At 49.4% G+C, this 62890-nt stretch overlaps 1 protein-coding gene across 5 annotated transcripts; it reads right to left on the bottom strand.

The window, feature by feature from the left end:
• Nucleotides 1–7170: 7170 nt before the first annotated feature.
• TTC39A (tetratricopeptide repeat domain 39A) lies at nt 7171–62277 on the bottom strand. Of its 5 annotated transcripts, none has more exons than XM_077149694.1 (18): nt 62218–62276; nt 40635–40739; nt 31838–31969; nt 30450–30526; nt 27661–27728; nt 25839–25903; nt 23763–23862; nt 22442–22507; nt 20793–20901; nt 20221–20288; nt 20074–20133; nt 19088–19249; nt 14373–14464; nt 12756–12876; nt 10456–10567; nt 9908–10022; nt 8714–8830; nt 7171–8174 (listed from the first exon to the last, which is right to left on the bottom strand). In XM_077149694.1, exons 1-18 carry the CDS (start codon nt 62268–62270, stop codon nt 8051–8053), a joined length of 1746 nt encoding a protein of 581 aa, XP_077005809.1. In that variant the 5' UTR covers nt 62271–62276; the 3' UTR covers nt 7171–8050. The 5 variants fall into 5 exon arrangements, with proteins under 5 accessions (XP_077005809.1, XP_077005810.1, XP_077005811.1 ...); XM_077149695.1 differs by lacking the exon at nt 62218–62276 and adding an exon at nt 47863–47993; XM_077149696.1 differs by lacking the exon at nt 23763–23862 and having other exon boundaries at nt 25892–25903; nt 62218–62277.
• Between the last annotated feature and the right edge of the window lie 613 nt (nt 62278–62890).

Here is a 62890-nt window from a genome sequence, read left to right as displayed (position 1 = left end):
GTATAAAATGGCTGATGTAAGTACTGCCTTTACAGGAATAACAGTAAATGTCAATAGATTAAACTCCCCAATCAAAAGGCACAGATTGGCAGAATGGATAAAAAAAAGTATAATCCAACTATATGCTGTCTACAAGAGCTCACCTTAGACCCAAAGGCACAAATAGATTGAAAGAGAAAGGTTGAAAAAATATATTCCATGCAAACAGTAAACAAAAGAGAGCTGGGGTAGCTATATTAATATCACACAAAATAGACCTTAAGTGCAAAGCTGTTAGACTAAGGACACTATGTATTAACAAAAGGGGTAAAATACCAAGTAGAAATAACAATTATGAGTATTTATGTACATAACCACGGTGCCCCCCAAAATGAGGCAAACACGGGCAAAACTTAAGGGAGAAATAGACGTCTCTACAATAATAGTTGGAGACTTCAGCACACCACTCTCATCAATAGATAGAACATCTAGAAAAGATGTTCCAACAGAGAACTTGAATAATATGGTAAATGAACTAGACCTAATAGACATATAAAGGACATTGCATCCCAAACAGCAGGATATACATTCTTCTCAAGTGTTCATGTATCATTCTCCAGGATAGACCATATGTTGGGTCACGAAACAAGTCTAAATTTAAAAAGATTGAAATTATACAAAGCATAATCATAATGGAATGAAGCTGGAAGTCAATAACTGGAGGAGAACTGGAAAATTCACAGATATATTGACGTTAAACAACACACTGTTAATCACTGGGTCAAAGAAAAATCGGGAAATAAGACGAGTGAAAACGAGAATACAACATATCCAAATTTAAAGGCTGCAGTGAGGACAATGCTGAGAGGGAAATTCATAGCCCTAAATGCCTAGATTACAAACGAAGAGCAAGCTAAAATCAAAGACCTAACTGCACACCTGGAGGAACTATTAAAAGAACAGCAAACAAATCCCAAGGCAAGCAGAAGGAAAGAAAGAAAGATTAGAGCAGAAATAGATGAAACTGAGATTAAAAAAAATAGAATAAACAAAACCAAACATTGGTTCTTTGAGAAGATCAATAAAGTGACAAACCCTTAGCCAGTCTGACAAAGTAATTTTTAAAGAAACTTTGAAAGAGATGGCTGCTTCCAGTTGCCTACTCTAAGTAATTTTCTTTTCCCAGGATAAATAAGGAATATTTTTATTAACCTGGGCCCAGATATTAACTTTTCTTCACATTTTTGTTTCTTAAAGCAAGTTATTGTTCACAAATCCAAAATTTAGTCATCTTTGGATGCTATCACAGGAAGTTTGGTGTTTACATACAAAACATTATCAATAAGGCACAGATTTTATTCATCTAACACTGATTGTGATTAGAGGAGTTATCTGCTTGCTTTGAACCTCTTTTATAACATGACTGTAGGCACCAGATTTCTTGGCACTGTGAGAAAAATACCTGAAAAAAAAAAGTGATGGCACTTCTGAGTGCCTGCAAGAAGATCTGGGACTGATGAGAGAAGAAGCCCAACTTCTTGCTGGGGGCTACCAATAGTAGCTAATACAGTCAATTTGGACCCAAAAGCAAGTCTTGGGCATTGTGTGAATTGGAATACAAGTATGTTGTCAAAAAAGCATTTGGTTTGGCTTCCAGCATTGTCCATACTAGAAGTGCAGGAATAGGCTACATTCTGCCACTTCCAGAATCAGTCAACCTTTCAGCTTTGAAACAGTGCAGAAAATGATCATCTGACCATGAGGGTAGCTGAGCTCAGCAAACAGATTATAAATTATTAGCTACAACTAATATGTGTTGTACACAGAAGTGTGTTTGTTCTTTCGCAAGCCATTTGTTCATGTGTCCTTCGCTTTTGGTGTTCAGGACTATTTATTTCTTAAACTTTGAGTTAACAAGGACTTGAAGATAACTTTGAAGTAAGAATCCTGTTTCTGGGTATGGATTTGATAAACTGGTGTCTGATTTCCTGTGAAGAGCAAAGAATCATGAACCTTACTCACATGAAATGCCAACTCACACTGACTGCCTGTTTATCACATGAACATTCTCTTTTCCTAAGTCTAGCAGCTGATGAAGGTAAGATGCAGTATTTTTATTTGCAATTCAGATAAACCAGAAGCAATTGGCTGAAGATCCTTGGCATGGTACCAGCCTCCTAACTGGTTTAACCCTATATGTTATCCATTAACCATACAACAACCAAAATAATTTTAAGTGAATTGGATTATGTCATTTGCCTGCTTAAAGCTCTTTAATAACTTCCCATTGTACTGAGGATAAAATCAAAATTCCTTAACAAGAATGAGTTGGCTTTCTGCCACTTTTCAGTTTCATAGACTCTATTCTGTAGTTTCATGGACCTTTCTTTTTCTGCCTCTAAAATGCCAAGCTTATACCCATCTCAAGTATTTTTGAACTATAGTCTCTGCCTTGCATCTCTGTTCTCCAGTGTTCAGATGGTTGGCTTCTTATCCTCTGGACCTCAACTTAAATGTAACAGGTATAAACAGGCTTCTCTGACTACCCTGTCTAAAGTAGTTCTCCCTTCCTCCCTCTCCAAAAACCAGGTTTTCTTATCATATCTCCTGTTTATTTGCTTCATGGCTCTAATTCTTTATTTACTTATATGTCTTCCCAACCAAAATAAGTTTCATGAGAACAGGAGAATAGATGCTCAACAGATATTAAATGAAGGGAAGGAGGAAATGAAAGAAGAGGGGTCCTAAGGAATTTGAGCATCTCTGCTAGAGAGCTGTCATCAAGGAAGTTCCCGCTGTAAAACAGGAGGAACTTTGAGGGTGGCAAGGAGAGGGGTAAAGCCCTTCCTGAGCGAGCAGCTTTCCGATAAGTCTTGTCTAAAATCAGTACCACAAACTATACCCTCTCTCCTCATCCCCCCCTTTACCTGGGAATGTGACGGGTCATATGTAGGTCCTGTTTATCAGTTTTTGAGAGAAAGAACATATGTTTTTGCTGCTCAGTACCCCATCTTTCCTTCTAATAATAACCCCCAGTGAGCATATGACCCAAGATGGGCCAATCATAATACCTCACTCACTAAGGGAGGGGCTCTCAAACTGCCCTCTGTTAGATTCACCTGAAGGAGTCACCCTACACTTTCTAGGTCTGAGCGGGGCTGAGAATTTGCATTTCTAACAAGTACCCAGGCGATGCTGATGCTGGTTTGGGGACCACACTTTGATTTAAGAACCACTGGTCTAAGGGACTGACATGTAAGACAAGCTAGGCTAACGGACTTCTGTTAGTCCTTTTCTTCTCTGGTCACAAAGCTATGAGAATGTGAGGCTCTGCCATGTACCTGCCCCATTTTACAAAAGAGTATTTTGATTCCTTGGGTGGTTCAGTGGTAGAATGCTCTCCTTCCATGCGGGAGACCCGGGTTCAATTCCCAGACTATGCATCCCCCCCCAAAATAAAAAAGAGTACATTGATTCCCAAAGAGGTAAAGTAGCTTGAGTACGTTTTGAATCCAGTCTGTGCTTTTGTTCACTACTTCGTGTAACTAATGGAACTTTAACGTTGGGTATTTTCAGTAGACCAGGCTTCTCTCTTACTAGGAATTTGCTTGCAACCTCTTTTCTTTAACTGAGAAAAGATCAGTTAACTGCAGAAAATTCAACTGTAGCCCAGGAGTTAAAAATTTCTGGCCCATGGGTCACTTCGATCCACCGATATGATAAGTTTAGTCAGCCCAACATTAAAAAAAAAAAAGTGTGCCTAAAGCACCATGCACTTCCAATTTGCCAGTGTTCTTACCTCATATTGTCATACACCAAACTACTCCTCAAGCCTGGCCTCTAAACTCTACCTAACCAACCTAGGGATTAGAGCATGCCTTTTCCTCTGTCATTCCTTGGTAATTTTAGGCATTAACTCTGCTATTTAAGGTTTGCCTTTTTTTTTTTTTTTTTTTTGCATTGTCAGAGTCCGACCTCATGCCAAGTAGGAAACATACCTCACAGATACCAAGGATTTCTAGTGTTCAACTCATTAGTAAGTACTTTTTCTGTTCTTAACAGTGGCCCAAGACAATCAAAAAGCAGGTACAACTTTAAACTGGTAATTTTGTAGCCAGGCCAACAGTTTAGCAAAGTGTGGTCTTTAGAACTGAATTGCCTGCCTTCAGATCTTGCTTCTGCTGCATAATGGTTCTGTGATCTTAAGTTATTTTACCTGTCTCACATTTCTCATCTGTAAAACGGCAGTAGTACACTACTTCATAGGGTAGTTGTGAGGGTTAGATACATGTACTTAGAATAGAAATGGGTACATGGTGGGTGCTTAATATAATTCTTGTCCCCAGATGATGTGAAGGAACACCACAGTCCCCACCCAATCCAGTCATATGTGAGATGTTAGCTGTGATGTCTCTGACTAAGCTTATATGTCAACTTTGAGCAGTCCGTCACAACCTTCAGTCATTAATTGCGAGCTTTCCCAAGGGGCTCTATTACATTTTGTCACTTAACAATTTACTTTATACAGTAAAAACAATTTGCAAATTGTTTCTTTGGGGAATGGATTTTTCAAGCCCCCAAATGAGGCTTTGTGGACTTAGCCTTACTGAGCAGTAACGAACATTGCACCAGACTTCAAACGGTAATTTCCAATCTTTGCAAGCTGTATCTTGCAAATGAGAACTTCCCATTTGGTGCTTGGATTCAGAATACAGGCACCTCTTATTACTGAATTAGTGTGATGTTGCCAGGTACACAAGAAAACACTCATGGAAAAGGCTCTCTATTTGACTTTAATTTTGAAGTAAACAATGAGAAGACTGTTACCCACTCCCCATTATCTTACAAGAAATAAGTTTGGGACTAGCTCCAGAGAAAAAATGTCCTTGCATTTCTACTCTCTTGTTGAATGAGTCAAACACTCAGCAGGCTAGGGCTTTTTGAAAACCTCCTGGTGCCATTCTTCAGTTGCTGGGAATCTCCTACCTGGACCTTAGCCAAGTCTTGGGTTGGAAGTGGCCTTTTAGGGTCGTGGACAGGTCATGGTTTTTTGCTGTGAATGACGATAGTTGTCTTGGAAACACTCCCACTCTGACGGGAGAGATAAGGAGTAGGGAAGTCTGCCAACCCGTGGGAACGCTGATAGGGACCTGCACACAGCTGGAAGCCTCCCTGCCAGTCCAAGGGTCTGTGCCCAGAGAGACACAGAGGCAGCCTTTCCGTTCCCAAGGGCCTGTTCATATCACGGTAGGCAGCTGCTACTTCCCTAACAACTGAGTTCGTCTGGGTAGCACAGGGTTTGCATTTTCCCCAAATGAGGGTGTCACTCAAATGGGCCGCTACAGAGACCCCTGTTTGAAGAAGCCTATATTCCTGGTCAGAATGCTTGGGGACACAAGGCTTTAACAGAAAAGTGAGGGGGTACATCTGTTGCCTCATCTTGCAGATGAAATCCCAGAAATAGACTTGACCGGAGAATCAGAACTATTGAGAGCAGGAAAGGGCCTTAATTTAATGCAAATTACTAATTTTTCAGAGGTTCCATGACTTTCCCAGGGTCACTCTGAAAAAGTAGACAAAACAGGGACTAGAATTCAGGTCTCCTTATTTCCAGGACAAAGTTCTCCACCTGATCGGCTACCTCTCCAAGGCAGGTGTGAGGGAAAGGTCTGCACTATTGGAGAAGAAACAACCTGAAATAACTCAAGAAAACAATGATGACAGAATTTTCACCTTCAAAGGCCCCTGCACAAGGAAACCAACAATTTCACACTACTTCACATGTTTTTGATAAAATAGTTCAAAAGCTGCAGGTGGGATAAAAGAAGCAAAACCTACTGAGTCATCTCATCAGCCAGCCTGCAGCCAGGGCACTAGGGTAAAGGTGATGAAGGCTAATTAATGCGGCACAGGAGAAAATCAACAACAGCAAATGTTGACAAGGAAACCATCTTGGCCTGACACTGAAAAAAACAACAAAAGCAAAAGCACCTGAAATGTTTGAATGTCAAGATAAAGATTTTTTGTAAACTGAAAAACAATGTTGCGAATTATATGTTTGGTTTCCTGTGACTAGCGCTGCTTTGATACAGCACTAAGAGTGTCCTAATTGTGGGCAAGCCTGTCCTCGCTTGGAGCTTGTCTCTAGTCATCCTTCTTGCTCTACGCTGACTTGCCCCAAAACCTCAAAACAGGTTGGTCGCCCAGCATCCTGGCTTTGGAGAAGACAGAGATTGCAAAGCACTAGCTCTCTCTGGAGAGCAACCTTATGTCTAATTCTGATAAAATGACAAATATTTTTTTCATAGCATTTTTACTCTGACAGGACTAAGTGCATAAGAAAATCTTGGATGAAGGCCTTTTTGGGTTTTTTTTCTTATTTTCTAATAAGAATATGCTTTACGTAAAATGCATGATTTCATTTAATATTAGCCATAGGATGCTGGATGACTGTATATTAATGTGTTAACCCAGTCCCTGGGAGATGTACAAAATAATTCACTAAACACTGCAGTGCTGGAAGATTGGGAAAGTTGCCTGCAGTTCTCACCTTACAGAAATTGCATTCATGCATTTGAGGAATCACATTTCACAGGTGAATATTTACTGTGTACAGGAGTTTCCCCCAGGGAAATGGTAAATTGAATAGTGTTGCTAGATTATGGATGGTACAACCTGGTATTGATCACTGAACCTGAGTCTTACTTTCAACAGACCCAAGTATTGCAAATTCACATGCTTTCAGGGGCCAGAAAGGTATATAAGTGTTTAAAGGAGCCTCTACCCAGCTACGGCTGATTATTGCCTTGTGGGAATATAGTCCCGACTTCAGCCAGATCTTGTTTCTTTTTAAATATAAGAGGCCAGAAACTGGATTCATTTGTGAAATGTCTCCATTTTTAAATATTGACAACTTATGCTGGAGTTTTTAAAACATCATGTTATCTAACTAAAACATTCATGACCGTATGACTTCTGTTCTTGTCCAGCCTTTTAGCCCTCCCCAAGAATTCAAGCAACATATTTTACTGAAATAGATGTTGCATGATATCTTAAGTATGTAAATTTTATTATTTAAATATCTCTTCTCTCAACTGAAATATCTAAGACATATACAAACAGCCACCTGCACCAAAAAAAAAACCATTGTTTTTTAAGAAAAATGCTGTCAGAAATAAATGTACTTCAGAATGAAGTAGAGAAGATTAATTTTTATGTTTTAAAATTATTCCTAGTGATTTTTATTTGACATAATGCGAAAGATACAGGCTGGTTTCTGAGGCCTCCTTGGCCCTTCCCAACTTCCTGGCTTTGGCACAGAAAGGGCCACACAGCTTCCCTTCCCTCAGGCCTCAACATCCTCCTTTGTTCCCTGTTGGTGGAGAAAGTGATTTTTCTACAGATGGGCTCAAATGAAAATTATTTCACTAAAAAGATGTGTTTGATTTTTAAATTGGGAAGTTAATAAAGGAAGTGAAAATGAAGCACAAGAAGTAAGGTAGTGGGTGTCTGTGTGACCTCTGGCTCTGTCCAACACCCAGAAGAGTCAAAACCTGAGGCACGGACCCTCTAGGACATTCCCCAGTTCCTGTGAAAGAAAGGTCCTTCCATTCCCAGAAGCTGAGACCTTTCTGAAATTTGAAAATCAGTCTAACCTTTGGCAAGAGATAAAACAGATCAGTATGGGTTAAAACAAAGATTTACAGGAGGCTGGTTGTTGGGTTGTTTTGTTTTGTTTTGTTTGTTTTAGCCAACTATGATCCTATCGATGTATTTCTAAGGAAAATGTAAACTGTTCATTCATTCTCTTAAACATTACAGTGAAAAACAAGTACCCGTATGTATGATACGGCAGGCAGAGGGGATCTACCTGCTCTGTCCTTGGCAAAGGCCCTTGGCCAACACTGGTAAAATGCCAGCTTTCCTTCTACACAGATACTCATGTCATGCCATCCCACTGGAGCACCAATGGGCTCCGAAGGCAGGGGAGAGCAGGAGAGGGGATCTTTTTGAAATGTTTTCAGGAGCTCTGTCCAGCTGTCTATCTTCCAGCCTGGAATGCTGCACAAAGCTATAAAGACACTGATGACACCAGGGATCTGCTGCCATTCTCTAAGGAAGACTTGGCTTGAAGTGTGGCTGCCTGGATTCGAAAATGTGTCCTTGACTCCATGGAGTAATTCTTGTAGTTTTGCCTGGAAGAAAGCAGAGACATATGAGGCTGCTTCTAAGAAGCCCTTCTCCTTTAGTCTGAGCTGTGGGAGCCCACCATTAAGAGCCAAGAACAGCTCTTAAATACTTGCACATGTCCAAAGAAAGGGCTGGGCCATACCCAATGGGAGGATTAGCAAAAAGGGTGCATGGCCCCTTCCCCTGGTATCATGCCTTCTGGAAGCATTCTTGGTCCTGTCAGGTCCTTAAGCTTGGGGGTTTGTTTCTGGAGGAAAGATCTTGGGCTGGAAGGCAGAAGACTGAAGTTGTCTCACCAGCCCTGCAGCTGGTTTGTGGTGTCACCCTGGAGCAATGCACACTGTCCCTCTGGGATTCCAATTCTTCATTAGTAAGGAAGAAGCTTCCTTAACCCAAGTGAGAGCCAGGTTTGCAGGAACACATGCCTGGTCTCTGGATTGCCACACTGCCCTTGCTAGTGACCTCATTATTGCTGTCTGGGCTCCTCTGCCCAGCAGCTGGCTGGAACTCCTGAGCTCAGGAGGGAGTAAAGGACAGAGCTTACTTGGCAGTTTCCAAGAGTTTAACAGCCTCTTCATTTCTGCCTTGCTCCAAAAACAGCAGGGCCAACTCCAGCAGGGCGTTTGGGATCAAGTAGTGGTCATATTTAATCTTCTTTTCACTGTGGAACAGAGGAGGACATGGTTCACACACAGGCTCTCCCCTTGAGATGTCCTTTAGGCACCTCCTCTTGACCTTTCCCAGAATGGGAAGACCCAACCCATGTGCTCACGTGGAGATTGTTGCCATGACTCTCCGTTTGGGAAGGTTCCCGTTCCCACAGCACCATCTGACCCTCTGAACCCGGGGCCTCAACTCCTTGACAACCTATAGTTCATGTTCCTCAGTGCATCCACCTCATCTCCCTAACCCCATCAGGGAAGTCTCCTGACTCTGATCTGGCTCCCTCTGTCCCACCCTCCATGATGCCCTGGAGACATCCTTTTAGAATCCAAATCTCTGTCACTCTCTCACAAGTATCCTTCCTAGCTCTCCCCCGTATGTAAAAATAAAGTTTAGCCTTGCATGTAAATCATCCAGGCCCTTCTCAATCTAACCCTCCTTATTCCATCTGTAATCCTTCCCTTCTACAACTTCACTCAGACAGGGACAGACCTAATCACCATTACCCCAGGTTCACGTTTCTGTCCCTTGTCCAGGCATTTGCAAATGCTGTACCTCTTCCTCTTAGAACTTTCTCTCCCTGATAAAGTTCCCCGATTCAAATTTAACACCTGAGTAGCCTGCCCTGGTATTTCCCATCACAGTGCAGTCCTTTCTCAGAGCACCCACTGCCCCTCTGCTTTCCTCTAGCACAGCCCTGATCAGATGGCGTTATGTCACCTACAGCTTGTCCTCTGTAACATGTACATTCCCACAGGGCAAGGGCAGGGCTTCTCCTTTACAAATTTCAGGGGGCACCATTCACATGAAACTACGTGGATGGGCTCCTTGTTGTTGGGTAACTTGGTGGCCTCCCCTTCCCCCCATCCCCAGGGGATGGGAACTGGATACAAATTATCTCTGCCCAGCACAGGCCCTGGTACAGAGTAAGCATTAGTACGTGTGAGGTGAATGGGGAGTAAGCTAGGGCCAGACTTGTAGTGGGCATGAGGATAGAGAAGCCCTGAAAATTCCATCCCGAAGACCAGGCCCCCCAGCAGGCCATGTGGGCAGGAGCAGCCACAGAGGCACTCACTTGGCAGAGATGCTCCTGAAATTCTCCTCAGCCTCCTGGACACGGCCCAGGTATTTCAGACACAGGCCTTTCAGTAATTTCACCAAGCAATCGTCATCCACTGAGTACTCGTTCTCTGAAAATATGGGTGTGAAGGAAGAAGAAGACAGGGTTGTCGATTTTTCTTACTCGTTTCTACAACAGTTGCTCATGGAGCTTCTAATCTTAGCTGGACCCAGAGGACACAGAGATGACTCAGACATGGTACCTGTTCTCAGGGAGCTCACAGCTGGGAAGGAAAGGCAGATACTGAGACAATTACAATAGAGCGAGGCTGGGACTGACAGAGGGAAGCCCAGGGGCTGTGGGAGCCTAGAGAGGCCTCGACTCTACCTGGGGGACAAGACAGCTTCTTGGAGGAGTTGACATCAAAACTGAGTATAGAAAGACAAAGGACAATTACCAGGGTTGAGAAGTGGGGAAGGGCATTTTTGGCAGGAGGAACCTTCAGCTGTAAAGGCTTGAAGGCTGACCCAGCCTGGCAGGTTCGAGGACCTAGGGATAGTCACCTGGGCCCCTTTCCAGCATCTCTTCAGCCTTGGTGATAATTTCAAGTATCCCGTCCGTGAGTTCCGGCTGTTTGCCAATCACAGCATAACCATTCCAGATATACATCATTTCCTGAGGGCAGGGAAGTAAGTCAATCCTAGGGTTCCTCACCACTAGGGCCTCCATTTACTCACTGTGAAGTGAGTAGCTCAGACCAGGATCCCTAAAGCCCTTTTAGCTCTAATCTTCCATGACAAGTCTCAGCCAAGTGGTGAAGCTGTGGCTTGAGTGGAGTACGCCAGGAGTCTTATGGCTTACTCCCACCTGCCAGTGTTTTCAGTTACCTTTCTGCTTGTGGCTTCCCTGAAAATTATCATGCCTTTTCCTAACCTCTCTTGTGTCCAAACCCTTCCCCCATTCTCTGAGGACCAGGCCATGCCCGACACCTTCCAGAAAGCCTTCCTTTCTGCTCCTGCCTCCTCCAACCACAATTTATTTAAGCACTTTCAGGACTTTTGATAGAGCTAAAGCCTGTGTCACCGTCTCTCCTATTCCCCCAAAGCACTAGACCCATTAATGAAAACTCATATTCCATTTCCTTTAAAATTGAGTTACTGTCATGAAAACTACTGAACATGTCCTGATTCTTTTTTTGCTTCAGCTGCCAGGAAACACAGAATATCAAATTAAATTTTGATTCATAATAACTCTGTTAGCTTAGATTAGCATTTCCTAAACTATCAAACCAGGGAATGGATGTGAAAGTGGCTTGTACACATAAAGTTCTAGAAAGACTTTATTATTGTGGTTCTTGTTGAGAAATGTATTTCTGAGTTAGCAGATATGCCATTTTAAAAAAAGGGTTGTCTGGCCAAATAAGTTAGGGGAAAAACGTATCTTTGAGCTTCTGCTTGAAGAATCACCATGCAGATAAGCATGTAAAGATTCTCAGAAGGTCAACAGTATATAAACTTTGTTTGGGCTGGTCTTTCCCAATTTTTTTTGATCACAGAATTCATTTCTGTATAAATGGTATTTTTCAGATTATAGTTTGGAAATTTTCCCCTAAGATTTTTTTTTTTTTTTTTTTGGTATGGGGAGGCACCGGGAATCGAACCCGGTTCTCCAGCGTGGCAGGTGAGACCTCTGCCACTGAGCCACCATCACCCACCCCCCCTAAGATTTTGATATACCTTCTTCCCCTGCATTTTCCACCCCTCATTTACTAATAACACTTTTACTCTATATTTTAAACTATATTTTAAAACCTGTTTAGAAATATTTAGGATATAAGCTCTAAATAAAATTCTATATAAATATTGAACTTTTCAACTTATAAAGTGTTTAACAATAAATCATTTGATTGTTAAACCTGCTCTATGAAATGGGCAAGGTATATTATTATTCACATTTTACAGTAAGGGAAAATAGAGCTCAGAGAGGGAACCTATACAAGATCATATATGAGGGAATGGTACCCCCAGGACCAGAATAGGGTCTCTCAAGGCCCTTTCTAGTTTTCTAGCTGCCTTGCTTTTTTGATTAATAACAATAAAAACTCTTGGCAAACTGGACACCTTCTGTGATGCCTGCTTAAATCATGCATGGAATTAGCATCATGCAGTGGTTCAGAATATGGGTTCTGGGGCCAGACTGCCTGGATTTAAATCCTATTCTCCAACTTACTAGCTGTTTGACCTGGGGATACCAGCACCTACTTAGGTTGGTTGTGAGAATCAAATGAAGCAGTGCATGTAGTAAGTCCTGAACACAGGAAAGGTCCAATAATGATGCCAGCTATTGTTAATGTTATTTCCACGTTGAATATAATATGGTCCCAGCTCAAAGAAAGGCTTGGTCCAGTGAGGCGAACCTCACAACATTGTTACTGGAACTTTGTGTGTAAGGAAGGTCACAATCATCAGTGTGATAGGGCTGAAACAGACCACAGAAATAGACATCAGGTGACACCTCTACCTGGGCAAGGAGTGCAGGGCTGGGCGGGGGGCGAGGCAGGGCGGTGCTACTTTTTCTGCCTAGAGGTATCTGAAGCCTGCTCACCCGTCTCCCCATCCCATCCTAGTTCCTTGGGGGCAGGTGCCAGGTCAGATGCATCTGTGCCTCGACCCCTAGCCCCAGGGCAGGGTTCAGGAGACCACAGCACTTGTGGGTCATTGAATGACTTGTGACATCCTTTCCAGGCCCCTGAGGCATGAAGGTCTTTCTCCCTCACCCAATTTCACCAGGGCCCACAGCTGTAGCCCTGACTTTCAGCTCATCCCAGCATCCCAGCCAGAGGGGCATGACCCTTCCTACACACCAGAGCAGGGACTGGCAACGAGACCGGGTTGGGGGAGAGGTAGCGCCGGGATTTCCGAATGGCAAACTTCTCTGTGGGTAGTGATTTCCCAGCAATCTTGAGCTTCAGGCCTGGCACGGCTCTGCAAGAGATGGAGAGAGAGGGAGAGGATGAGAAAAAGCAAGAGAGGACTGAGGGTCCCCAGCCTGCCCAGCTTCTATTTGGCCCCTCTCCGGGCCTCAGTTTCCCCACATGTATGATGAGAGTGTTAGTCTCTAAAGAGCCTCCTAAATCTGAAACAGCCTGTGGCTATGGCCTTATTTTAGGGGCCCTGACCCAGGACCTGATCACTTCCTGTGGCTAGGCAAGGGGCTGCTCTACACCAGCTGGCAGAAGGGAGAATGTACTCAAAGGACCCCGGGCCTGCCCTGCCTCCTGGGTGTCTCTCCTCCCATGCCCCATTTTCAGGGAGGGCTCAGTAGAACTCTAACCCTAGTTTCAAAGAGGATAGTAATGACCACAGAAGGTGTGGGACTTGCCCAAGACCACACAGCTCAAACCCTTAATTAACTCTTGCAGCATGAGGGCTGTGGCCTCCTCAGCTGTTTCCGAGGGCAGAGCAAAACTCACATAGCTGGGTGAGCCTACACATCTAGGGCCTCGCCCCCCTGGCTCCAATTCTGCCAGTCACTGGGTGTGGCTGGGAGCTCAGGCCTGAGCAGTCCAGGCCTAGGAAATGGGACTAGGTGTGCGGTTCCTCCAATCCCCTCCTTGCTTATTTACCATGGAACCATCTAGGCCTCAGTTTTCTCATCTCTAAAATGGATTTAAGATGGAGGTTTTCAGGTAGAGTTGTATGAGATGGAGATGGAGTTCCTGGCACTCAGTAAACGATGACTGCCCTGTTATTGCACTGGCAGTAGCCCAGGAACTGGGTGTAACACTTCAGGTCTGACAGGTTGGAGCTAGTGCTCTCCTGGCCTGCAGGAAGGCTCCAAGCGCTACCCTCGCCGGCCAAGGCTGAGCCCTGGAAGACCCCACTCTGAAGACCCTTCTCAGGAGGCAAATGTAGCAGCACAGATAAAAATAAAACCCAAAGTTCCAGCTCTATACCAGACTTTTAAAATTTATTATCTATTTAATCCTCCAAACAACCCTGCAAAGTAGAAGCTGTTCTTCCCATTTTATGGATGCTGTAATCGTCCAAGATGAGACAGATGAGAAGTGACGGGTTGGATTTAACCCTGTTTGCTTGACTCTAATTCCTGGGCTTTCCTCTGTGCTTCTCTGAGTTTATCAGGGTAACTCAGCAGAAAGGCAAGCCCTTCCCCTCTCTAGACCTGGGTGTCCACATCTGCCCTACTGATCGTCTATGAGAGAGGCCCAGCAGGGAGGCTGTTAACAAGACCACTTTCTAAAAGAAAATCTCAAGGCAGATTCAAGGGGTTTCAACAAGCAGCAGCAGCAGCAGCAACATGGGTGATGATGGGAGGGAATGACAGGTGCTTGGGGCAATCCTGGGGAGGCTCAGAGCCAGGAGATAACCACTCCACCAGCAAAGCTCAGGGTGACCACGGGCAGAGGCTGGCTGGGCTCTCACAGCTGAGGCTGCGATGAGGATGCAATGGTGGAACCCACCTAAACAGCTCCACTTCATCATCCCCGAATGGCTTGCAGTCCTCCTTCCCAAACATGCTGAGGTAGGCAGCCTTCATGTAGATGTAGGTAGCCTGTTCGAGACAGCAACAGCCAGGTGAGGGCAACCTTCTCTCTCACTGCAGCCCCAGGGTGGCACAAGTACCTCATTCGGACCTCACCACAGCCTAGCACAGTAGCTAACATTATCCACAGATCCCAGGGGAGAAAGCGAGGCTGCGGATGCTGAAGGAAATTGAGAAGCTTTTAAGTAAATGGTGGAGCCGGGAGTTAAATCCAGGACAGGCCCATGCCAAGGACCCCACCCTTTCCACCCTGAAGCAGTGGAGAGAACAGCCCAGACGACTAGTAGATAGGCAGTATGTGCTGAGGCCGGATGGAGGCCCAAAGGCAGGGAGAGCAATCACAGCTGCAAGAGCTTCTGACATGCAGTAACTGCACTGCAGGAGGATTCACAGAGACCCAAGAAAGGACTTTCCCGTAAAAGCCTGTGTAAAGTGTGTGGACAGGACAGACAGGTAGCACAAAGCATGGGATTCATAAAGGAAGAAGTATGAGGCTCGAAAGGTGGGTAGGGCCCTGGGTCAGAGCTCTGCTCAGGATCCCTTGGTGGAACTGCCTTACTGTGTTTCAGGCACTCTTCATACATCACCTCACTTGATCCCAAAGATGAGGCCAGAAAGGAATCCATATCCCACCTCTGCTGCCTGGGGCCCCCGGAGCTACTGGGGACTGAGCTGAGAGTTAACCCCAGGTCTGTGCGGCTTTAAGCCAGGGCCTTGACCACCCCTGGCAGGGAAGATGAGGCTGTGCAGGAGAGCCCCCAGCCACACTCCATTCCTGAATGTCACACACACCCCCCCCTTTCCCCTAGAGCCGAGCCTAGTAGGAATCTGGCTCTATGGTGCCCTCCAGTGGCCAAGCCTTGAACCACACCTGCTGCCTCCCAGGGCGGCTGTTAAGGAATTACCTGTCATTGGCCAAAACAGAAATGGAGGAGGTGGAGGGGAGAGAGCTGGACATCCTGAAGTCTAGTCTCTGGAGAAGACGGAAAGCAGCCTTCACCTGGCAGCCCCACCCATGCTGGAGCCCAGATCTACTGCATCGCCTCTGTCTTCCCTTACAAAGCGAGGAAAAGCTGATCTTTATGAGGGTTTGGTGGGGAGAATCTCCTCTCACCAAAGCCTCAGGCCATCTTCATCCTCCCAGCAGCCCAGACAGAAACCTCACGTCCTCCTCGCCTTCTTCCTGACGATTCTTCTACCTTTCCAGCTTTGACTCTCACCGGCCTTGCCTATAGCTCACCCGGATTACGGCACCAGCCCCCACACTCTCTCCCTGCTCCATCTTCCAGCCCCTGAAAGCCATTTCCCACAGCAAAGCTGCTCTGAACTGCTGAGTCCGATCATGTCATTCCTTCTAGAAATCTTCCTTATAGCCCCTCACTCTGGGATCAAACCCAAACTGCTCATCACAGCCCACAGGCCCTACCCAATCCTGCCCAGTCTCCTCCGCAGCACCAGCCATGCCCCCTCTCCCTCACGCACCGTGCCAGCCACACCAGCCTCCCTGCTGTGCCCAGAGTACTGCCAGACGCCCTCCTGCCCACGCCTTTGCACCGACAGTCCCTCTTCCCTCAGACATCCACGTGGCTTGTTCCTTCACTGCCATCCAGTGTCCTCACACAGGCCTCCCCTGACCCTGTGCAATCCAGCCACACCCATCAAACCCCACACCTTAGCTCTCCTGATTGCTCTTCAAGGCACTTACATTAGGGAAGACGGCACAGCTGGTTATCTTTCACTGTCTCTATCCCCACCGGAATGTGGACCTTGAGTTGGGGTCTTTGCTTTGTTCACTGTTATATATTGTGGCCCAGAACAGGACCTGGCACGTGGGGGTGCCCAGCAACTGTCGGTGGGATTTGCCACAGCACAAATCAAATCCCCACCCCCACCCCCACACTGTCAGACAAAACCCCAGTCACTCAGGGCCCTCTATGACCTGCCCTGAACTTTCCTAGCTCATCTTCTGCCATTTCCTCCCCAATGCGCCTTTAACTACAGATGCATCCGTACTCCAGGGCCTTTACCTGTGCTGCTCCCTCAGCCTGGGATGCCATTGCCTTCTCTGCCAGCGCATTGTCTCAAGACTTTGGCTTCCTCTAAGAGCTTCCTCCAACTCCTACCCCACACCCAACAGCTCGGGCCTGACTGAGCCCCCAGGAGTTAGGAGGGAGGCAACGACCCAGAGATTGAGACCTGTGGGCATCCTGGTTATCAAGGGATGTTAGGAGGGCCTCACTGATAGAAAACAGCCGCTGCCTGACCTGATGGGAGACCTGTCCATTAACTGTCCATTGATTCTGTATTTATTCTGTTGAACTACTCTATCAGGGACTGTGCCAAGTCAGACAGTCCTTGTCCTCAATGAAGCTCAGGGCAAGTGGCTCAAAGAAGAAAAGGTTGCTCAGTGGCCCCCTGCACTCCCACCCCACAAACCCAAGATGGTTTTGAACCTCTTGGCAGTATACTCGCTTCCGAGCCTTTGCTCTTGCTTTTCTGTGAACTGCCCTCCTAATTCCTCCACTCCACCACCCTAATTCTTCTTCCTTCAAGACTCAGCTCAGGTGTCTCCTCTTCCAGAAGCCTACCTCGTCCCCTTGGCTGGGTGGCCCAGGGCTACTGCTGAGCTCCCCTGAGCTTCTCCCATTACAGCGGCACATATGGCAGGTGGACCCAGGCAGCCAAGTGCTAGAGATTAGGAAAGAGTGAAGCCCCAGAACTCCGGCTGCTGCCACAAAGAGAAAAGTCCTCTGCCAGGACTGAGCACCCCAAAGTCACACAGGGAGCTGGGGGCCGAGTTGAGACTCACAGCCAGACGTCCCGGCACGCAGGAGGCATGGCCCTCCCTTTGCCCCTCCCAGCAGCTGCGTGGTGCCCCCAGGCCTCCTCTTCACCATGTGGTGGACCCAGCTGCCCACCTCACTCCACAGGGAGGCTTTGGGAGTCACTTTGAGCTCAAAAAGCACCGCAGCTTCTTGTTGGGGGTGGGTGATGATGAGGAATGGATGGTGGGCCCACAGGGGCTGGGCCCGAGGAAGCGCCATCCACAGCAGGGTGGCCTTAGGACGAGCAGGCCTCCCCGGGAAGGCTTGTGGAGGAGGGGAAAGCAAGGGCTTCTGCGTCACACACAACTGTCTTCAAATCCAGTTTCTGCCCTGACAGCCATGTGGGCCAGGAAAGTCACATACCCTTTCGTAGCCTCAGAATTCCTCGTGCACCCAATGGAGGTGATAACTTCTATCTCACTGGGTGTGGTGTGGAGGAGACGGCAAGTGCTAGGTGCACAGTAAGAACTTACAAAAAAGACTGCTACCTCTCCCAACTCCTCCTCCCCTCCCCCAGAGCAGTCCCCTTCAGCTTCATTCCCAGGTAGGAGTACGGAAAATGAACTTCTCTGCAGAGGTAAGAGATAAGGGAGGGATGAGGAATAGGGACTAGAAGCAGATGACAGGAGCCAACTGTGATCAGCTGTAACGGCTGCCTGGAGGGCTGATGGAGAAGGTTTCTGAGGTTACAGCCAGGCTCATGCAAAGAGTGCCAGGATTGATTAACAATGTCTGCTGGGGGCAAAGGATAAGGTAAGGGAGGCAAATGTGCTACATATTTGTCAACACCAGATTAGATTATATCTGCTCCTGTTATTCTAATTCTGTGCTATTGTTACTGTGATGATAACGGCTAATATTTATTTATTCAACACTTAACCATAATATTTTAAATTCTCATTGATGGTAGACATCTGTTTTGTTCTGCTTTGCCTACATAACATCTCTTTAATGACACACACACACACGCACACACTTCTTGGTACATCACCTCATTTTCCTTCTGGGGAACCAACCCTCTCCCACTTTCACTCCACAAGGAGCTTTCCCACCCCCTCTGTTTACAGGCATTGATGTGTTACCTAAGCCAGGTCAGTGAGACTCAGTCTTGGGACCGTGGTTCAAACCACAGGGAAAAGGTGAGTTAGGGACAGCCCTTAGCCACTTGCCTGTCGTAAGGAGAGAGCCGCCTACACAATGAAGATGTCAAAGAGGAAAGCACAGACACAGATGGAAAGACCAAGCCCAGATGACATCATTTGAATTCCTAGATCCAGCCCTTCCCTGAAGTCAGACACGCGTAAAGTTTATAGATATATCAGTCAATGAGCCTTTGTGTTTCATGACTGCACAGACCAAAACAGTGGCCACCAATCACATGTGGCTATTTACATTTTAATTAAAATTAAACAAAATCTAAAATTTACTTCCTTATGTGAACTAGCTACATTTCAAGCACTCAGCGTGCACATGTGGCTGGTGGTTACCTTCTCGGATGGTACAGAAATGGGACATTCGCTCCCCAGCAGGAAGTTCTACTGGACAGCCCTAGCCTAGAGAGTTGGAGCCAGACTGCTGCCCTTGGGACTCAAAATCTCGATTGACATATCGTAGTTTGAGAGTTTCTCTGTCCCTCAGGATCTTCAATTCCCTCCAACCCTGAGTTCTATTAGAATTTCTCGTTCTGTTTAGATTCCAGCTGACACACCTGCATGCAGTTAGGGGTTTGGACCTTGGTCTGGGGGCTTGTGGCCAGAATGGGTCAGCCCTGGATCCCCAGTGCTCCTGACACATGATGTCGGCTCACCTTGGACCAGGAGTTCTCCTTGCTGAGCAGGTCGGCGTAGAAGTAGGCCATCTTCCACTGGCCCTTATAGGTGAAGCACCACATCAGCTCCCAGTAGCACATGTGATGGAACTGCTTCCAGTGCTGCTGGGCCTCGCAGCACTCCTCAAAGCGCCCGATCGCCTGCAGGCATCTCCAGTCAGTGGGGCGGAGGGTACCTGCTTGGGCTGGCCCTGCCCTCCACACCCACCCAACTCCCTAGCACGTGGTGGTCAGCCCTGGGCCAGGCACAGGTGGGGCCGAGTCCAGTCCCGGATCTCCCCACTAAGTCTTAGGTTGACCTCACTATGAGGTCAACCTAATGAGAGGGTGGGACAGAGCTGTCCTGGATAGATAGCAGGGAGTGGAAAGTGTTAAGATTATAATAATAAAATAATGTGTGTTCAGAGCAAACTCCAAAAATTCCAGTAGCTCCTACGAGTCTACTTGGGTTGGGGGCATTTGTCCTGCTGCCTGAGGAATCAGCCAGCGTCAAGTGGAAGCCCCAAAATTCCAAGTGATGGAGTCTGTCCTGAATCTCGACTTAGTCCTCTGCCAGGACTGCGGCCCTCCCCATCTCAAACCCCCTCCATGGCTCCCCACCACCAAGGCGAGGCTCCCCAGCCAGGCTGTGAAGGCCGGCCCAGCCTCCAGCCCTGACTGAGCACTCGGCCTGCAGCCTAACCACCACGCCCTACGTAAGCCAGGTCTTTCCACCTCTCTGCCTTATTCACGCTCCTCCCTCAGCCGGGAATGCCCTTCATTCCTAGATCTCCCGGCCAAAAACCAATGCACCCCAAGCGCCTCCTCCTCCCTCGTCCACCGGCTGCGCTGTCTGCCTCTCCCACCTCTGCCTCCTCCGTCCCCCCACCCCGGGGCTCCTCCTGTCCCTGAGGTATGTCTGTGCCTGTCTGACTTCCCCCGGGCCTGGGAACTCCCGAGGGCCGCCCAGGGTCTCCCTCACTCACGGTGTCCACGTTGCCTTTAATGGCTTCGATCCGCCCGGCGAAGAACAGGAAGATGGCGCCCTGCAAGGAGCACGTGGATGGCCTGGGTGCATGGGGGCCCGCGGGGCACACCAGGCTGGGGGTGTCCGGCAGAGGCGGGGGGCTCACCTTAGGGTAGCGCTTCAAGTACGGCTTCAAGAGCTTCTCTGCCTGCTCGATGTTGACGTTCCCAGTGCCTGAGGGAAGTGGAGTGGAAAGACGGGGAATGGGCATCGGGAGAGGACACAGCACCCATCATGGCCACCAGCTCCTACCATCCTCTCTGTGAAATGGGGCTAAGAACCCATCCTATCTCCAGGCAGGTGGGAGCATCAAACAAGAGACTGCAGATATGGTTTCTGGCATATCCATAGGGCCCAACAACCAGGAGCCCGCGCTTGCCAAGGCTGTGCCCACAGCACCCTCTGTGGGTTGCCCACAGCATTCTCACACCCTCTACAAGGGGGACCTGCTATCCCCACTGCACAGCAAGAAAACCGAGGTTGGAGCCTGGTCCCAAGGAGAGGCAATGAGTGGTCAGCAGGCCAGGCCCCAGGACGACAGATGCGGGCCATGCTGTGTCTGCATTCGGTGCCCCCACCCCCATCCCAGGGACCTGCGCAGGTCTGCAGCCCCTCAGCCACCGCCCCTGGAGCCGACTGCCCCGCTGGAACCCCGACCCTGGAGCGCTGGGCCCCTACCGAGCACGAAGGTGAGGAAGGTGTGGTAGCACAGCAGCAGCATGACACAGAGCACCGCGCGGAAGCTGTGCCCGGAGGCTCCCTCCTCCAGCTGCAGCAGCCCGTAGTCCTGCGGGCACAGGTGGGAGGCTGAGGTGGCGAGGCCCGAGCTCCCCGGGCCCACCTTGGGGCTCAGAGAGGCGCAGGGGCCCGGAGGTCACTGGACTGCCGTGGGGGATGGGGGGCGCTGGGCCACAAGTCTGGAGCCCCATGGGCTGGGTCAGCTGTTCCTGGGCTGCCCCCTCTGTCCTCAGTCGCCTCCTCCAGGGGGAAAGTGGACACTGCTTCCAAGGTCGGGGCAAAGGCCTGGTGGGGTCTCGGGGCCCCCATGCCTCACAGCCCCCCTTCAATCCTCCCACTGCCCACCCTGTGGGGCGGGGGCAGGAACAATCCCCTGGCGGGGCAGGAGGAAGGACAAGCGGGCAGATAATTCCAACTGTGGTTCAGGGCACAGATGGAGCCTCGAGACCCGGGAAGGACTTCCGGAGAAGGCTCCAGAGCCTGGTTGGGGAGGTGTTAGGGACCAGCCCCACTGGCTATTTGGCCTGCAGTCTCTGCCCCCTGGTTGGCCCTCCTCTGGCCTGCCTTAAGCCCCCCATGGCGCCTCTGGAGGCCCCTTGCCACCCTGGCCTCACCGCCTGATGGACACACTCTTCCATCTCTCGGCCTTTCCCGGCCATTGTAATCCTAAAATGCTCCTCATGACCCCAGGGCTTTCCTAAGAAAACAAAACTGAAAGGGACTTCCCAGAGCCTCTGGCCAGTGTTTCCCCAGGCAGATGGAAACCAAGATGGGTTTATCATGAACAGTAAAGCTTCCTTTAAATTAATTTAAGTAAAAATTATAAGTCAGTTTGGAGAAAAGTAGTATATGAATGATAATAAGTCCGTGGATATGACAAAAATCAGGAAGGGCCTGAGAAAGCACAGAGGGAAACAGTTATCTTGGCCTAAGGCCCTCATTTTACCAAAAAGAGGCCCCGAGGAGGGAGGGGCATGCTTGGAGTCACAGGAGGATGGACTGACATGGGTCTCCTGACTTCCGGGCCCATGCTCCTACAACACAAGGCCTCCTCCACCACGGAGCCCTCCCTGATCTACTACCTCAGACCCGGGGCTGAGCTTGGGTTCTTGCTCTCAGTAAAGGCTCTGCTTGAGTTCTCTGGTTTCTCCCCTCAAGGCTGATGCCCACTAGGGCTCCCTCTGCCCTCTCCCAGACAAGGTGGTGGCACCAGAAAGCAGTCCAAGGGAAGGGACTTGCTCAAGTCTGGATGTGAGGTAGTGTCCTAGGGGAGAAGAAACTCCTGACACCTGTCAGACTCAGAGAACGTGCCGCTGGGCACTGCGTGGGGCTGCCCTTCACACACCCTCACCTGAGAGCTTCTCTGGTCTGTGAGGGGTTGGGCAAGGTTCGCTGGCCCCAGTTCACTGGAGGGGAAACTGAGGCCCAAAGAGGTTCAGGCCTTGTCTAGGGCCATCCACACTGGGGAGCCGAGCCAGGAATGGCCCCCAGGCCCTGCAGCCCCTCAGTCCCCACCACCCCCACTCCCATCCAGCTCAGTTCCAGTCCTGGAGCCGAACAAGTCTGGGTCCCAGGAGGCGGGCGGTTACCTTATTTCCTGAAAAACCCACAAACTCCAGCAACCTCAGGATCCTAGTAGGAAGCATGGATAGTGTCTGTAGGAACAGAGGCAATAGGCACATGGTGGGGGGCTGCCCCTCCTACTCCACAAATCCCCCAAATTCAAAGGATAGCCCCAGGGGTACAGGTCCTGTTTCTAGAAAGCCCCTAAAGATGCCCAGTTTCCTGGAAAGCAAACTTCCCCAGGTAAAGCTACTATAGCATGTTGGTTAGGAGCTGGCTGTATCCAAATCCTAGCCTCACCACTCCCAGCAGGGTCTCCCTGAGCACGTTACATATCTCTAAGAATGAAATGAACTATGCGTAAAGCACAGAGAATGGGCCCTGTACATAGCTGGTTGCTGCTGTTACACTAAATCTCTACTTTGCAGCAGGGGCTCTGTCATTGCATTTGATACTCAGAACGGTCCCCTTTAATAGGTGGGGAAACAGAGGCATGGCTAAGTGACAGGATTTATCCAAGATCCCATCACTCAGCAGAGGTGGAGCTGGTTCTTTAACTCAGGATGGTCTGCTATAGCCTGTTAAAGCATCCAATATACTTTTGCAGCTTGTATTTCTCAGCACATGGGCCAGGATCACAGCCAGAAAACTGGAGCCCAGAGCAGTCCCTGCTTCCCAAGATCTGTGCTTCAAACAGGCATTACCTGGAAGGGAGAGAACCACCCCCCACCTCACACTTTTAGAAAGGCCCCTGGCCACCTAAGGCAGCTCATCCTCCCATGAGCAGGCTCTGTACTTCCAAGCCTCCCTTCTCAGCTCACACTGGTCCCTCTGCCTGGCATGCCCCTCCCCACCTGGGAAACTCCTATGAGCTCTTCAAGATCCAACTCAAACACCCATCCCCATGGAAACCTTCCCCACCTCTCTGGGAAGAGAACTTGGGCTATCAGCTTTTCTAGCCCTGTCTTGTTTCTTGCCACTGGTAAATATTTAACCATCAACTCTCCAGGGTGGCAAAAGCCCTAATTTGTTGTGTTTGTCAATTTTTTGGTGCTATAAATACTGCCACCTTGGCTGATTTCTGCCAATCTGACTTGGGAAGAAATGCGCAGAATCTCGAGCCAGTCTCAGCCCACCACTGCCACCCACCCACCCCTGCCCCCAGCCAAGAGCCCTTTCAACACTGGCACACACCTGCTTCATCCCTGGGTCCCGGCACCCAGCACAGGCCAGGCACAGTGAACTCATCAGAGACCAAGTGTGGGTCAGGTCAGGGACATCCAGGAGACTTATCTTGAGCCCAGAAACAATGGAAATGGAGGCAGGAGGGAGGCACTCTCCACTCACCAGATTGAAGGCTCCCACCCCGAGCTTCACTCCTCCTTCAAAGTGCCTGTGGTTCTCTCCCTTGGGGTACTGAGAGGACTGGACGAGGCTGTCCAGCTCCCTGAGGAGAGATGCAAAGTCCTGTGCCAGCTGCACGTTGGGGGCTGGTTCCCTGCTTGGCCTCAGCCTCCCTCTGAGCTGATTTCAGAACTCATTTGTGGTGGGGTTATAGCATCTCCCACCGAGATGGCACATTCCTTGGCGCTGAATCTCAGCCCCGTTGGCTCCAGCGCACTCTGCATTGGCCAACTTGCTAGCATTTGCTCACGTGGTGCGTTCTGTCTAGAGCACAGTTTCCCAACCTCGGTGTTACTGACACGTTAGGCTGTATAGTTGTTTGTTGTGTATTGTGTGGAGTGGGCTCTTGAGCAGCATCCCTGGCCTCTCCCCACAATACCCATTAGATGCCAGCAGCACCTTCCCCAAGGTAAGCCCAAGAACGTTTCCAGACATTGCCAACCGTTTCGTGATGGGGCAGAACTGCCCACAGCTGAGAACCTCTGGGCTTAACTTAAACACCCCTTCCTTCAGGAGGGCTTCTTGGAATCCCCTGGTTGGAGTTCAATCCTCTCTCCTGGTCACCGACTGCACAGAGCCCGAATCCCAGCCCACCTGCGGCAGGACAGAGGCTTTACAGGTGTGCCTGCCTCCTTCCCAGGCCACCAGGTCCTCACGGACGTTCAATCAGCAAACACTGGCTGAGGCCTCTCAGTGATAGGCACTTGAGGAACAGTGGGGAGCAAAAAAAAAGAAAAAACAGAGAGGCACCCCACACTAGGGCAGACCCCCGCCCAGTCGCTGTGCAGGCGATGAGAGCCTGGAACGGGTAAACCCCGGGACCAGGGAGGCCCCTGACAGGGCGGCATTCCCTGAAACCTAGGGATGAGGAATTAGCCTGGCACAGAGGGTGGTCCTGGCAGAAAGAACAGCAGGGTCCGAAGGCCCTCAGGCAGGACTGAGCTCGGCAACTCTGAAGAACCGAGGGAAGGCCCGAGAGCCCGAGATAGAGTGAGGTGGGAGGTGTGGCCAGAAGGGCAGAGGAGATCTCCCAGGAATGACTCCGCAACGACTCTGGACTTTATCTTAGAGCAAGAGGAGCCTTGGGAGTTGGGGGCGGGGGTATAGGTGGGGAGCTGCCGAGGTCTGCTTTGGAAGCATCACTCTGGCAAATTGAAGGGAGGAAATTGAACGGGCCAGAACATTTGTCTGGCTTCCTTCAGATGATTCCAGCACAGACCCACAAGGTAATGCGGTATGCATATGGTAGATCATATGCCCAGCAATACCTTGTAATCAAACTCTGCAACATCTCTACAGAGAAACAATCACTTTAATTAAATGGGGACAATAAAAAAGATAAGTAGTGTCGTGTCAATTAAGGTCAACTTTTAATGCAAAATAAATTTCAACACCAAACTTGGAGGGGAAAACTGGGTCTTCCGATTTTGGAATTGTGAATAAGAGACTGGAGAACCATATGGGGTAAAAGGGCTCTTCATTCTTTCATCCATAAACAGGGCCTATGCCTGGTCCAGTGCTGAATGTCAGGGACTCAGCAAAACCACAGAAATTAGGTTTCAGCCACTGGGCAACTCCCAGCTTGGGGGAGTGGGACTGAGTACCATTCCCTCATACTAGAGGCATCAGGGAAGTCTTCCAGGGGAAAATGGCATTTGCGCTGGGCCTTAGCGGATATATAGGAGTTCTACCACTATTTTCAAACTACTGTTTCTGTCCCCATCCACCCCCACCACCTCCAACCAGACCAAGCTTCTGGGGCAGAATCTGCATCTTATCTTCACCTAGCAAAGGGTTTGGCATGTAGTAACCATTCAGAAGACCACATGGACAGATAGAGTTAGAAAACCAGGAGAACGAGAATTCAAAAACATAGGTCTTGAGGATGTAGAACGCTAAATGAAGTCACACAGGCTTCCAGCCAGTGACCTCTGCACACAATCAGACCCACCTGAGGGAGGCCGGGTGGCACACTCTGTGGCCCCCAGGCCCCCGCCCCACAGCCAGCCCCACACTCACTTGTAGGTCTGGAAGCTGTTGCGGACTCTGATGCCACCCTTGATAAAGCTCACCATGTTTTCATCCTGCAGGAGAGAGAGACGCTGAGAGCCAGGCCTGGCGGGCAGCCAGAGGGCTGGGGGCATCACGCAAGGCTCAGGCCCTGCCTCCCCCCCGCCCATGACCAGCTCTACAAGGGGCCCTGGGCAACGGGGTCAGGGGTCAGCTAAACCAGGACTCCCTACCCCCTGGGACTTGAGATGAGGGTCTTATTGGCCAAATAAAACCTCCACAGTGCCCAGGGCTCGACCACGGCCCCTTCTGCCAGTACCACACGGTTTACACGGTGTCACGTGCCTGCAGAAAGGTCTGGAGGGGACACGCCCGATGCTGTCAGCGCCTCCTGCCCTAGGTGGAGGGACAGTGAGAAGGGAGGAGGGATGCTCCTTCCTGGGCTGTCGGTGTTGTTTACAACAAGCGGGTATTTATCACGTTTGTAATTAAAAGTGCCTACACCCACAGCCCAGCGGTTCCACCCCTGAGTGTAACACCCAAGAGAAATGGATGGATGGATGGATGGATGGACACAGCAGCCGCAGTCATGTTCAAGGATGCTCACAGCACCACCGCTTGTAATATCCAAGACCCAGACACAGCCCAAATGCCTGTCAACAGGAGAATGGATCAAGAAACCGCGGTACATTCACAGGAGGGAATATTACACTCCCACATAAGGCTAGGCAAAGAAAACAAATCCCCATACAGCTTGAGGTCTTTTGAAGCTCAAAACCAATTAAACCTTAACAATATCCTCTTCAGACTTGAAGAGGAATCTGACAACTATTTTATTTTAAGGGTTGGAAGCGATAAACGCAAAGTCCACACGGGTTTTACTCCAGGGCTGGGAGGCAGCAGGCAGAGAGGGCGAGGGAGTTACTGCCGGTGCTCTGTTCTCTGGCTGGGGTGGGGACTCATGGGTTTTTATTTATTATTCGTAATAATATGATGAATAAACAAATAAAAGGCCATCCATGATATAAATACAATTACTATGGTGAGTCCTGAACCAAAAATGATGACTAATCTATTTCTAATCACCTAAGGTCCAAAAAGACAGAAAAAAGAGCTAAGAAAAATAAACAGCTCGCCAACACTACAAGTTCTATGCACATGTCCTCCCAAATATACATGTAAGCATGACCATATGTTGTAATTAAAGGTCTGGTTTTTTGGTAAAGTCATGAAGTTACGGTTTTCATAATTCACCAAACCTCCCTGAGTGGTGAGGAGAGGAGACCTGGGCTCTGAGCCAGCCAGGCCAGGGTTCAAATCCCAGCTGTGCCACTTGCTAACTCTGGGACTTAGAGAGTGACTCCTCCCCTGTAAGTCTCCCCTTTGCAGGCCTGTGAGGTGAAGACTGAATAATTATATGTAAATGTTTGTAAAAACAAACGTGTAATGTGTGTAAGGTATGTGAAAATTACATATCTGTAATGTCAGCAGAAACCTGGTACCCTGTAGCTGCTACAAGCGTTTGTTGAACAAAAAAGTGTGAAGCAAACTGTGACAAAGCCTGTCCCTCCCACGTGACCCTTTACAGGAGAAACGGCAGTCACAGGTGGAAGCTGTGTCCTGGCAACAGGTGGGAACGTGTGTGCCTGGTGCATGGGGAGGCAAGGACCGTCCCCTGCACCATCGAGCCTGTCCAGGGCTCACGAGCGTTGGGTGACTGAGCCTGAACGATAAGGGGGCTGGAGCATGGCTGCTATAGGCCCTCCTGGCCTGGATACGGTGTCTGACCCTTCGACACCCTGGCCTCCGTGTGCAAGACGCAGCCCCCTACCTGCAGGAAGGTCAGGGCCGCTCTCTGCAGCAGGCACTCAGCGTAGCACACCTCAGCGTGGATTTCCTCTGCAGGCAGAAAAACAATCCCTGTGGCCTCCTTACTCCCACTTCCCGAGAGGCAAAGGGAATCTAATTCAGCAACCCCTCCCGGCCCCTGCCACCTCTACCCCACACCCAGGTCTGGTTTCTTCACAGCACTCATCACTGTCCCAATTACCTTCTGTTTCTCCCCCAAGCCTGCTGCCCGGCTCCCAGCACAGCAGCACAGGGCCCTGTGCCGTGTTCTCCTGTTCACAGAGCATCAATGCTGGCGCTTTGCACCCAGCACCTCCACACAGAGCCGGACAAGAAGGAAAGGATGAATGAACAAGATCGGATCCAGGAAAGCCCAGAGGCTAAGAGGGTGGGAGGAGGGGACCTAACAGAGCCAAGGGAACCAGGAAAGAGTTCCCGGAAGAAAGAACACTTGGCTTGGGGCACTGGAGTTCGAAAAGGATTGGACGGATGAGACAGGAAAGGTGTTCTAGGCAGAGACCCGAGGAAATCAAAGAACTGAGATGTTTTAGGACCACGAGTCACGGGTGACCGAAACGGGGGTGGAGAGGCCTGGTGGGGGTGGAGGATGAGGAGAGGATCTGGCTGCAATGGGCCTTCAACACTGGTGAAGAGTCTGGATTTGGTGAAATCAGAAGGAAAGGTAGACGATAAAGACTGAGATGGTATAATCTAGGAATGCCTACAGTATATAATGATAGTGACTAAGTGTACAAATTTGAAAATGTTTTGCGAATGTCAATAACGCAGGATGTTGAAAATAGATGGTAATTAATATCTTAAAACTTTAAGTGTGAGACTAAAGCAAAAAATGTTTCTTTGATACAAAATTTATATTCTGACTAGTGCATTTCCTAATATAACTTATGTGGACAGCTCAATTGAGCACCATAATACTTGGAACCTTGAGTAGGGCATGAGATTTTGTAGGTTTGTCCAGAGTGATGCCCCGATAAATCCCAGAGTGATTTAAACAGTGAATAAAAAAAAGTATTTGCAAAGTCCCCTTGGGTGAATGGTGAGAAAGGGGGAAAATTCAACTTCCCCAAGTGGAGAATTCTTGATATTCTCACAAGCAGTGTGGACAACCAAAGTAATAGGCTGAGGCCCCAGTCTTGGGTTTGTTCATAAGAAACTTAATCCAGCAAAGAATAGGCCAAGCTTACTGAAAATTAGGCCTAAGTCACCCCCAAAAGAACCTCTTCTGTAGCTCTCTCTCTCAGCCAACACAACAAGCAAACTCACCGTCCTCCCCCTGTCTACATGGGACATGACTCCCAGGGGTGTGGACCTTGCTGGCAACATGGGACAGAAATCCTAGAATGAGCTGGGATTCAGCATCAAGGGATTGAGAAAACCTTTTCAACCAAAAGGGGGAAGAGCGAAATGAGACAAAATAAAGTGTCAATGGCTGAGAGATTCCAAACAGAGTCAAGAGGTTATCCTGGAGGTTATTCTTACACATTAAATAGATATCACCTTTTTAGTTAAGGTGTAATGGAGAGGCTGGAGGGAACTGCCTGAGGTGTAATGGAGAGGCTGGAGCTGCGTTCCAGTAGCCATGTTTCTTGAAGATGATTGTATAATGATATAGTTTTCACAATGTGACTGTGTGATTGTGAAAACCTTGTGTCTGATGCTCCTTTTATCTACCTTGTCAATAGACGAGTAGAACACATGGATTAAAAATAAATAAATAATAGGGGAAAAATGTTAAAAAATAATTTAGTAGATTGAAATGCTAGTGATGAATGAAAGGGAGGGGGTAAGGAGTATGGTATGTATGAGGTTTTTTTTGTTTTCTTTTAATTTCTTTTTCTGAATTGATGCAAATGTTCTGAGAAATGATGATGATGGTGTATATACAACTATGTGATGATATTGTGAGTTATTGATTATATAACAAGAATGGAATGATCATATGGTAAGAATGTGTTTGCACGTGGTTATGTTTCATAAAAAAAAATGATTATGGTGAAGAATACACAACTGTCATGATATTGTGAGCCACTGATTGTATGCCATGTATAGACTGTATGTTTGTGAAGATTTGTCAATAAAAATATAAAAAAAAAAAAAGAAAAGAAAAGCATCTGGATTTGGTCCTGAGGCAGCAAGGAGCCAATAAGGCGGGGAGAAGGGTAACGGCAGATGCATCATTTGGGGCTGGAAGCTTCGAAGTTTCTTAAGTGGGTGAGGCCATTTGCCCTGCATTAAAGAGCCCCTAATGGCCCACGGCTGGTTACTGCTTCCTCCAGGCCGGCTACACGTGGCCATGGCACAAAGATGCCCACGGGCTATGGCAGCTCAGACCACCTCTTCCAAGGCTGACAACTGTCTTGTCCTGGCAGTTCACCATCTACAATCGCATTCCTTTCTGGTGTATACAAGAACACTCAGATAATTAAACTGGCAAGCTTAGCTGCACGCACAATTCTAAGCCCACCCTGGCTTGGGAAGAAGAGTGCACAGATCATGTGGCAGTGTTTCTTTTCCTTAATTTCCAGGTTGTGTCAGCACATAATGCTGTCAGGTAAGTGGGTCTCACCTGCCTGCAACACCTGCACTCGGGGCCACGCCTCAAAAGGCCCCAGGTCTGCCCCTCTGTGCCCCGGCAGCTAGGCCAGAGCCAGCCACCTCGTGACGACTGGATAACCATCCCTTCCTACCCCCCGGGGGCCTGGTGCCAGGCTGCCTGGGGTTAGGGGTCGGGAAGGCATCCCCATGCCGCACCTTCCGTGAACTGGTCCAGAGTGGCACGGTGCACCAGGCTGCTGAAGGAATCGGTCATAGAAGACTTCTTCCGGTGCCTGGCAAGGGAAAAGCGGCCTCAGGTCATTCAGTGAGGAGGAGAGGGGTCCAGTCACACACTCTGCTCCCCTGTCTGCTACACCCTGGGGAATTCTTAGAGAGGCAGTGCAAGCAAAAAGAACCCAAGCTTTAGGGTCAGAAACAGATTTGGAATTCTGGCCAAAAAAAAAAAAGTCACTTTACCTCTCTGAGCCTCAGTTTCCTCATTGGTAAAATGGGGACAATTAATACCTGCATCAATCACAGGGCTTTCTCCTAGTCTGGCTGATGCTGTTTTGGGCAACTCCCAACTTTTTTCAGCCATTAGATTCCTCTCCCTAGTTCAGGGGTCCTGGTGCCCCCACCCCCACCCCTCCCCTCTCCGGCTTCCACCCCAGCCTCAGATCCTCGTGCCCATTATTGTCTGCAGATGGACAGATGCAGCCACACTGCTCAGAACCCTTATGACTCTGCACTGCTTTCAGGGCGGAGCCTGGGCCCTCAGAGCAGCTTCCGAGACCCACAGGCTCCCACTGCATCTCCTGCTCCTCCCGGAGCCCACAGTGCACACCTGGAGCCTCTCCCAATCCAGGGTTATCCCAACCCACTGTCCCTGCTATTGCCTCTGCTTGGAGCCCCTCCCTCCCCCCCTTCCTGTCAGCTCCTAGTCCCCTTCAGGACCCTGACCAGACATCACCACCTCCAGGAAGCCTTTCCCACTCCTACAGCTGGGGCCCCCACAGCCCCTGGAGCATCCCTGCATCATGCTGGGATGTCACTGTGTGCCTGTCTCCCAACCAGGTGGTGCAAGCGTCAGAACACCCCGGATATGATGATTCCCTGGTCAGCAGTGCCCAGCCCAGGACCTGGCCCAGAGCAGGCATGAGTGTGTGCAGAACAAATGATGACTCAGCCTGTGCATGAACACTCGGGGATTATTAGTTCATTCATTCAAGCAGCTAAGATGGGCTGGGCACCAGCTACCATCAGGTCCTGTACAGGTGTCTTCTTTGGTCCCCACGACAACCTATGAGCACCACACCCACTTTACAGATGAGGAAAGTCAAGTCCAGAAAGGGACGTGCCCATGGTTAAAGACCTAGTTAGTGACAGAGACAGAATGTGCTTGCTCCCAATTAGGGTTGCTGAGTGACCATCTCAGATCACACAGCTCTGGGGAGGTGCTTTCAGGGACAGCTCTTAGCACTTGGGGACACATCCTCTTAGCTCAAAGGAGCAGCATTAATAGCATTTTAGACAGTGGGATAAGCCAGGGTGACAGAAAGGTAGGCCTCACACCCCTAGTCCCTGCCCCCCTCCATGCCCCTGACCTCTGACACAGCGACTGCGCTTCCTTCATCATGTTGCCAGCAAGCAGGATGTCCTGAGGGTCAAACGTCATCATGGCCTGCATTCCCAGGATGGTGGCATACGTCAGCGAGTGGTACATGCTCTCCTTGGTTCTGCCAGAGGGAAGGGGCATGAGGGAGCCGACTCCTAGAACTCCAGAGGTGGCTGGTGCTGCGTGGGCCATCCCCGCTCCACACAGGAAACAGGTCCAGGGAGGGGAAGGACTTGCCCAGTGACGGAGCCTTCCACTGTCACTCAAGAGACCTCAGCTTGCAATCCCAGCTCCTCCACTTCCCACTGAGGGGCCTGATGTGACCTTCCCAATGTGAGCCTCCATTTTTCATGTTTGGTGGGGATGGCAACACCCAGGCTGCAGAGGGCACTGAAGATTGGGCTTAGAAATGTGATGGTGTCCAGGCCCTGCCTCTTGCTTTCTGCCCCCACTCCCAGCAGCTGAGCCCTGGAGGTCCTGTCCGTGAGCTCCCAGCAGGGGCCTCCTCTCCATCCCCAAGCCCCACCCCAGGCCTTGCCCATCCCTGCTCCCTACACCTCCTCACCTCATCTGATCGTGTCACTCTCTGGCCAAGTGTGCTCCCTGCACAAAGCAGGCTCACCCACCCCTCCAGCCCTCCTGCCCCTTGCACCTGTGATCTGCTCTTGTATCTGTGATCTGGTCACACTCAAGACCATAGCCCTGGCCACAGTGACCACACAAATCTTCCCTTAGAAAATCCAATACTTTCCCTTCACTCAGCCTTTGCCCATGCTGTTCCCTCCAATGGAAATGCCTTTCCCTTCTACACATCTCCTAACAAGTCAACTCATCCTCCAAGGCCCTCAAATGCCTCAAAGGCCATGGGAATCCAGGACTCCCTCCTCTGGGGTTATGTATGTACCGCTCAGACGCATTCACTCTGAACTTCTATTAGCAAAGGCCAAAGCTCTCTCCTCAGCCTGCAGGCCCCTCAAGGGCAGAACTTGTATGTGACTGACCCACTGAACCCAGGGGCCCTCAGAAGCTCCCCACCCTCTGGCTCCCCCGCGGCCCCAGGCGTCTTGATGGAAGGGTCTGCTGTGGGGGGATGTCTAACCTAACACACGGAGAGGGCAGCAATGCCACGCCCTCCCTGCCCACAGAGGAGTCATTAACATGCCTGGGCCTTGATTCCTGTTTCCACAAAATGGGGGTGATAATGGTGACTTGCCAGGTCCCTGTGGGATGGACAGGGGATCAGCGGGGCTTGACACATGGCAGGTGCTGCAGCCGGTTTCACTCCCTTTTCCCACGTCACCTCAGTAATTATTTACAAACTTCCTCAGTGCCAGGCTTATGCTGAGAACTTTGGAAGAGAGATGACTCAGGCTTATAGACGATGTCACTGCAAAAACCACGTGATTCACCACTTCCCTCCCTTTCTTGCTCATAAAACACCTCTATAAATTAAGTTGCTTTTTTTTTTTTTAACTTCTGGGTGAATCCTCAAGTGTTATTATCCTTGGGGGGTCCCTTTTGAAGGAAACAAAAGGCTGGTCCCTCCCTCCCCCAGCCAGGGTAGCTGTCAAGACACCTCCTAGGTCTTTACAGGGACTGGTTAATCTGAGGGCAGGAGCTTGTGGAAAGGGGGCAGGGATGGCTGCAGGCGCAGAACTTGGTCTTCAGAGTCCCTCAGACACGTTGGAGCCTCGGCTTTGCCCGTTACCAGCTGTGTAACCCTGGCTCGTCTCATAGCCTCTCTGAGCCTCAATTTTCCCCTCCGTGAAATGGATGACAACTCTTCCTCCACAGGGCTTGGGAGACTCAAACAGGACAGTCAGGGCATATTGCAATGCTCAGTAAATGTGAGCTCCTCCCTGCCCTGCCACAGGCCAAAGCCTCCTTGAGGAGGGGCTTCCCTGGCAGCACACAGACAACCTCCCCAAGCTCCCACCCCACCCCCTGGCCTCTCCTACTCTCAAGCCCCTGTCTTTCTCCTCCTTTCCCACTCAGGGCCCAGAACTCAGCCCTCCCTGCTGAACTCAGTTGGGTGCTGGGCCCAGCAGGATGCAGGGCACCACCCAGGCAGCTGGCAGACAAAGTGGAATTTCTCACCTGAGGCCCAAGGCCCAACATGGACGTGCAGCTGGGAATCCCGGCCCTTCCCCAGCCCACCACCTGCAAGCCCCCCCTCCCACTGCAGTCTAGAAGCAGGGTACAGGGTGTAATAACCCCCCGGACATCAGACACTCCAGGTTTAGTTTCCGCCTCACAAAGCTCTTGTTTGCACATATGGTATCCAGACCCCCGGGAGCAAGTCCCCTCACCCTGAGCTGGACCCAGCTCTGAGACATGGTGCCCACCAGGATCCTTCCTTCTGGGGCCCAGACCAGCTATCAGGATAGGAGGGCATTGGAAGAGCCATCAGAACGGGGGGGGGGGGGGGGGGTGTTGGGGCCAGGGGCTCCTGGGCCTCCTGGGGTCGGCTGAGCCCAGTAGCCTCCAGCCCTCCCTCTTCAGCCAGCAGCCTGCTGAGGTGTCTGTCACCTGCTCCCGCCCTCAACCCCACCATGTGGGCCTCCCCAGCCCATCCTAACTCCCACTACTCCTGCCGGGGGTCTGCACCACCTGCCCCTCCCCTCCCCCAGTCCCAGCGGTGTCTCTCCCTCCCTGGGCCTCCTTCCCTAGATCTGCCCAGATGAGGCTTCTCCAGGCCAGAAGGCAGAAAGCCCGTTGGTCTCTCCCAGCCTGTGCTCCTTCATCCCTTTATTATTATTATTTTTACTGCATACAGTATCATTTTATTGTTACATTGTATGTGGTTTACAAATGCATTTGCAAAGTTAAAGCCAAAGTTATTTTGCTTTTATTTAAATTACTTTTCCACCAAAAATAAAAATAAAAATAAATGAATAAATAAATAAATTACTTTTCCAGTATCATGAATGATTCATACAAAATGACTCTCATGATATAAATGCGTACTGCCTATCAGCTTCACTTGCCATTTTGGATGCTCTGAAACGTGCCAAAGGGCAGCCGCTGCAGCACAGGAATGCAGGTGTGCTGCTCAGCCTTTCCTACTTCACCCCCCTCCAGGTAGGCAAAGGGAGGGAGGGAGGCTAAGCACTTCCTAGACTTAACTCTAATGAGGCTATTTAAACATTTTCAGGGACTGAGTTGGAGGGCGTGAGGGTGGGAGTGCTGGTGGGTAATGAAATTCAAGAGGAGAGGAGGAAAGGGGTGACTATTCTTGATGCAGGGAAAGGTCATGGCAGGTCCTCAGGAGACACTGGGGTGGGGGCAGCCCGGAGGGAATGGCTCAGGGCACCCTGGCTCATAACTGAAGGTCCTGTGTGCCTCCAACCCGGGTTTCCCTCCTCCCTGCAGCTGCAAAGGGCGGGCTGTGCTCTGTCAGCATCCTGCTTGCCCCATGTCTCCTTAAACCTGCACCCTCTTTAAACCTCCCCCCACCCTGCTACCCTGCCCCAGTCACGGCCCCGCCTCACTGTCCTCCTCTCCAGCCTAAGCAGCTCCCTGGGGAGCCCGCCTCCCCAGGCCACCCCCTCATCACCCTGTCCTCTCACTTCTGTGACCTGCCTCTGCTCTCCCCAGCCCAGCCGGGCCAAGCGTCTCAGTTCCTCATTCACTGTCAGGCTTCGCTCAGGCTGCCCCTGCCTGGGGCACTCCCCGTCACCCTCTCCAGCTCATCCAGCCCATCTCAGCTTAAATGTCATTTCTCCCAAGACGCCATCCAGGGCCAGCTTCATGGGTTCTGTGTCGTCACACCTGGCCCCAGCCCTGGTCTAACATTCTACTGCTGCTGCTAATTGAAATTCTCAATAATTTCCAAACCCAGGACCTGAATTTTCATTTTGCAATGGGCTTTGCAGGTTATGCGGCTGGTCCCAAAGCCTCTCCTGACCTGGCCTTCCCCACAGGAGCTGGGTCCCTGTGCTCTCTCCACAGCCTCATCCCACATTGTTGTTATTGCTAATTGCACTGCTTCCCTGTTGGGTTCTGAGAACAGTCCCCATCACGTTCAGTCAGTGCCTCAGCCCCAGCACCCAGCACACGGCCGGGCAGATGGAGGGCACTCATGAGATGCTGCTGAAGGAGCAGGCATGACAGCTGCCCAAGAATCCAAGTTCCACACCTCCAACCTCGAGCTCCGCTTCTGGACACTCAGACGACGCTACCCACCCTCCCACCGTAACTCCCCAACCTTCTCACTCTCTCCCTGTCAATCCACTGCTCCTCCCCCTCCTCCAGCCTGTCCTCTCTCTCCCTGACCCCCTACTTAGCTTCCACATACCATCCATTCTCTTGTCAAAATACCTCATGCTAAGCCTCCTAAGCTTCTGCTGCACCCAGCTGGGAACCACCAGCCCAGGATCCACACAACTGCCCACTTTCTCCATGGAGCCACCGAGCAACGCTGGAGTCTTCTGGAGCCCCCAGTCACACAGGCGGGGCCACCCCTCAGCCGGCCTCAGTCTGCTCAGAGATGCCTTCTCCTCCTTCCTCGCCATCCCCCCACCAGGAGGACCCCTCACTCTTGGCAGGTGCCCTCGCCTCTTGTCTCAGAGAAATTCCAAGCTATTGCACGGACACACCCTGAACTTCTCCCTCCCTACCCCTGGCCACACACACACACACACACACACACACACACACACACACACACCACTTATCTCTGCCCATACCCATTCCTACCGCCTTCACTCCCTTTTGCTGGAGGAGGAAGGCACAAGGCCCTCCGGTCCTAGGTGAGCTCCACTCTGCTCAGGATCCAAGACAGTGCAGCAGTTGGGGTGGAGCCAGGGGGCCTGGATTTGGATTTGAATCCTGGTCCCGTCTCTTACTAACCGTGACCATTTACTCATCGAGAAAACTCACTGAGCAGATACTGCATGCCAGAGACAGCGCTTAGGGACAGCCACAGTGCTAAGTTAAACAAACTAGAAGTGGCGATAACACTAATTAAAGAAGTGACATATGGAAAGCAAGTGCCGAGGCAGGGAGAGGGAAGCTCAGGAAGCCCGGTTACCACCCTGAGGTGCAGAATAGGGGTAACGCCCCCCACTACATAAAATCAGGACAATTAAAGAAGACAGCAAGTGCACAATGAGGAACAGCAAATGAAACTGAACCCCAAGTTTCCCTGAAGCCTCAATGCCTACAAATGGAAAGACGAGGCTGTTTTTTCAATCGAGTTCTGTGTTCTCTAGACCAGTATTTCTCACTCAACAAAGGTGGGGAGCTAAATTTCGCAAACTGCACATACTCTGCCAATTTCTGAAGACACATTCTGTTGTCACAACAGGCAGATGGAGTATGCTATTGGTGCCTAGTGTTTTGGGGAGAACTCTAAAATACAAAAGAAAAGATCCTTTTCTAGAATGGGGCAGGGGTTGAGATAGAAGCTAAACGGCTTTACGTGTGATGTAAAAGGGGAGCTTGGGGCAGACTGGCTTCTCTGCGGATGCCCCCTTTTAGGAGGAGACCAGCATTTCCTCCCAGGGGGCTGAGTCAGGATCCCTGACAGAGCAAGGAAGCAAGGGAAGGCCACACAGCCCCTCAATGTGGAGGGAATAAGGAGGGAAAAGTCTTCTTAAAGAACCCAGTTTTAATATTTTCTTCTGTGCTCTGGCTCCCTCCTGTTGGCCCAACTCTGAGGGACAATTTAGAGACAGACCAAGATGTGGTCTGGACTTAGCTGGGCTTCAGAGAATTAGGGGAAAGGCCAGTGTCCATGCTTGGGGTGGGGCAGGAGAGGGCAAACGGCAGGGGCGGTCTGGGGGACAGGTGGGTGGTTGTGGTCTGGGGTCTGGGATGAGTGAGGGACAGGATGGCTGGGGTGGGGGCACAGGGAGCCAGGGAGCCTTCTGAAAACACTGGGAGGGGGACCTGGACTTGGCCTGAGGCAGTAGGATGGGGGTTCTGTTTGCCCCTGGCTGTGGCCACATTTTTGCTAAGGACTCGCTCACCCTTCCCCGCCCCAAGCCCAGATTCCCTCAGAGGGTGGGGTGAGGAGGGGGTGCTGCTACTGGGGGGACTGTGGAACAACTCACTACAATCATCACACCCTGGGACCAACTCCCATTCCTCTCCAGGGGCCGGACCACTGCCCCCCAAGGCTGGAGAACTATGGTCAGCCCAGCCCAGAGGAAATGAACAAGTCAGGCTTGGGGACGTATGGAAACCAATCCTCCTTCCTCCACATTTGCGTTTCCTTGGGGCCTGGGGAAAGCAGGTGTGGCAGAGGACAACCCAGATACACAGAGCTGAAAAGAGGGGAATTAAGAGAAAGTACACTGCCGGCATGATTAGACCCCTGACCCCCACAACTCAAGCAACCAGGGGTTCACTGCCCAGTCTGAGGACTAGAAGATTCTTCTCTGGAGATGCTGAACCACCCCAGATGCTGGCGTCTAGGGGCCAACTCGCTGTCAGATCTTCCACATGTGAATTCCATTCATCACAGGGCTGTGTGGCATATGGAGACTTTGTGTGAGCTCATCCTTAAATATGACCAGCCAGCCAGCCAGGGGTCGTGGAGCATTTGAGGAAAGCCCAGCACAAGCATGGGAAAAAAATTAAATCCCAAAAAAAGTAAAGAGAAAAAGAGAACCTGGAGGAAGGAGAGATTGTGTAGGAAATAGAATAAAACAGATACTCTGAGATAATACCAACAACAAATACTTATCAGAGAGTTTACTGCATACCAGGCATGCCCCAAGAACTCTCCACATTCCAAATGCAGAAACAAAGAAGATGGTGCACTGAGAAGCCAAGAATAAGAAGTTATGGGGTGTGTGGTCTGAAGCTGTATGTACTCCAGAAAAACATGTTCTTAAATCTAATCCACTCCTGTGGGTGTGAACCTTTTGATGAGGCTACTTCAGTTAATGTGTGACCCACTTCATTCAGGACAGGCATTAATCCCATTGCTGGAGTACTTTACAAACAGAATGAATACAGAGAGAGAAGGCCACAAAAGCAGGAAGTTGAAATTATGAAACCCAGAAGAGAAGGGAGAGACCAGCAGACACCGCCATGTGCCTGCCATGCGGTAGAGAAGTCAGGATTACAGGCAACCAGTTTTCGGGAAGAGAGCATCACCTTGATGACATCTTAATTCGGACATTTTCCCAGCCTCAAAACTGTGAGCGAATAAATTCCCATTGTTTAATCTGATCCATTTCATGGTATTTGCATTAAGCAGCCTAGCAAACTAAAACCTGGGGGAAAGAACATTCAGAGAACAATGAAGAACACTAGGAAATGACTCATAGGACTAGCAGAAGAAAGAAAAATCAATAGATGAGTTGGATGATAAAGTTGAGGAAATCCCCCAGAAAAGAAAAGAAAAAGAAAAAAGGGGGTGAGGGGAAGATAAAAGGCTTAGAAGGGGTCAGTCCAGAAAATCCAATAACTGACTTAAGGAAAGCCCAGGACAGGGAGACCGAACATGAGGGATCCTACAAGACCCTTCCCAGAATCAAAAGGCTCTCCAAATAAAAAAATATTTCATTAAAAAAGACCTACACCATGGCACATCATTTTAAAATTTCTGATTTGCAGGGAAAAAAGAGAAGATCCTAATCATTTTTGGAAAAGGTAATAAGGTCACAAAGAAAACAGAATTAGTGTAGTTCTCCCAGCTATACTAGATGTTAAAGAACAAGGGAGCAGTATCTTCAAGATTCTGAAGGGAAAAATATATTTATGCATCTCTTTCTTAGGAAGCTTCTAGAGGACATGCTCTAGAATAATGAGGAAGGATTAAAGAGAGAAAGACTCATTATCAAGGAAACAGGCAAGAGGAGTGACAGCTGGGAGTCCTAGGAGACAGCTGGGAGGTGGCCCGTGGAACTGCCCATCTGACTGGAGAGGACAGATGTCTGCAGGGAAAGGAAAAGAGAGACTGAGAGCTTACCTGATATGTCTGAGTATTTTGGAAAAAAAATTTGTGATAAGGAGGTCTAATGGAGCAGTTATGAAAACTTAAGTATCAGTGTACAGCAAATTAGGCAAAGAGAAAAAAAAATTATAAACTCCAGAAAGGAAACAACCAACTATACTGCTTGCCTCTGCAATGAACATTAATTACGTAACTATTGATTTAGCCAAATACTGTGATAAAATGATAAGAGGATGAGAGAAGGGAAGTGGGACAGGCATATATGAGAAAGCTAAATCCTTGTCCACCGATATGTGAGGTTTAAAAGTGACAAGTTAAAAAGAGCGAAATTTATGATATGAGAATTATATCTCAAAAATAAAAAACTGCAAAAAGTGATAAGGTAAAAAGCAGTATATTATTTAGAAATAAGGCAGTAAATGCTAGAAATGGCTAACCCTCCTTATTACCCTAAAATACTCTGTAGACTCAGGTCTTTGGTGCTTTGGGGGAGAAAGAAAAGGGTTTGTATTAGGGCTGATGGGAAAGAAAACCCAAATGGATTCAGTGGGAAGAACAAAATCAGAGGGCGAAGTGGCCTCAAGAGGCTAAGCCCCGGGAAGTCACAGTGACCCTGGGGAGGCTTGGGGAGGGCCCTGGCTGCCCACAGGCTCTGGGTTGGGGAGCCTGAGCATTTTTAGAGACCGTTCACGGTCATGGTGACCCGAAAGCTGAAGGAGGCAGTTATACAGGATTCTTCTCTCACACACGCCCTCTTCTCCATGACCCAACACTCCCACCCCGACATGCACTCATGTGCGCACACACACACACACACACACACACACACATGCGCACACCAGCCTCCCACCGCCCCCTGCCCTGGGCTAAGCCTCACCTGGGCTTGAGGTAGTTGAGTGCTTCTGAGAACTGGTTGGTGAGGAAGAGGTCCAAGGCGGTCATGCACTGGTCCAGGGCGTCACGGAGGCTGCTCACGGAGGTCCTGCACAGCCAGACTCAGGGCGTCAGCCTGGGGCCCCAACTCCCTCCCAGTCAGATCAGAGCCTCACGGGACCCCACTCCACCTCCCCGGCCGGGCCTGGGTGCCCGCCACGAGCTCCTCCAGGCAGCCCACTCCACACTGGGACCCAGGGTTGATATGGATCACCTCTACATGTTCTCAAGGGTGTGAGAAGAACCAGAAGGCGGTGTCAGCTGAGATTCGGAGGGGTGGAGGAAGGGAGGGGGCTGAGGACAGGGGTCAGGGAGGCCTCAGGAATAAATTTATCTTACCCACCTCCACGAGAATGAAGGGAGTCTTTGTAGCCCTTTTGACCCATCGGGCTGTGCTGCCCCCTTGGCGGGCAAAGCCTACCCACTATCAGTTGCTCCTTCTCCAGCCCTCCTCTCACCCACCCCCAGGCCTGTGCTGTAGCACCCCAGAGATACTGTCAGAATGGGCCACAGGAGGCACTAGGCGTGAAGGAGCTGGAAGGGCCTTTTGTGCTCAAGTGTCACTTTCCCAGCGGCACCCCCAGTACAATACACCCATCTCCCTTCCAATCCACATTTCTCCGTAGCTCTTATTATCTACAGAATTTTATATGTTTTACTTATTTTCTGTGTTTGTCTCGTCTGTTTTATTTACTGCTGTGTCCCCAGAACCTAGGCTCTGATACAGAATAGATCTTTGATAAATATCTTTGAGGTGAATGAATAAAGAGTCTAAGGCTAGGGCAGGCCACAGTGGCTCAGCAGGTAAGAGTGCTTGCCTGCCATGCCCGAGGACCCAGGTTCGTTTCCCAGTGCCTGCCCATGTAAAAAAATAAATAAATAAATAGCTATAAAAAAAGAGTCTAAGGCTAGGAGGCAAATCCCTGATCTTTCTGAACCTCAGTTTCCCCACCTGAAAAAATGAAAATGAAACTAGAAGATCCCAAAAGTCCTCTCCATCAGATGGTCTTGAGAACATAACTTCTTAAGGGAACTCTTTTGACTAAGAAAGTTTCCAGAAAAGGCCTTGATGACCTCACTGAAGGAAGATCCTTTTTCCCAACAGCTGAAAATCCTTTTCCGCATGGTAAACTCCTACGTACACCTTGAGGTCCAGTTTTAATGTTTCCTACTCTGTGATGCCTTAGAAGATCTTCCCAAATAAACTGAAACATGCATCTTGTTCAAAACTGAACTTCTTTGTCCTCCCAACTCTGACCTCTTCAATTTATGCCATCTTAGGAAATGACAGCCCCTCTACCCTGTTTCTCAAGCCAGAAATTTGATAGTCATCCTTGGCACATCCTTCTCGCTGGTCTCCTTCACCTCTAAGCTCTATCAATTCTAGCTCCTAAGCATCTCTTAATCCACCCTCTTCTCTGCCCAGAGCCTCTTCCAGTTCACGTCACGATCATCTTTACCCAGGTCTGCTGGAAGATGCCCCCTTCCATTCTCGCCTCCTCCAATCCCTTCTTTCCCATTAGACCCTTTTATTCTATATTCCACATCCCTTAACACACTTCTTTGCCACCTCACTGACTCTCCTTGCTACAGTCAGGATAATCTATTTATACCTATCTTTCACTTCACTAAGTCTCTCTTTAGGTGGGTCTGAACTGCTACTTATTCCACCCACTGAGTTTTTTATTGTGGTGATTCTATTTCCCATTTCCAGAAAGTCCATTTGGCCCTTTTTCAAATCTGTGTGGTTATTTTTTGGGCAGTATTTTGGTTCTTGCTTATGATCTTAAGCCCATCTTTGATTTCTTTACACATTTTAAATGCAATTGTTTATATTTTATATCCCATAATTCCAGAAGTTTGGATGTTCAAGGAACTTATTCTACTTGTTTCTTGTGTGGTGGCCTTTTTCCTTGGGTGTTTTGTAATTTTAGACTGTGAGTTCATATTTGATCCCAAAGAGACCTTGGGATAAGGATACCTTCCTCCAGAGAGGGTTTCCACTTACTTAGGCCAGGTTTCCTGGAGCACTACCACTCTGAGACCACTTTCAGTTACTATTTTTAGTTTAGTATTTCCAGGAGGACAAAGGTAATGTGAGGGCAAACTGATTTATAATTTTCTAGGGAGCCTTTATTTCCCTGCCAGAACCACCTCCCGTGTGTCTCCCCCTCTACTAGTAAGTGGACATTTTTTCTGGCCATTCCCGCCCATTCCCTGACAATGTAGCTCTTTAAGGGTCCCAGATTTATGTGGGAGCAGGAGAGGGAGAAGGTTAAATTTCAACTCCTTACACTGCCATAGGCCCAAGACCTAGTTTCCTACCCCTTGAGTGGCCGTTAAAACCCAAGGTTCTAGAATTTGTAAATACCCTCAAGGCTGTGGTGGCCTCACCTAGTGTACCCACAAGATTTCGGTTCCCTCTTCCTTCTTGGCTTGAGGGGATTTCTATCAGTTCTGTGGGAGCTCAGAAATGCTTTACAAGGATGGCTGCTGCAACCTATTCAGCACCTAGGTAGTTTCTTGTTTGTTTTTTAATATTTTTATTGACAAATCCCTATACACACACAGTCCACGCACGGTGTACAATCACTGGCTCACAACATCACCACATCCTTGTGTACTCATCACCCTGATCATCCAGGTTGTTTTTTAGGGAGTTTTGTTTCCTCCAACCATCCCTGCTATAACAGCCAAGGTGATGTTTTTAAAGCCCAAATCTGCTCGTTACACCTGAACTTAAAAGTCCTCAATGGCTTTTCATTACTTTTAGGAAAAAGGCCAAGTTCCTTTCCATGGTCTAATGGCCCCAGCAGAAGCGACACTGCCCCTCTCTGTCTTCCTTCGTGCCCCCTTCCTTTGTGCTAAGCCTGGCGACCCGCCGCTGGCAGGCGCTCAACCTGTTGGATGAATTAGTGAAGTCCATAATAAACCAGAACCAGTGGGTACCAGCCACCACCCTGGGCATTTAACTCTCCTCAAGCCCTCACAAAGCCCTAGGAAGTGGGATTACTGCCCCAAACGGCACATGAGGAAACTTGGACACAGAGGGGAAATGACTTGGCCAAGGTCACACTCCCAAATTTAGGTTCTAATCCAAGTTTCTGCCTGACCCAGGGCCCACCAGCACAGTCCTAGAGAGACCCTGCATCTGTCGCCCTGGCCCCTGTCCATCCCTAAACAAATCCAGAGCCAAGATCCTGCCTCCCACTTCTACAGCACCACCACTACCACCACCTCTCCCCCCACCAAGGAAGCGGATTCGTCCTCTTGGGCCACCCCAAGAGGAAGGCGCACAGCCTGATGGACAGACAGGGCACAGACACCACCTATACCTTGCTCAGCAGTCCCAGCCCCTTTTCTGCTTACCAGATGTGAGGTGGCTGGACAGTGACCTTCCTGGGGGCTGGAAGTTGTTTTAGGACAGGTCCTTGGGTGGATTTCCTCCCTCTTTCCTTCCTACAAATACCTACTAATCTCTGCTCTGAGCCAGGCCTGGGGCTGGGCCCTGGGGAGCTGGCCACCTAAGGAGGAGGCAGGTGCTAGCCAAGGTGATGAGGGCTTAGACCGTGGGAGCCACTGGGGGCTGAGGGGGCCCAGGAGAGGCCCTTAATCCAGGGGTAGGGTTGGGGGTACAGGAAGCCCTTTCAGTAGTGAGTTGAGGAAAAGACGGAGAAAGAAGTCTAAGCAGGGGAAACAAAGGGCATAAACGGCCCAGTGTGGAGGAGACCCAAGCAGGTTGGCAGGGCTGGAAGGCAGAGGCTGGATGAGGCCAGCTGTGCGGAAGGTGGAGACATCGGCCCCGTCTGACTTGGTAACAGCTTTAACAACCACCTCCAGCTATCTAAAATGATCATGGGCATTATCTCCCTCAATCCCTCTAACAGCCCCGGGAGGCAGGTGCTCTGGCTGCAACTGGGAGATAAAGAAGTGAAGACAAGGAAGACAGGAACATATCCTCCCCAGACACTAGGAGAACCTGAAATGCTTTCCCCATAAGCAACGGTGCCAAAATTATCCCCCTGGGCTATGACTGAGGCCTCTACTTCTCCAGTTTGCCTCAGCAGTCTGAGAAAAAGGTAAGAAAGGGACTGCAGGGTGGGACAGGATATCAGATAGCCTGGAGCCACCCCCTCTTTCCCCTTCCCTCTCAGTACCCGGCTGTGGTCTGCCTAGAAGCTACTGCCTTAGTGCCGGATGGGCAGAACCAGCATAGCTGGGAAAGCCTCAGCCCCACTAGGAATGGAAACCAACCCCTCCTCCACCCCGGGGTGGGTATGAGGTGGCAAAGTCACTCAGGGTGCAGCCTGGAGTTAACCGGCTTTTAACGCCTGCTCCATCCTTTGGGGGAACTGCAACACAGAGAGGGAATTAACCTGTCCATGGGGACGCACTGCTTTCAAAGTGACCTTTCTAAACTGCAAACTGACTGTTCCCTCCTTCCAAAGGGTTCCCTTTCACTGTGCACAAAGCGCCCTCTTGCTGTAGCCTGACCACCAGAGCATCACGTGGCACAGGGAGATGTGGCATTGCCTGGTGCGGCATGGCTTTCAAGAGTTCTGAAGGCAAAACAGTCCTGGACACAGGCTGCAGTTCTGCAGCTTACTTGCTGGGTGACATCTGGAAGGTTCTTTAACCTCTATGAACCTAAACTTCCTCAACAGTGAAATGGGAATGACAGAACCTACCTCCCAGGTTTGCTGAGACTAAGTGAGCACAATGGGAATTACTCAGGAAATGTCAGCAGTTGTTATTTTTTTCTAAGATTATGTATTTTCATCCTTTTCTTTCTTGAGCAGAACTGCATTTTTAATGAAACTAATGACTTTTTAAAAGTGAGTGCACATATACTAGGACCCAGCAATTCCACTTCTATGTGGCACCCTAGAGAAACACTCACAAATGAAGTGACAAATGTGAAAAAATAGTTGCTGTTTGAATAGCAGTAACAGGCAATGGGAACCACTTCAACATCCTTCAAGAAGCATAGATAAATAAACAAATGGGGGTCTTTGCATATAGTGGTACACTATACATCAGAGAAAGTGGGGGGAGACAGACTGGCAAGATCCAAAAAGGCTAAATCTCAGAAACCTAATGTTGAGGGAGAAAAAACAACTTGCAGAATGATATGTACCATATGACTCCATTTATATAAATTTTAAAGTAAGAACAAATTTCTTATTTCTTTGATGTAGATACACTCAGCCAAAAAATAAAAAGAAGCAGGAAAATGATCAATCCAAAACTCAGGATGGGGATTAACTCTGGATATGGAAGGAGGAGGGGAAAAGGGTGAAGGGGCATCAAAAGGGGCTTCAATTGCCTCTGCCATGGTTTATTTCTCAAAAAGGAGAGTATGAATTAAATGGGACACCATGTTAATCTCTGACAAAGCTGGGTCACCAAAGCATGGGAGTTCCTTTCATCATTTGCTATATTTTTCTGAAGGCTTCAAATGCTTTGTAAATTTGTAATTCAAGATTTAAGGCTTGGTTTGTTCACCACTGGCCCACCATGCTTAAGGCTGGGCTGGGGCATGTTTGTTGAGTGACTGAATGAGGTGAAGGTGGGGATGGCCCTGCTTCAGCCCTGTTCTGCTGGATGGCACTGACCAGGGGTGGGGGCAGATGAACCTGTGTGGCCTCAAAGAAGAGAGGGACCCCATGGGTGTAAATAGGGTAGAAGGAAGACTGACCGGAGCTCGAGGGCTGGAGGAGCCAAACTTTTGACCTGGAGGCTTGCAGCAAGGGCCAGAGGAGCCAGAGGTTGGGGGAAAGGGGGTTGGGGGATGGGGATGGGGGAGGGGACAAAGACACAGGATGTGTGTGTAAGAAAGAGGGATGAACGTGGCTTCCAGGTTGGGCGTCTATGATTCTTTGATAGAAACCTGTTGCATACCTGCCTTTTCTCCTGGAAATCACTTTCCTGGACCCAGGAAGGTGGTGCTCAGTCAGGGCTGGGCAAAAGGGACTTAATCAGGCTCCAGGTTTATAAAAGACTTCAGCCCAACTCAGGAAGGGGAGAAGCCAACCCAGCTTCGCTGTATCTTCCAAAGGAGGGAACAGAAGCTTAGAGAAGGTAAGGGACTTGGCCAAAGCCACACAACAAAGATGTTCAAGGCAAGACTCTACCAGGACACCCTCTACCAGGCCAGAGTGTTTCCCAGGAACCCAGAGGCCAAGCTCCCCTCCCCCAGCCTCCTCACCCCATCCCTCAGTCCCAGCGCACAGCAGGCCCTACGGAAGTCTCCAGCTGCCGGTTGGCACCAGTCTTGTCTCCTCCCTGTTCACGTGTCAGCCCTGAGGCCCTTGGCAAATATTGTCACTGGTGGTAAGGCCCCAGCAAGGACGGGCACCCCTCCCAGCTCACCCGGGCCGGATCTCCACCCAGCAACTTGTGAGCAGTCAGGGCTTCTAGTAACTGCCCCCTACCCACTGGGGCTCAGGAAAAGCAGTCAGTTGCTCAAAATCTCCCAACCCCTAGCAGCTGTCACTGCTATGGGGGGGGGGGGGCCCAGTTGGGGTCTGAAAGGGTTCCTCAGAGGGTGAGGAAGGAAAGGGGCCTTGTCCACAGTGACAAGGCCCACCTTTTGTGACTCATACCTTTGCCCTTTAATTCCCCAGAATATCCCTCAAGATGAGGCAGTGTGGCCTTAGGGTGAGGGCTTCGGATTCAAAGCGAGCTGGGTTCAAATCCCAGCCCCACCTCCTACCTCCTGGGTGATCAAAGACAAGTCACCTAAGAGCCCTGCCTCAGTTTCCTCAGCTGCAATGAGGTTGATAAAAACAGCCCACCTCACGGGTGTAAACGCCACGCCGACAGGAAGGCGGCTCTGAGGGTGGCAGCTTTCACAGCCCCGTGAGAAAGTTGATACCCAGAGGGGGAGTGACCGACCCGGGGTCCCCAGCGACGCCACACTCTCCTCGGCTGTTTCAGCAGCCCCCCTCCCCCGCTCCCCAAAGGAGGCGGCGGCGGCGGCGGCGGCACCCAGACCAGACGCCCGTGGCGGGTTGGGGGACGCGGTGCTAACCAGGGCCAGGGGACTGGAGGCCGCAATGCGGGCCGCGGGGCGACCAGCTCCGGGGAGGCCTGGCGCTGCGCCCGCCCCACGCCCCTGCTCCCACCGCGCCGGGGCCTGAGCCCCCAGGAGCCGTCCCGCGCGCACTTACCCCGCGGGCAGGGCGTCCAGGGCGCCGGAGGTGGTCATCGCGGAGCGGGGCTGGCGGCGCTGCCCCCACCGGACGCCAGCCGCGGCCCAGGTGCTGCCGCCGTTACCCCGAGCCGGGCGCTGTGCGGCCGAGCCGCGGACGCGGCGACTGGGGAGGGGCGCGCCGGGGGCGGGGAAGGCAGCGGGGCCGGGCCGGCCTAGGTCTTCCTGTGGGGCCGCGGTGGCCGGCCGCCTGCAGCCGACGCGAGATAGGGCAGAACTGGGGGGCGGGGGGCCGCCTTGGCCGGACCTGCATTGGGAAATTCCCCCCTCCCAAACCGTCCCCCCCCGACCCCCCAATCCAGTTCAAGGAAGAGTCTGGTCGGCCCATACCGCCTATCCTCTGCGCGCACACCCCAGAGACTCCCGCCTCAGACGGCCCCAACTATTGGGGGCCAGAAAGTTGTTCTCCTAGACCTGAGGTCCATCTGCCTGTCACCCCCCACCCCCGCCCCCCATCCGCGGCTTCCGCCCAGCAGCGACCCCCACCGGAGCCCTTCATCACCCCACTTACTCTGGAGTGCATTGATGGGGGTGGGGGGGGGGGGCACACGGACAGAAAAAGTCCCAGCCTCCAGAGCCAGGCTTAGCTTTTAATTCCATCCCCTTGTCGCCTGTGTGACTGGGTTTGCACAATACTAGAAAGTGGGAAATAACACTAGAATAATCCCATAACTGCCATTTTACAGATGGGGAAACCGAGGCGCAAAGAGTTCATGTAAGTTGTCCATGGCCATTCACCTAATAAGTGGCTCGCAGGGATTGGAACTCAGCCCCCTGACTCCAAAACGTACATTCTGGTCCCTTGCTTCCCTGTCCCCCCTCCAGTGGGGGTCACCGTAAAGCTCTTCGGGTGCCTGCTGTGTGCTGGCTCAGAGGTGGTGTGTAGGACCAAGGTGGAAACAGACCTGGTCCCCTGGTAGAGAAAGCCACTTGCCTGTGAGGAGTTAACCAGCTGCCACCTCCTGGCCCCAGATGCCTTTAACCATGCATGACTCATCAGAGCACGGAGCTGCCATTAGAGCTGTCCCTTCACAAAGGCAGGGGACAGAAAGAGGAGGGACTCCAGCTCCCTTGGATCAGCTCCAGGATATCAGAAAAGGAAATAGGAAGGGGAAACCTGTAGAGGGAGTCATGGGTGGGAAGAGGGCTTAGACCAGGTCCCATGGGAGCCCAGAAGGTTGGGCCTGGTGAGGTGGCAGAGGGAGGCTTTGGTGGGTAGGGGGTTAGTGTTTAAATCTCAACCAGCTGCCTGGAAAGGTAGTGAGTTCCCTCTCCTTCATATATGTGAGCCGAGGCCAGATGCTCACATATAAGGATCATCCCACCTCTGAGATTCTTAGACACAGACATGGAAAAATAAGGAACTACAATGAGCAGGCTATGATGTCATCCACCATCAGCTGTATCAGTCCAGATGAGGAACAATGTTACATATTGTTAAAGGCTAGAGAAGTCTGGGGGTCTTCCTGGAGGAGGTAGGGACAGAGCTGAGCCTTGAAGTTTATATTATATATTACTTAAACACAATGAACTCATGGAGAGGTTGTTCCAATTGGGGGAACAGCGTGGATGAGTGCCATCTCCCTTGGAGTTCATGAGACTGGTGAGAAGAACGGCAGCGTGTAGTTGAAGAGAAGTCCCAGGTGATGAGGCTGGATGGCACATGGGGGGCCTATTACTTGCTGTGCACTTTCAAATCTTTGACTTTGCACATGCTTTTCCCTCTGCCAGGAACATACTTTCTACCCTCGTTACTTATTATCCATTCATTTAAACAGGGGTGGGTCCAGAAGCTTACAATTTGGAGGCCTCTTTTTAAAATAAAAGTTTACCAATATAAAATTGCCTGTGCCCTCCCAGGGCCTTGGAAGGAGCAACACATATCAAAAACCTGCCTCATAAAAAGCACAAGCAACAACAACAACAAAAATAGATAAAATGGAATTCCTCAAAATTAAAAACTTTTGCACGTCAAAGGACTCTATTAAGAAAGTGAACAATCTGCAGAATGGGAGAAAACAATCACGAACCATATATCTGATAGCTTTTAATACAGAATAAAGAACTGCTACAATAAAAACACAAATAACCCAACTTAAAAATGGGCAAAGGACCTAAATAGACATTTCTCCAAAGACATACAAATGGCCAATAAGCACATGCAAAGATGCTCCACATCATTGGTCAACAGAGAATTGCAAATCAAAACCACACTAAGATATCACTTCACACCACTAGGATGGCTATAATTAAAACAAACAAGCAAAATAATAAATGTTGGATGCAGGGAAATAGAAACACTTACACATTGTTGGTGGCAATGTAGAAGGGTGCAGCCACCGTGGAAATCAGTTTGGAGGTTCATCAGAATTGAAAATCGAATTAACATATCATCTGCTGTATTAGGGTTCTCTAAAGAAACAGATTCAATAGGAAATATCGTAAATATATAAAAGTGTCTTACATAACCATGGGAACATAGAGTCCAAAATCCACAGGGCAGGCTGTGAAGCTGATGACTCTGATAGAGGGTCTGGACAAACTCCACAGGAGAGACTCGCCGGCCGAAGCAGGAAGAGAGCCTGTCTCTTCTGAATCCTCCTTAAAAGGCTTCCAGTGATTAGATTAAGCATCACTCCTTGCAGGAGACACTCCCCTTGACTGATTACAAATGGAATCAGCTGTGGATGCAGCCAACATGATCATGATTTAATTCTATGAAATGTCCTCATAGCAACAGACAGGCCAGCACTTGCCCAACCAGACAAACAGGTACCACCACCTGGCCAAGTTGACACGTGAACCTGACCATGACAGTTCACCCCTTGTCAACTTGGCAACTATACTCATCACCTTAAACCATACCTAATTTCTAAATAGAAAACAATAAAAGACACATTTTTTTCCCTCACCTAACAATACTCAACTGTCCTGCATATAACTGGAAACACATTAAATCTCCCCTGAACAGGGTGCAAGTCCATGGGTAATATTCATTCTTAAACTTGATGTCTTACAACTTAAATAGAATAACATGAACAAAACAGCATCACAGTCCTCGTTTCTGTAACTGATCATGTAGTTGTAGTTCATATTTATCACTACCTTCTTCCACTACGCATTCCATGTTTCCTTTACCCTCAGCAAGTGCTTCAACTGGCCATGGTTCTTTGCCTGGTGGGATGATCCAAAACCTTCATTCCTGAAGTTTCAGAGCCATTGGTAATCCTGCCTGGATTGGGCTGTTGCAGTTTTCCATTGATTTTAATCACAGGGCATGGTAGTACTAAAAAACACCCCAGGAAATCTTCTGTATTCCAGGAAAACTCTTCTTTACCTCCATTGTGCAGTTGCAGTCCTATTTCCCCCTGATAAGTCAGGGCCAATCACCCCAGCCAGTAATGCAATCCCCTTCTTGGCTTGTTGATCCAGGGACATGAGTAGCCTGAAGTGACCAGGTGGCAGTCTTAGATTCCAGTTCAATGGAACCATTGTTGTTTCTCCTGGTGGAAGCACTCCCCCTTTTGGAACTAAAACCTGTAGAACAGCAGAGCTCAGGGTCGCGGGGACATGAAGCAAAATTTTTCCTAGTGGATTACTAGGGGTAATAGTGAGTGGTGTCACTCTTATTTCCACTCCTTGGTTCCTGGACCCATGGATCCTGGCTATGGGTGAAACAGCACCATACAGCACGCTGATTCAGAGCATACACAGATCCTGGAGAACATTACCCCAGCCCTTCAAGGTATTGCCACCTAGTTGGCACCATAATTGAGATTTCATAAGGCCATTCCACCATTCTATCAATCCAGCTGCTTCAGGATGATGGGGAACATGGTAAGACCAGAGAATTCCTTGAGCATGTGCCCATTCCTGCACTTCATTTGCTGTGAAGTGTATTCCTTGATCAGAAGCAATGCTGTATGGAATACCATGACGATGGATAAGGCATTCTGTAAGCCCACAAATGGTAGTTTAGGCAGAAGCATTGCATGCAGGGAAAGCAAACCCATATCCGGAGTATGTGTCTATTCCAGTTAAAACAAATCACTGCCCCTTCCATGAAGGGAGTGGTCCAATGTAATCAACCTGCCACCATGTAGCTGGCTGGTCACGTCGTGGAATGGTGCTATATCAGGGGCTGAATGTGGGTCTCTGCTGCTGGCAGATTGGGCACTCAGTGGTGACTGTAGCCAGGTCAGCCTTGGTGAGTAGAAGTCCATGTTGCTGAGCCCGTGCATAACCTCCATCCCTACCACCATGACCACTTTTTTCATGAGTCCATTGGGCAATGACAGGAGTTGCTGGGGAAAGAAACTGACTGGTATCCACAGAACAGGTCATCTTATCCACTTGATTATTAAAACCTTCTCTGCTGAAGTCACCCTCTGGTGCGCATTCACATGGGACACAAAAATCTTCATGTTTTAGCCCACTCAGAAAGGTCTATCCACATACCTCTTCCCCAGACATCTTTGTCACCAATTTTCCAATTATGGTCTTTCCAAGTCCATGACCATTCAGCCAAACCATTAGCAACTGTCCATGAGTCAGTATACAAACTCACCTCTGGCCAGTTTCCCTTCCAAGCAAAATGAATAACCAGGTGCATTGCTCAAAATTCCGCCCACTGGGAGGATTTCCCCTCACCACTGTCCTTCAAGGACACCCCAGAAAGGGGTTGTAGTGCTGCAGCTGTCCACTTTCGGGTGGTACTTGCATATCGTGCTGAACCATCTGTAAACCAGGCCCGAGTTTTCTCTTCCTCAGTTAATTCACTGTAAGGAACTCCCTAAGAGGCCATAGCTCTGGTCTGGGAAAGAGAAGGTAATGTCGCAAGAGTGGAGACCATGGGCTTTTGGGCCACTTCCTCATGTAATTTATTTGTGCCTTCAGGACCTGCTCTGGCCCTATCTCATATATCCCATTTCCATTTTACAATAGAGTGCTGATGCGCATGCCCAACTTTATGGCTTGGTGGGTCAGACAACACCCAACTCAGATAACTCAGGTCTCATGGTAACTGGTGGCCCATGGTTAAACATTCAGTCTCTACTAAGGCCCAGTAGCAGGTCAAAAGCTGTTTCTCAAAAGGAGAGTAGTTATCTGCAGCAGATGGTAAGGCTTTGCTCCAAAATCCTAAGGGTCTGTGTTGTGATTCTCCTACAGGGGTCTGCCAAACGCTCCAGACAGCATCTCTATTTGCAACTGACACTTCCAGCACCATTGGCTCTATGGGATCATATGGTCCAAGTGGTAGAGCAGCTTGTACAGCAGCCTGGACCTGTCGTAGAGCCTCCTCTTGTTCAGGTCCTCATTCAAAATTAGCAGCTTTTCTGGTCAATCAATAAATGGGCCGGAGTAGCACACCCAAATGAGGAATATGTTGTCACCAAAATCCAAAGAGACCAACTAGGTGTTGTGGCTCTTTTTTGGTTGTAGGAAGGGCCAGATGCAGCACTTATCCTTTACTTTAGAAAGGATATTTTGACATGCCCCACACCACTGAACACCTAAAAATTTCACTGAGGTGGAAGGCCCCTGTATTTTTGTTGGATTTATCTCCCATCCTCTGATGCACAAGTGCCTTCCCAGTAAGTCTAAAGTAGTTGCTACTTCTTGCTCAGTAGGTCCAATCAATATGATATCATCAATATAATGGACCAGTGTGATTCTTATGGGAGGGAGAAATGATCAAGATACCTGAGGACAAGATTATGACATAGGGCTAGAGAGTTGATGTACCCCTGAAGTAGGACAGTGAAAGTATGTTGTTGACCTTGCCAGCTGAATGCAAACTGTTTCTGGTGGTCCTTACTACAGCTATTGAGAAAAAAGTGTTTGCCAGATCAATAGCTGCATACCTGGTGCCAGGGGATGTATTGATTTGCTCAAGCAATGATACCACGTCAGAACAGCAGCTGCAATTGGAGTTACCACCTGGTTGAGCTTACGATAATCCACTGTCATCCTCCAAGACCCATCTGTTTTCTGCACAGGCCAAATAGGAGAGTTGAATGGGGATGTGGTGGTAATCACTACCCCCTGCATCCTTCAAGTCCTTGCGATCTCTGCAATCCCTCCAGGAATCTGGCATTGCTTCTGATTTACTATTTTGCTTGGTAGGGGCAGTTCTAGTGGCTTCCACTTAACCTTTCCCACCTTAATAGCCCTCACCCCATGAGTTAGAGAGCCAATGTGGTGATTCTGCCAGTTGCCCAGTATGTCTATTCCAATTATGCATTCTGGAACTGGGGAAATAACTACAGATTGGGTTCAGGGCCCCACTGGACCCACTGTGAGACAGACCTGAGCTAAAATGCCATCTATCACCTGGCCTCCATAAGCCCCCACTCTCACTGGTGGACTTGAGTGACGTTTTGGGTCCCCTGGAATTAATGTCACTTCTGAAGCAGTGTCTAGTAATCCACAAAATATCTGATCATTTCCTTTTCCCTAATGCACAGCTACCCTGGTAAAAGGCCATTGGTCTCCTTGGGGAAGGCTTGGAGGAAGATAAACAGTATAGATTTGTGGCAGTATAACAGGGTTCTTCCCCGAAGAGACCTGACCTCCCCTTCATTCAAGGGGCTCTGGGTCTATAAACTATCTCAAGTCTGGAAATTGATTAAGGGGCCGTGACTTTGTGTTTCTGTAGTTCAAGTTAGACTTCTGTCACTTGACCTAGAACTCCTTTGCTTATGCAACTCAAACAAGAATTTAATAGACTGCCTAGATCTACTGTACTTGTAGGTACCCCAGGATTTGCTAGCCAACGCCACAAATCTCTGCAAGTTAGATTATTTTGACTCCTCTTTTGAGTTTGCTGTCTATTATAATAGCCACGTTTACCCTATCTTTGGCGATTAAGTGCTGCCACTGGCTTCTGCCAACTCAGGATCTGGTCATCCCATTATGTTTAAGGATTCCAGCTCAGTAACTGCAGTTCCCACAATAATATCTGACTTATAGAGAAGTGCAACTCAGAGCTCTTCAGGGATGATGGCACTAGTCTCTCAACTTTATTTCTCACTGTTCTGGTAAAAGGTGCATCCTCTGGACATTCCTGGGGTGTAAGAGCAGGCTTTGCATGATAAATCCACTCTAACATTCCAATCTCTCTAAGCCTCTGGATCCCCTCATCTACATTATACCAGGGCAGTTCTGTCATTTCAATCTCAGGTAATGTCAGCCACCTTTTGATCCATGTTTCAGCCAACCATCCAAACAAACTGTTAATGCCTTTTCTAACTCCTTGGGCTATAACATTGAATGCAGATTCTCTGCTTAGTGGGCCCATATCAATAAATTCAGCCTGATCCAGCCTTATATTCCTCCCACCCTTATCCCACACCCTTAAAATCCATTGCCACACATATTACCCTGATTTCTATCTATATAAATTGGAAAACGCACACAGTTCTTTTGGAGTACAATGTACCTCCTCATGTGTGATACTTTGTACCTCACCTTTAGGGGCCTGTTGGGACTTTAATCTAGTTATAGGTCTAGAAGAAATGAGGGGTGGTGGGGGTGGGTCATGAAAAGAATTAGAAGTCTCTTCCAAGCCATTTGCTTCGGGGCCTTCATTTGCAGTTTCATCTGGTGAAACAGGATTAATCACTCTAGGGCTAATCCCTTCAGGAGGAGGTTGACAGTCTGGGGGTGGGGCAGCTATGTCCTCAGTGCAAACTATTACAGGGTTATCTAGAGAAGACTCAGCATGACCTAGGGTTTCAACCTCACCACCAACATCATCATCCATCCATATGTCACCATCCCATTTTTCAGGCTCCCACTCCTTTCCAATCAATTCCCTCACTTTAACAGAAGACACCACGCAAGACTGAGATTTCAATTTATGTTGTAAAGTTGCTACTCTAACAATAAAATTCTGAGTCTGCTTTTCGGAGTTCTCAAGTCTACGGCTACAGGAAATAAGAGTTTCCTTCGGGACACTCATAGAAGCGTTTACAGCTGTAGATGGCGCATAAGCTTCTCATTTGAAGCTTTAAGCCCATCCCTTTCAGTCATTAATGTATATAGTTTATCTACAACAACCAGCCAACATCTCTATGCCTCCTATTTCCACAAAACTCCATAATGGTGTCAAAAACATTACCCCCCAGAGATTGGCTTCGAAGCTTTAGAAGAATCAAATGGTGGTGTTTTGACTATGTCTTTTGCCAACTCACCCCATGGATTGGCAATATCATTCTGATTATAGGAATCAGAGTCCTTAGTGCCTTTGAGTTCAGTCAGAGTAGATGACCAATCATAAAAACCCATTTTTTAAGATTCTATTTCTTAAGAACCACTCCTAGTACCAAGTTGTATTAGTGAAGGTTCTCTAGAGAAACAGAATCAACAGGAAATATCTGTAAAATATAAAAGTTATAAAAGTGTCTCATGTAACCATGGGAATGTATAGTTCAAAATCCGCAGCGCAAGCTGTGAGGCCGACAATTCCCATGGAAGGTCTGAACGAACTCCACAGGAGAGACTCACTGGTTGAAGCAGGAAGAGAGCCTGTCTCTTCTGAATCCTCCTTAAAAGGCTTCCAGTGATTAGATTAAGCATCACTCATTGCAGAAGACACTCCCCTTGGCTGATTACAAATGGAATCAGCTGTGGATGCAGCCTACATGACCATGATTTAATTTTATGAAATGTCCTCATAGCAACAGACAGGCCAGCACTTGCCCAACCAGACAAACAGGTACCACCACTTGGCCAAGTTGACACATGAACCTGACCATGACATCTGCCATTCCCAATTCTTGATCTATACCCTAACGAATTGATAGTACGGACTCAAACAGATTTTGCACACTAATGTTTACAGCAGCATTATTCACAATCACGAAAAGGTGGAAGAAACTGAAGTGTCTATTAATATATGAATGGTAAACAAAAGTGCTATATATTATACATTGGGATATTATTCAGCTGTGAAAAGGAATAAAATTCTGATGTAATGTGGATGAACATTGAAGACATCATGCTGAGAGAAATACGCCAGTTGCAAAAAAAGGCAAATATTTTGTGATTTTGACTTATATAAAATACCTGAAATAACCAAACATAGTAGAAACAGGTGGTGGTTTACAGGTTTCCGGGGCAGGATGGGTGGGACAGAAAGAGGGAATTATAGCTTAATGGGTGAGTAGTTTCTGTTTGAGAAAAATGAAAAAGGAGTGGTAATAGTTGTTGGTGAGGGTACACAATATTACTGAATTGTACAGTTGAATTCAGCTTAAATGAGAAATTTTGTGTTCCACACTGGTTGCTGCAATAAAAAGTTAAAAAAAAAAAAAAAAAAAAACCTGCCAAACGTCAAAACTCCTACTCAACCTATATAGGTTTCAGTTCAGATGTCTTCCCTATAAGGGAGCCCACCCTCCTTGGCTAGGTCAGGGGCCTCCTGGAGCTCACTGCCCTACTGCCCTCTGACCCACACCAATTGATCTGGACTGTCACTGTCAAATAGGGGACAGGGGAGTCTGATATTTGTGCATGATTGTTTCTACGCCATCAATTTCTGCACTGCTGTTCACCTGGGAAAGGGCTGATCTTGGGGTAGGAAAGGGAAGCTTGGGAGTCTTGGGTTAAGAAAGAAATTTCCTTCTCTCTTGCGAAGGAAGATGATGGAAGGTACTTCCTTGGTTGGAGATACTCTGGGCCCTCCAGAAATGAAGTTCTGTAGGTAGGCTCTATTTCTCTGAGTGGGGAGAGTTCAGAGAACACAGAACAGGCAGATTCAGAGAAGGAGGGAAGGCAGGTAGGTAGAATGGACTTCTCACCCCTCTAATCCTGACCCAGTGTCAGCACAGGACCTAGAACGTAGGAGATAGTCAAAGGATCCACTGAATGAATGGATGAATGAATGAATGAACAAATGAGCAAACTCATGGACCTCCACATAGACTGTTGTCTTCAAAGCATCCAACACCTATTGGCCCCAATGCCGTGTCATGGGCTGGGGTTTCAGCCAGGAATGAATCAGGCATTCGCCCACCCAAGAACTCCTGAATCTCTGCCATCAAGGAGGGCCCTGCCAGGACATGAGAAGAAAAGGCTTAGAGCAGAAAAGGTTTAAAACAGCAGCTCCAACCAAACCCTTCATCTGGCCTTATAGATAGGGCATTGCATGACTCTGGTTTTACTTTAAGACCTATACAAACTGGCCGCATCTAAGCTACCCAACCATCCTCATCCACCCACCTCCCTCCCTACCCCCAATTTGGTTTTGGAGAACTATTTCTCCTTCCCTCCTCTCTAGCCCATTGCTCTTATTGTAACCCCCACCTCCTAAGGCAAAGTGATCGATTAAGGGAACAGCCAATCAGAATATTTCCCTGAGCTATTTCAAGCTAAAGCTGGAGGAGAAGCCCCTTCCTCTCCTGGCCTGGGGGGACTGATCATAATAATTGCTAACACTCGGTACAGCTCCGACTATGTGGAAGGTCTCTTCTCAGTGCTCTGCATTAACTCATTCATGTCATCTCACAACAATTGTCATCTTACCAAGGATGAAACCCAAGCAATAATCTGTCCACGATCACACTGCTAGAAAGTGGCAGAGTCAGCACTCAAAATCAGCCTGTTTGATACTGGAGCACTTTTAACTGCTTTGTCTTGCAGGCCCAGATTCGAGCTGGGAAGCTTCTGGCAGTCGTGTCTTGCCCTTAGTGGCGAAGCAGGGTGAGCATTAGGGGACAATGAAGCTGACCACGGGGAGAAATTGAGTTGAGAGGCAGAAAATTTCAAGGGAAGGACAAAGCGACTGAAGCAATTTCAGTAAATGTAGCATGCTGTCAGAATTGAAATTATAACCTGAAAAAAAATCTATTTCTCATTTACTGTGAGAAAGGAACAAAATATGTGCCGTCTGAATCCCTCCATAATTGAGGAAGAGGAACAAAGGTGGCTTGGAGGTCTTGAACGCGACCGTCACCAGGGGTGGAGGATCTGACTGGCCGCATCATGCACCAGAGCCTGCCCCTCCCAGTCCGGCTGCCCTTCTGGGCCTTGGCAAGAGGGCCCAGAATCCTGGGATCTGATGCTTCAACATTGTAGAGCCTCGGAATCTTTAAATCACAAGTATGAGAATCACAAACACTTCAGCTTGCAAGAGCTGAGAAAAATCGTACTAAAAACTCAGTGCTGGTCTAGAGTCCAGACACTCCCACAGCAGCTCAGCCTCTTAATTACTCTCTTAAAAGCGATATGCCTGCCTGCACGTCTCCCTTAGTTCCTGGTGCTGTCTCCTACTTGGAGAGCACCCAGGAACAGCAGCTATGAGTGGGGGCTACCAGTGTGGCCAGGAAGGGGCCCTATTTGGTTATGTAATAGCTCCTCGATACTCATTTCTGGGGCCTAAAATCCCACACTTAGTTCCCAAACCTTTGAAGCGTTCTTTTTTCAGTCTTTCAGAATCTCTTCTGTTTAATGCAAATATCCTGATAGGAAGATCACCTTACATGAGTGCCAAGAAGGAAATGAACTCTCATTTTCCCCTTTACTGAAACTGAATAAGCCCCAGTAGCTGTTCGTTAGGTGCTTTACATATTTCACTAGGAGATTTCACTATATCTTCCCATTGTTCAATGAGTAGCTGTTATTTCACAGCTGAGTAAACTGAGGCTAACAGAGATCAAGGTCCCAAAGCCCGTAAGTGGCAGAGCAGGGATTGAGTTGCTGCTTCTTACTTTCCCAGTCCCTCACCCTTCGGCCAGGCTGCCAGAGACAGAGCGGGGCACGGTGGAGGTGGAGAGGGTCTTGAGCTGGGAGAATGGAGACATGGGTTTGAGCTGCAGGTGTGAGACTTTGTGGGGGTCACTGGAACTAAAGAGTTCCCTGGGGCACTTGTGTCCAGCCCAGTAGAATGCTGGCTCCCAAGGGCAGGTTCAAGTGTGAAGGCACATGTATGCCGGTCCACACATGTCCACCCTTACACAAGTCCCTGGGATGCAGAGGCCTCTACTTGGCCAGAAGCCATTTTTCCCATCCTCCACATTGCCTCTCACTTCTTCCCACTGTTGGTAATTCTGGGTCTTGTCTTCCAGCCTGTCCATTCACAGTTTGTCAATTTTTCCTTCTTAACTGTTTTCCCCCATCTCCTCCATCCACGTAATCCACACCCCAGCATCTTTCTCCTGGACCTTCACGTCAGCTTCCCCACTGGTCTCCTTGCCTCCAATCTCCCTCCACACTGTGACGGCAACATACACACTCTTGAAAGGCTCTGCCTACCAGACAGCGCAAAATGGTGTTCTCACAGGCAAGGCAGGCCTGGGGCATAAAATCTATCTGGATGCTGATGCTTCTCATTATCCCAGCCAGGATATCTCGTCCTCCACAGAAATCATTCCCCCAAGTCTTCATCAAAACCAAAATGCACTCTCTGAGCCTCATTCTCTGCTGGGCTCCAGGAACATGGAGGCAGATAGACCTTGTTCCCTTCCCAGGTATTGTAGTGAGACAGATAAGGAGCAGGTGACAGTGCCCCAGTGTGGTAATGGCCTGCCTGTGACTCCTTTCTCCATGGGGTAGCAGGATTATGGTTCCCCAATAAATCCAAGCTCCTTCCCCTGTTTGTTCTGGGCAACTTCCCTCCCGCATCTCATCAGGCACAGATCCCCAATCCTCTTTATCTCCCAGCCCTTTCTGTCCTCACTGCCTGGGATGCTCCAAGCAGGTTCAACTTTACTGCCCATCGCATTGCCCTATTTTAAGTCTTATTTAGCATCTGTTTCTGATGTTCACTTGTTTATTCGTCTTCTTGTTTATGTCTATCTCTTCCACTAGATCACAGGCTTCTGAGGGCAGGCACTTGTATGTCTGAAGCAATACCACATCTGCAGGGCCTAGTACGATGCTGCAACATGGTTTCAACATTGCTTGTTGAACAACCAATCAGAACCATGAAAGGGAAGCAAAGATGCTGGAGACTTGGAAGCCCCTAACCCTATCTCAAGGGTGGGTCAGAAAGGCTCTCCAAAAGAGGTCACCTAAATTAGAGTCTTAGAGAATGTGTCCCAGGAGTAGAAAGGCAGCATTCTGAGCAGAGGCCACCCCGAGTAGCCCCAGCATGGCTGTAAGAGCACTACAAGGCTACCTGGTGTTGCTGGGATAGAGTGAGGGTCAGGGAGTGATGAGAAATGGGTCTGGACATGTCCCAGGCTCTCTCCTCGAGGTCTAGAATCCTAAGAGCAGAAAAATAACATGATGTGGTTTGTGCTTTAGAAAGACCAGCCTGTGGAAAGGGACAGATTGGAGGCACAGGAAAGTTAGGGACTGTTGCAATAGTGCAAGCAGAATGAAAAGTTTTGAGAAAAGACTTCAAGGAGATAAAATCAGCAAGAGTTGGTGACTGGGGTGGGGGGGTGAGGGAGTTGTCAGGGATGACTCGGGTTTCGGGCTTAGGCAAGTGGGTGGATGTCTATAACAGAGGAAGAGGAACAGGTTTGGGGGTGAACATGCTGCATTTGGTTTGGGGCTTGCAGAGTTTGAGGTGCTCCCAGGTCAACTAAATGCAGGCATGGGGAGGGCAGTTGGATTGACCTGCCAGGGAGCAGAGTGATCTTTATATATGTAAATATGAAAAATTTGGGGGTTAAATCACAGAGCAGAGGTCAGAACTGTCCCTTCTCTCACGGGAACACATCTAGAGGTACCAACTCATCCAGGAGATGAGGACAGCTGGGGAGATGACACAGGAGAGGGGGCAATGACATCCCTGAAGAGTTGACCTTGGGGGAGCACATAATTCCACCCAGGACAGGGACTAGGACCCAGGATTTCATCCCACCGTGCTGCCCCCCAGATGTGGACAACCACTCAGCAGGGCAGTACTTTGCCCGCTGTTATCTGTGGTGCCAGGTGCTCATGGGTTGGCTCATGCAGAGCTCAGGACCACCAGGTATGTAAGCCTCAGGATTGAGCACGGATACAACTACAGCAAACTGGCTACCAGCCCGCCCCCAAGCCTCCAGCTCATCTGAAGCCCACCAGTTGTGGCACCGGAAGCGCGGCTCAGGTGAAAAAGGGGTGAGTTGGGGTGGGGATAGAGGGGGCAGCTTCTTCTTATCTTCCTGTCTGGGGCCCTGCTGGGGGCCATGACACAGGAGCAGGGGGCCCGTGGAGGTGAGAGGCGCTGGGCTGCCCTTCCCAGGCACCTCCCGCCCCCGCCGTTACCTCGCGCCCAGCAACCCACACACTGCCGTCCCCAGCAGTCAGCTGTCCCTCCCGTCGGCTGTCTCCTAGTGGCGGTATCCGCGCCTCTGGCCAAAGTCCCCATCCCGGCAGGTACCTGCGATCGCTTTTCCGAGAGGCTGCCCTCTTCCAGGCTGTCAGAAAAGCCATGGGCGCCTGCCGGACTCGGACCGGGGGCGCGGGCGGCCCCTCACAGCTGCGGTGGTCGCGGCGGGGCTCCGGCGGCAGCACCTGGAAGGTGCACAGCAGCGGACTGGGTGCGCGGGGCGGACTGGGCGGGCCTGGCAGCTCCTCCCCGCCCAGCCCCGGGCCTACCTACTCTGCCTAGGCTTCGGTGTCCCGGGAGCCGGGCCGGCCTGGGGTTTCAAGCATTCATTTTATGGTCTTGGCAGATCCTTTCAGGGCCACTCCCATGCAGAGCCAGAAAGGATCTCAAATAAGCGAGGTCTATCATTGGGCACAGGGAGATACTAAGGCCCAGAGAGGCCAGGGAGGTCACTTAGGGAATCAGTGGCAGAACCAGGACCTACCCCAGGCCTCTTCACTCCCAGTCGAGTGCCCACCCTCCATACTGAAGGGTGCCAGGTATCAGTAAAAGGGTCTCTGCCAGGCAGTGTTACCACCAGAGCCTTTCCCTCTTGCCTACACCCACAACCTGCCTTACCCGGACCCCCCGAATGGATTCAGGGTTTTAGCACTGTGGTGAATGCAGGACATGTGGCTGGAGTGGCAGGGGGCAGGCAGGTGGGCTGTAGCGTGGGCACATGGGG

This window comes from Tamandua tetradactyla, chromosome 2 (genome assembly GCF_023851605.1).
Source record: "Tamandua tetradactyla isolate mTamTet1 chromosome 2, mTamTet1.pri, whole genome shotgun sequence".
NCBI classification, from domain to species: domain Eukaryota; kingdom Metazoa; phylum Chordata; class Mammalia; order Pilosa; family Myrmecophagidae; genus Tamandua; species Tamandua tetradactyla.
Note: the sequence above shows the minus strand (reverse complement) of the source record. Positions and strands in the feature narration are given on the sequence as shown.

What these genes read in the sequence shown, in the direction of transcription:
- TTC39A (XM_077149694.1), bottom strand. Translation starts at nt 62,270, where the DNA reads ATGGCTTTTCTGACAGCCTGGAAGAGGGCAGCCTCTCGGAAAAGCGAT. An exon ending in TCTCGGAAAAGCGATCGCAG is followed by an intron (nt 40,740 to 62,217) that starts GTACCTGCCGGG and finishes CTGGCTGTGCAG; the next exon opens with GACCTCCGTGAGCAGCCTCC. An exon ending in CTCAACTACCTCAAGCCCAG is followed by an intron (nt 31,970 to 40,634) that starts GTGAGGCTTAGC and finishes TCCCTCTGGCAG; the next exon opens with AACCAAGGAGAGCATGTACC.